This window comes from Onychomys torridus, chromosome 3 (assembly GCF_903995425.1).
Source record: "Onychomys torridus chromosome 3, mOncTor1.1, whole genome shotgun sequence".
NCBI classification, from domain to species: domain Eukaryota; kingdom Metazoa; phylum Chordata; class Mammalia; order Rodentia; family Cricetidae; genus Onychomys; species Onychomys torridus.
Genome location: NC_050445.1, coordinates 126,515,128 through 126,586,235, shown reverse-complemented (window position 1 = coordinate 126,586,235; position 71,108 = coordinate 126,515,128). Strand labels below are relative to the sequence as shown.

At 51.4% G+C, this 71,108-nt stretch overlaps 1 protein-coding gene and 1 pseudogene across 1 annotated transcript; one reads left to right on the top strand and one right to left on the bottom strand.

The window, feature by feature from the left end:
* Positions 1-17,173: 17,173 nt before the first annotated feature.
* Positions 17,174-46,566, bottom strand: Atoh8 (atonal bHLH transcription factor 8). Its single transcript, XM_036182194.1, has 3 exons — positions 45,401-46,566; positions 34,668-34,859; positions 17,174-18,130 (listed from the first exon to the last, which is right to left on the bottom strand). The coding sequence occupies exons 1-3, from the start codon at positions 46,157-46,159 to the stop codon at positions 18,125-18,127; spliced, it is 957 nt and encodes a 318-aa protein (XP_036038087.1). The 5' UTR covers positions 46,160-46,566; the 3' UTR covers positions 17,174-18,124.
* A 14,770-nt stretch (positions 46,567-61,336) lies between these two features.
* The window catches only part of LOC118580129, a 52,044-nt pseudogene continuing 42,272 nt past the window's right edge, over positions 61,337-71,108 (top strand).

Genomic DNA, 71,108 nt, shown 5'->3' with positions numbered 1-71,108 from the left:
CCCTCTCTCTTCTCTCTCTCCCTCTCTCCCTCTTCCTTCCGCCCCCTCTCTCCCTTCATCACTCCCACTCTCCTCCTCTCCCTCGTCAATGCTTAAAGTATTACCTCTTAACTCTTCTTAATAAACACACTAACTGGTTCACTCTGAATCTTGAAATTCTTTTCTGTGGACCTCACTTTAACTTAGCACAGATCCCACTCCCTTGGGGAGGGCAGCATTCAGGCCCTTGGTGGCAGTAGTGGGTTGTATCTCCCAGCCACCCTTGACATAAGCCAGGGCTGCAGGCAAGGTGTGCCAGCTCTGATGGAGGAAGGAGGACTAGACACTTCCTGAGTGTGTAGGGGGTCAGTGTGGGAGCTCTGAGTGCCCCACTCTCAGGGGACTGGCCCCATATCTTCCAGGGCCACTCACACTGAGCACTGTAGCCTCTGTACCCAGCTCAAGTGAGGCAGGGCCTGGGCCTCCCCAGCATTCTGCTCCGCTCCTTTCAAGTCCAGAGGCCCTGAAAACCAAGCATGTGTGCAAATGTGTGCAAATGTGTGATGGCTAGAGCTGAATCTGACCTAAACAGAACTCACCGGTGACTTCAAGTGACACATTTCAGTCCATCGGACCCCCACTGCCTGGAAACCTGCATCTGTGAACATTGGTTCTGACACATTTGCTCTCGGGCTGTCCCCAGGCTGGGAAGAAACAGCTGATCTAATCAACAACATGACAACACAGGACTTTTCTAGCCTTCCTTAGTCAAACCAGACTTCTAACTTCCTGGCCCCAAGACTCCTGATAGGAAGCTGTGAACATACAAAATCCCTCACTGTGTGCAGGGTGGCTCCTCAGCTCACTTCTGGAGACAACCATCATGGAAGCATCTTGTAGGACTGATGTGGTGCCTCCATATATGGATGCCTGTGCACAAGTGCTCCTCAGGGCATACTTCTTTGGGGGAGAGGAGCTGGAGGGATTTTTGTTGTTGCATTATTTTGAAATACTTAGAAATTCATAGAAAAGTACAAAGTACAGGGAGTCCCAAGCATTCTTCACCCAGCTGCCCTCAAGGTTCCTCATTGCCATGTGCCCTGGTTTGCCTTCTACTGCTGTGAGGAAGACCATGACCAAAAACGACTTGGAGAGGAAAGGCTTTATTTGGCTCCCAGTTCCCATTCACAGTCCCTTGCTGAGGGAAGTCAGGGCAAGAACACAAGGCAGGAACTGAAGTGGAGGCCGAGGAACGTTGCTTACTGATCTGCTCCTCATGCCTTGTTCTTTTATCACCCAGGACCACCTGCCTAGGGTGGCGCTGCCTACCTCAGGCTGGACCCTCCCACATCAATCATTAATCAAGAAAATGCCCCGACAGCCTTGCCTACAGGCAGTCTGAAAGAGGCATTTTCTCAAGTGAAACTCCCTCTTCCCAGATGAATTGACCTTTGTCAGGATGACAATGGATATAGATGGATGATAGATAGATAGATAGATAGATAGATCGATCGATCGATCATAGATAGACAGACAGATGATAGATAGATCATAGATGGATAGATCATAGATAGACAGATCATAGATAGATAGATAGATATATCATAGATAGATAGATAGATAGATAGATAGACAGATAGATAGATAGGTCATAGATAGATAGACAGACAGATAGATCATAGATAGATAGATAGATAGATAGATAGATCATAGATAGATAGATAGATAGATCATAGATAGATAGACAGACAGACAGAGAGACAGATAGATAGATAGATGGACAGGTGATAGATAGATAGGTAGATAGATAAATACATAGATAGATAGATAGATAGATAGATAGATAGATAGATAGATAGACAAAAGTAACCAGTATACCATGGTACCAAAACTAGGAAATGACATTGGTAAAATCCCAAGAGTATCCTGGTTTTACCACATATATATGCCTGTCCACCTCATATTATCTCTCCATATGTGGGAGGGGGAGGGGGAAAGAAAGAGAGTTTTTTAGAATGTTCTCACTGTGTAGTCTTGGCTAGCCTGGAACTTACTGTGTATTTCAGCCTGACTTCAAACTGTGGGATCCTCCTGAGTGCCATGGTATAGCTAGCTCTTAGCAATTCTATGCGTATGTTTGTCTTTGACCCTTTTTAACAGGGTCTTTTGCTTATCATTTTCCATCTTTAGAACTGTATTTATATGCATGTATTCATGTGTGTGTGTTGGCAGAGAAGAGGCGAAGAGGAATGAGAAGGGAAATCAGGTCTCATTCAACAAGTGGACCTGTCTCTGGGTTGGCAATGGGTGTCAGGTGATGCCTCCTGTGTCTCCCTGACACAATGCAAGCTGGCTTGGGTCCCTTGTGGTCTCACTGGGATCACCAGAGAGAGTAATGTCTCCATGCACTCAGACTGGCCACCAGTCAAAATCCACTTCCCTAAGTGGCAAGTACTGCCTAGCCCAGGGGTTCCCATCTAACGCTAGACTGAAGACTGGAACATCCTGCTGGGCATTGCAGATATCAGACAGCACACACTTAGAGGACCCAGAAAATGGGATTCAGGAAAGAGGGAAGGCAATTCCAGGGCTCACGAGTGCTCTCTTACTTTGCTACTGCTATGACAAAACACCGTGACTAAGGCAACTTATAAAATAAAACATTTAATCTGGGGCTCATGGCTCTACAAGTTTAGAGTCCATGACTGTTATGGCAGAGAACATGGTAGCAGGCACGCAGGCAGGCATGGTGCTGGAGCAGGAGCTGAGCGCTTACATCTGATCCACAAGCAGGAGGCTGAGAGGGAGAGCTAAGTGAGAACAGTGTGGGCTTTTGAAACCCCAAGGCCACCCCCAGTACCGCACCTCCTTCGACAAGGCCACACCTCCTGTCCTGGCTCGTTTTGTCATCTTGACACAAGCCAGAGTCAGCAGAGAGAAAGGAGCTTCAACTGAGAAAATGTCTTCATGAGATCCAGCTGTAAGGCATTTTCTTAGTTAGTGATCAATGGGGGAGGGCCCAGCCCACTGTGGGTGGTGCTGTCCATGGGCTGGTGGTCCTGGGTTCTATAAGAAAGCAAAATGAGCAAGCCATGAGGAGCAAGCCAATAACAGCACCCTTCCATGGCCTCTGCATCAGCTCCTGCCTCCAGGTTCCTGCCCTGACTTCCTTCGGTGATGAACAGCAATGCTGAAGTGTAAACCAAATAAACCCTTTCCTCCCCAACTTGCTTCTTGGTCATTGTGTTTCGTTGCAGCAATAAAAACCCTGACTAAGACACCTCCTAATCCTTCCCAAACAGTTCCACCAACTGGGGACCAAGAATTCAAACGTATGAGCCTGGGGGCCATTCACATTCAGACCACCTCAAGTGTTCCTGTTTGCTTCCTATTGCTGTGAGAAAGACCATGATGAAGATAATTAGGAGGAAAGGGTTTATTTTGTTTGTTTGTTTAAACAATTTGTTTGCATTTTATATACATTGGTGTTTTGTCTGCATGTATGTCTGTGTTGTGGTGTCAGATCCCCTGGAACAGGAGTTATAGACAGTTGTGAGCTGCCATGTGGGTGCTGGGAATTGAACCCAGGTCCTCTGGAAGAGCAGCCAGTGCTCTTAACCACTGAGCCATTTCCCCAGCCCCTGTTTGTTTTATAGTCCATCACTAAGGGAAGTCAGGAACTCAGGTCAGGAACCTAGAGGCAGGATCTGAAACTGTGGAGGATCTCTGCTTCCTGGCTTGCTTCCCATGGTTTGCTCAGCCTTCCTCTTCTTTCTTTTTTTCTTTTCTTTCTTTCTTTCTTTTTTTTTAAAAATTATATATACAGTGTCCTGCCTGCATGTGTCCCTGCAGGCCAGAAGAGGGCACCAGATCTCATTACAGATGGTTGTGGGCCACCATGTGGTTGCTGGTAATTGAACTCAGGACCTCTGGAAGAGCAGTCAGTGCTCTTAACCTCTGAGCCATCTCTCCAGCCTCACTCAGTCTTCTTTCTTACACCATCCAGGACCACCTACTTAGGGGATGACACTGCTTACAGTGGGCTCCCCACCCCCATAAATCATTAGTCAGGAAAATGTCCTACAGACTTGCCCATAGGCTAATATGATGGAGGCAGTTTCTCAATTGGGGTCTTCCTCCCAGATAACTCAAGTGTAGTTATTTGATAATGACTACCATAGTCTTGTACATTTGAATTCTTGGTCCCCAGGTAATGGAACTATTTAGAAAGAATTAGGAGTTATGGCCTTCTTGAAGGAGGTATGTCCCTTTGACGTTTCAAAAGCCCACACAAAGTCCCCCCCCCCCCACCTGCTGCCTGTGATTCAGGATGTAAAGCTCCCAGCTACTACTACGGCTTCCCACAATGATGACCAAGTTCCAACCCTCTGAAAGTGTAAGCAAGGCTTTTAGAAGAGTGGCCTTGGTCGTGGTGTCTCCTCACAGTAATAGAACCGTAACCAAGATGCTCTAGCTTGTGTCAAGTTGGGAAAATAAAACCTTACCAGGATAGATGAGCATTTGTGAGAATGCTCATCTGTGGAATGATTAGGAAACATCAGCCCTTGATGAAAATCCACTGGCACACATCAACTGTACTAAGCGACAACTCGCTTTGGAGGATGTTTCTCAGGATAAAATTTGGTTGTTCTGAGAGAAACCCAAAGCTTCCAAAATTTTATTCCCATTACAGCACACAGAGATGATGACAGCAGCTGTGAAGCTCACTGGGCATGCTGGCTAGTTTTTATGTCAACTTGACACAAGCTAAGGTCACGTGGGAAGAAGGACTCTTGATTGAGAAAACTCCTTCATAGGATTGGCCTGTAGGCAAGTCAGTAGGGTGTCTTCTTGATTTGTGGTTTATGTGGGAGGGCTCAGATCACTGTGAGTGGTGCCACCTCTGGGACCACTCCTGAATGGTGTAACAAATAGTCCATCACTGAGGGAAGTCAGGGCAGGAACTCAAGACAGGAACTTAGAAGCAGGATCTGAAGCTGAAGCCGTGGAAGATCTCTGCTTGCTGGCTTGTCCCCCATGGCTTGCTCAGCCTTCTTTCTTACCATCCAGGACCACTCACTTAGGGGATGGCACTGCTCATAGTGGGCTTGTTTCCTGAGCGAGCAAGCCAGGAAGCAGCAGTCCTCCACAGCCTCAGCTTCAATTACAAGTATTGCAAGAATAAAATAACACAAGTAATATCAGGAGGAGGAATAAAAGAAGAGGATGAGAAGCAGGAAGTACAGGAAGAGGAAGAAGAAAACAGGATGGAGGGAGGGGAAGAGAAGAGGAGGAGGAGGAAATAGACAAAGCATCATTGTCATCAGCAGAGTTGGAGACTGATGAGGGCTTGCTTTTTGATTCATGGATGGCATCTTATTGCTGTGTCTTCAGATGGTGAAAGGGGTCATCTGGCCTCTTCAGCCCCCTAGAAATACACTAAATCTCACTCATGAAAGCTCTTCTCTCATTATCTAATCACACCACTTAGGTTTTTAACACATGAATTTGGGATAGACACAAATACAGACAAAAAATAATCTATAGTAGGCTACTTGTGTGTAGACAACTAGGCCAGGACAAAGGTTATAGCTTCACACACATGAAACTCATCTGTAGCACATGAAAGAAGCCCAGCACTGGTTTGAAGTGCTGGCTTAATTAGTATAGATGTCTACTTATTTTTTATACAGAAATCTGAGCTATTATTCTGCTCTGCTCTATGATGCCATCAAGGGCCCAGACCCCATCCATGTTGTTGCTCTTCCATCCCCAGCATATTGTCCTCACCAGTAAGATGCAAGATGACACACGACATATCCACCATCTATCCAAAGGGTAAAGGGGAAGGGATGGTTAACCTAGCCCTTTCAAAACACACAGCAGTTGTCTTATTCTATCAAATAATAGCAAAATGTCCTAGTTAAGAATAGTAAGTACTTGTTAACTCTGTTTCTGTTGGTCAGAAATTTGAAAGCTGTGGACAAGGTCTCATACAGGATGACAGCCTTTGGAGGGCTTGACTGGGTATGAGGTTTGTTTTTTTTTTTTTTTTTTTTTTTTTTTTTTTTGAGCTGAGGATCGAACCCGGGGCCTTGTGCTTGCCAGGCAAGTGCTCTACCACTGAGCTAAATCCCCAACCCCCGAGGTTTGCTTCTAAAGTGGTTGACTCAGGCCAAAGACCTCAATCCCTTGCTCAAGGGCCAGTCAATAGGACTGCTTCATGGATTCCATGACTTGGCAAATGGCTCTTTCCAGGTTACTGTAAGTTGTCACAATCATGTTGCTATTCAACTGCATTTCTCATCAACCATTGTCTACGAGCACCCCCAAAGAATAGCAGGGGACAAAGATATGTTTGTATCTCTGTGGTTATTTGAATGAGAACAGCCCCTGTAGGCTCATATATTTGAACCTTTGGTCCTTAGTGGGTCAGATGTGAGCTCTTAGCTACTGCTCCAGTGCCATGCCTGCCTGCCTGCTGCCATACTCCCCCACCATGACGGCCATGGGCTCACCCTCTGAACATGTAAGGAAGGCTTCCCTTCACTAGTTGCCTTGGTCATGGTGTCTTTCCACAGCTAGAACAGTGACTAAGACAATCTCATAGAAGGTAAATTACATTCTCTTCCTCCACCTCCCCTTTTCTCCCACCCTCACAGTATTCTCCTCCTCCTCCTGCTCCTCCTCCTCCTCCTTCTTCTTCTTTGGCAGAAATTACAATCATGTCTCATTTTTCTCTTACAGCAACAGATTTTTAGCTGGCCTTACACCATGCAATAGATAACTGTCTGATATTCATTTCTATGACTACAAACCTGTTAGCTCTGAGGCATACCAAGTGCAAAGGAGGCAGAAAGGGCAGGGCCAGGGCCTGGTTAGACAGGCTAAGCCAGCAGACAGGGTAGCAAAGCATGAAATTACAGCTGGGAGCTAGAGAGACGGCTCAGAGGTTAAGAGCACTTGCTGATCTTTCAGAGAACTGGAGTTTGGTCTCCAGCACCCATAACAGGTGTCTCATAACCACCTGTAACTCCAGCTCCAGGGGATCTAATGCCTTCTTTTGGCCTCTGGGGGCAAACCACCCATCACATATACATAAAAGATAAAGTGAAATTTGAAAGCAGAGTGAGCCTAGTGTGGTGCCAAAGGCATGGACTGGGGCCAGGAAAGGCTTAATCTAAACATCAAGCGTCATAGTCTGTATAAAAGATAAGATAGGGTCTAAGCATCCAGCTAAGGATCCATAAGGTCTGGAGGGGAAGAAGCATTTCAGAAAGTACTCTCAGCCTCAGCAATGAAATCTAATGCAGATGCTGACCCTACTCTCCCACTCAAGAAGGAATGGTAAAAGATTTAGGGGTTAGAGGTGTGGCTTATTCAGTTGAGTATTTACCTACTATACATGGATTCCTAAACTAGATTTCAAGTACCAAATAAAGCGCTAAACTCAGTACTCACAAGGTCAAGACAGATCAGGAGTCCAAGGTCATCTTTGGCTATATATACAAGTTCAAGGTCAGCCTGGGATAGAAGAGACTCAGTTCCCCCACCAAAATAATAAAAATAAAAAATAAAATAAAAATAGTGATTGGTTAGTGATGTCTGCAAGAGTATGGGAGGATGAAGTGACAGCCAAGTCCATGACTTCTGGAGCTCTTTCTGTTTCTACTAGTGGCTGACCTTCGTTCCTCCTCCCCACTCGGGGGCCCCCATAGTAAGAAGAAACTATCTACAACCCCACCCTTCTCGTTTGGCTGACCCACCACTAGACTTTCTATACACAGAAGCTTTTTCATGCAATTGTAATTAAAAGGTACCTCCTAATTGTAAGCGCTTTTTCCTCTTGGCATGGCAGTGCAGGACTTTCCTACGATTGTTCCTTAATGCAATTTTTTTTTAAAGTAACACAATCTCATTATAGAGAATGAATAAAAGAAAAAAACACACTTTAGAAGTTGGATAAGCAGCTCATTTGGTGGAGTGTTTATGCAGCATGCATGAAGTCCTGGGTTTGATCACTAGCATCCCATAAACCAGGCATGATGGCATACACCTGTAACCCTGGTACTCAGGAGAAAGAGGCAGAGGTTGAGAGTTCAAAGTCAGCCTTGGCTGTACAGTAAGTTCAAGAACAACCTGAGCTTTGTGAGAGCCTGTCAAAACAAAACAAAACAAAAAGTTAAAAATGAATAAAACGTATTCTAAAAACTTGAAAACACCTTTCATTCTAAAGTCCACCGGGGACTCCACAGCTGTCAGCCAGTAGAAAACCAGCAGGGTTCTCCTACCAGAGGGGTCAAAATTACGTGTAATCCCATTTTAAAAGTCAGCCCTCCCCTTGAAAAGAGCAGGCAAACACTATGAGCAGGGCCATCAGCACAAACAGGTTGAAGTGCTCAATAAACACGAGAGGATGTTCTCCTCGATTACTCAGAAAAATGAGAGTTAAAACAATGAGATGTCTCCCCCCACCTCCCACCCCGCCTTCCCTGGAAGACTGGCAAAAATTCAAGTGTGACAAGGTCTAAGCCAGGCAAGGGAATGGGCACGAATGGCTATAACCTCTTGGGAAAGTCATCTGGGGTTGTTGATGAACATTTAGCATGTTCTGTAAGGACAATCACAGACCCACCCATTTCCAGTTAAAAACCCCAGAACATGAAGACCCAGGACCTTAACTGAATCACCCACTCATTTATTCAATGGATATTTGTTAATCAGCCACTATGGGCCACCCACCGTTTGGATACCAGGGATACCACAGTGAACAAAACAAGCCCAAACCTGATTCCTGACAAGCTTACCTGCTAGGAGGAGACACTGGTCAACCATGGAGTGGAAGCGGGGTGGGAACTTAAGTGTGTGAGGGAAGGCCTCCTGGAAGCCCCACGTGTTAGTTACTTTTCTTGTTGCTATGACAACAGCAACTTAAGAAAGGGTCACAGTTTTAGCTTCAGCATCAACTTGATACAAATCTAGGCTCACCAGGAAAGAAGGAACCTCAACTAGAGAACTACCTCTTCAGACTGGCCTGTGGGGCATTTTCTGGATTGCTAATTGGTGCAGGAAGGCCCAGGCCACCATAGGTATTACTATTCAAAGGTAGGCAGGGCTAGGCTGTGTAAGGAAGAACGCTGGTTGTGGACCTGAAGCAAGCCAGGGCTTCTCAGTGGTCACTGCTCCGGACTCCTGTCCTGGCTCTCCTCCATGATGGACTGTAACTTCTAATATGAAATAAACCATTTCCTCTCCAAGTTACTTTGGGTCCTGGTGTTTATCACAGAAACAGAAAGCTACCTAGGACAGGAAGGGAGGGTTTGGGCCGTTATTTGAGAGGACAATCCATCTTGACAACGAAAGCATGGAGGCAGAGGTGTGAGGCAGCTGGTCACACTGAGTTCACACTCAGCAATCAGAGCTATGGATGCTGGTGCTCAACCTACTTTCTCCTTTTTATTCACAGCATCCCAGCTCAGGGGATGATGCCATCCACACTCCAGGTGAGTCTCCTCCTTAGTTAACTCTCTCTGGAAATGCTCCCAGAGCCACACCCAGAGGAGTGTCTTCCACGTGATTCTAAATCCCATCTGGTAGACAAGACAACATCACAAAAAACATTTAATTGAAGACTAGAAGATGAGGGAACTAGCCATGGGGACATTTGAGGCTGTCCTGATTAGAGTTCCTATTGCTGTGATGAAACACCAATGACCATAATTTATTCATTACAGTTCTCAGGTCATACTCCACAGCTGAGGGAAGGGCAGGAACCTGGAGGAAAGAGCTGATGCAGAAGCCATGGAGGAGTGCTGCTTACTGACTTGCTCCCCACGGCTTGCTCAGCCCACTCTCTTTTAGCATCTAGGACCACTGGCCCAGGAGTGGCGTTGTTCACAGAGAGGGCTCTCCCACATCAATAATAAATCAAGAAAATGCTCTACAGACTTGCGTATAGGCCAGTCTGATGGAGGCCCTTTCTCCATTGAGAGTCTCTCTTCTCAGATGACTTTAGCCTGTGTTGAACTGACATAAAACTCACCAGCATAGAGCATCCCAAGCAGTAAGAATAACTAATGCAAAATCTTAGAGGCATACTGAGTCTGACATGTCAAAAACAAACAAAACCATAGTGGAGGCTGGAGCTCAGTTGCTAGAGCACTTGCCCAGCATGCATAAAGACCTATGTCAGATTCCCAGCACCATATAAAACAGGGGCAGTGGATAAAGCTTGCAATCCCAGTACTTGGCAGGTAGAGACAAGAGAATCAGAAATTCAAGGTCATCCTTGGATATATATGGAGTTCGAGGCCAGCATGTTACATGAGATCTCTCTCTCTCTCTCTCTCTCTCTCTCTCTCTCTCTCACTCTCTCTCACACACACACACACACACACACACACACACACACACTCACTCACACGGTGGGTGTCGTGTTAGCTGATGGTAAGTTCAAGGAGGGAGAAAGGGGCAAATGGCACAGTGCCTTGGAGGTCACAGTGAAGACCCAGCTTTGCTGTAAACAGAACCAGACAGTGTCTGGAACAGGATGTGGAGCCAAGTCAATGGAGGCTTTGGAGAGGGACGCGTTTGATGAGGACTGAGGACTGTGCCCTGGACACCGCAAATGACCATCTGCAGAGGAAAGGGTGGGAGGCTCTGGGTCGGGAGGAGGACTTCCATCACTGTGGGTGGGCACTGTGGTCTTCCCTCAAGGAGGGAAGCAGAAGGTCTCAGAGCGAGAGGGCAGCAGGTGAGAGAGCCCGGAGCAGCTGCACACAGGCAGCTGTTTCTCTACAACAGTCGGATGCCCTGTGTCCTTCCTGGCGTTCCAGAGGCCTCTCACCCAGGGCCAGGACAAAGCAGGTCCCTTTGTTAGTCGGTCTCCAGCACAGCAAAGCAGTGCTCACCGACTGAGGCTCTGGCCCGGAGGCAGCAGCCAGGCAACTAGTTCAATCGCTGACTCTTGGGAATAGGGCTGGGGCTTGGAAGAGGAAGACAGTGCCCCTGACTTAAGGGTTGGGCCAGAGGAAGGACATGGCCCTGGGAAGGGCAGGGAGAGGCCAGGCCAGATGAGGCCAGTGTTGAGTGGAAAAGCAGACAGAGCAAAATGCTTCTTCCTTCCCCCTGTGGGGGTGCCCTTCGGGGCAGGCGCAGCACTGTGGGCTCAGAGTGGGGCTGTCTGCAATTTCACTGCCGGGAGTCGGCAGAAGCTATCTAGTGAGCCAGAATTATGGATCGAGACTTTATCATCCTGCTTCCCGAGGGAGAAACTGAGGCTCAGAGAGGGACTCATTTGCCCAGGTCACCCAAACAGAGGAGGGCTGGGAACCGCAGCAGGCCATGGACACCCATGACAACCTGCGGCCACCAACATCGACACTCTTAGGAGACCAGACTAGGAGGGTGAAGCAGAACCCAGAGAAGGTAAAGTGGTTCCAGATGGACGAAAGAGAAGGAGAAGGGCCTGGGCCTGAGGAGAGTGAGCACCTGTGGAGGGGAAGGACCATGGTGAGAATAGCCCAGCCCAGGCGGCAAGAGGAGGTAGAGTTGTGTGAGAAGGTAGGTCTGGAGATCAGTCTCTGGCCCTGGGAAGGATGGACACACACACACACACTCCAGCTGCCATCTCACCCTCTCAACCTCTCAACAGCTTTGGGCTGGAGAAGCACCATACTTACTTCCTGTTTCTCTTCACAGTGTTGAGCCAGTTTCCAGAGCCTTCTTCATCTCATGCCTAGAACACAGTTTACTTCATCCTCTGCTCCCTGCAATGAGTCACCACCAGGCTCTGTAGAACAACCAAGGCCAGGGATGAGGTAGGCAGGACCCTGTGGGCTCACTGCTCAGCCCCGCACCATGGCAGAGAGTAGGAGGTGACTTGCCTGTCAGTCACTGACCCTCGCCCATGCCCTGTGTCCTGTCCTGGGGAGGAAAGCCAGGTGTATTTCTTCCTGCCCAGTCTGCCTGGATGAGCCAGGGGTCGCCACACAAGTCTCTGTGCTATAAAGGAAGAGGAGAGAGTCCAGGAAAGCCCATGGGGTATGGAGTTTGAGGTCTAGGGTCTAGGGAGGTGACCTTTATCCAAATAGAATGACCACATTCTTTTGTTTGTTTGTTTTTGAGACAGGGTTTCTCTGTGTAGTTTTGGTGCCTGTCCTGGCTCTCACTCTGTAGACCAGGCTGGCCTCGAACTCACAGAGATCTGCCTGGCTCTGCCTCCTGAGTGCTGGGATTAAAGGTGTGTGCCACCACCGTCCGGCTGGTCACATCTTTTAAAAATTATTTTTATTTATCTATTTATTCACTTGAGAGAGGGACTTTTTTTGTTTTTCTTTATTTCAAGACAGGGTTTCTCTGTGTAGCCCTGGCTGTCCTAGAACTCACTATATAGACCAGGCTGTCCTCAAATTCACAGAGATCTGCCTGCCTCTGCCTCCCAAATTCTGGAGAAAGGGACTTTTTAAAAAAGATATTTTTCTCTAATTCACCATGTGCAACTCAGGGATTGAACTCAAGTTGTTAGACTCGGTGGTGGCGGCAGGTAATGTCACATGCTAGCCTGGATGAGCATTTGTGAGTGATTCCTCTGGAGATTCTGTTCTTTTCTGTTTAACATCTCTGGATAGTGTTCGTTCCCTCCCTCCCTCCCTCCCTCCCTCCCTCCCTCCCTCCCTCCCTCTCCCTCTCTCTCTCTTTCTTTCGTGCATGTTAATCTCCTGAGAGCAGAGTCAGGGGTTGCCTAATGAGAACAGGTGGCCCTCAGACTCCATGGGTTAGCAGTTACGTGGGGGAGTTTTAATCTGAGTCCAAAACAAGAAAAAGACATTTAAAGACCCAGATGGGACGTCATTAGCTAGGGGGGACCCCAGAAGTCATAAGGCCACTGTCTGCTTGTGCTCAAGAGGGTCACCATGAGGTTGAAGGCAGGCCCTTGGGTTCCCAGGAGACTCTTGGTTGGTCTCATGTCACTGGCAGCTGTTCTGGGTGTCTTCTCACTTGCCGGAGGGCCATGATGTCCCCCAATGACTCTTTTTTGTTTGTTTGGTTTTGGTTTGGTTTTCGAGACAGGGTTTCTCTGTGTAGCTTTGCGCCTTTCCTGGAACTCACTTGGTAGCCCAGGCTGGCCTCGAACTCATAGAGATCCACCTGGCTCTGCCTCCCGAGTGCTGGGATTAAAGGTGTGCGCCACCACCACCCAGCCCCCAATGACTCTTAAGCCATTAGTTTTCGTGTCTGCTTCCACAAAGGAATTAATGGAAGAGGTACAAACAAAGGTAGTAATCAAGGTAGTTGTAGTACTTGTACCCATGAAGCTTCATGGGGGAGGAGGGCTGCCATCTCCTGACCAACTTTGGCTCCTGGGTCTTGTCCTTCAAGCCAAGGAAGGCAACCTTGAAAGATCACACCAGAGCTGAGGTTGCCAGAACCAGCAGTACCACGTGTCCTGTGGGATCTGAAGACATGCGTGCCAGGCAAGGACTCTACCCCCGAGCAGCATCTCCAGCACTGAAAACATGGGTACCAGGCAAGCACTCTACCATTGAGCAGCATCCCCAGCACTGAAGACATGGGTACCAGGCAAGCACTCTACCCCTGAGTAGCATCCCCAGCACTGAAGACATGGGTACCAGGCAAGCACTCTACCGTTGAGCAGCATCCCCAGCACTGAAGACATGGGTACCAGGCAAGCACTCTACCCCTGAGTAGCATCCCCAGCACTGAAGACATGGGTACCAGGCAAGCACTCTACCCCTGAGTAGCATCCCCAGCACTGAAGACATGGGTACCAGGCAAGCACTCTACCGTTGAGCAGCATCCCCAGCACTGAAGACATGGGTACCAGGCAAGCACTCTACCCCTGAGTAGCATCCCCAGCACTGAAGACATGGGTACCAGGCAAGCACTCTACCCCTGAGTAGCATCCCCAGCACTGAAGACATGGGTACCAGGCAAGCACTCTACCGTTGAGCAGTATCCCCAGCACTGAAGACATGGGTACCAGGCAAGCACTCTACCGTTGAGCAGCATCCCCAGCACTGAAGACATGGGTACCAGGCAAGCACTCTACCGTTGAGCAGCATCCCCAGCCTCACAAGAGAATTTGTTTGTGGAAAAAATATCCACTTACACAAGCTTGAGAGCCACTCAGCTCATAAAGTCTAAAGGTCTCTACTTTTCAGAGCCTTTATGAAGGGGGTGCCCTGTACTGTGATCCCAGTGGATTTGATCATTAAGCCCATAGTTTTCAAAGGCCTCATCTAAGTCGTCTTAGACAATTTACTGTATCTGGCTTCCTAAGCATTCTCTCACACCTGGAACAGGCACTTTGTGAAACTCATGCTCTGACTTTTTTTTTTTTTTTAAACAAAGACGTTATACCAAGTGTTCAAAAGGAAGCATGGAGACATCTCCACCTGAGGACTGGATGCATCTCGTGTACATCTCAAGTGGTCCAGGCTTGTATCTGACTCACTACACAGCCCAGGATGACTTTGAACTTCTGATGCTCTCACTCCTCCTCTGGAGGGCTGGGATTACAAGCAGGGGCTGCCTCACCAATGTTACATGGTGCTGGGGGTCGAACCCCAGGTTTCATGCATGCTAGGCAAGTGCTCCACCAACTGAGCTCACTCCCAGACCGGTAGTTTATTATTTCTACAAAAAAAAAAGTATGTGTCAGGATGGAGAGGTAGCTTAGTGGTTAGGAAGGCTTGTTCTGTAAACACAAGGACTGGAATTTGGACCCCAGCATGGGGTCCCCCACATAAAAATTCTGGGCATGGACTGGCCTGCCTTGAAGCCCAGCACTGAGTGGAGCAGAGACAAGAAGACATTGGAGCTGAAAGTTACAGGCTCAGTGGGAGACCCTGCATCAAAGAAACAAGGTGGGCAGTGACGTAGGAGATCTAGATCTAGATATAGATATAGGAGATATAGATATGAGATATAGATATAGAAGTTATATAAATATAGGAGATATAGATATATAGGAGAACGTGCAACACTCTGCCTCCCCACATACCTGCACAGACATGTGCACATATACTGTGTACACATATATACATGCACACATACATATACACATGCATATATACATACTCAAGTGTATGTGGTGCATATTACGTGCCTATGTGTATACGTAAGAGGGGAGTTTTCTGGGAACTTCTGGTGTCAGATGGAAATGCAATCCCAGAGGATGAAAGCATGATGTCTGTGGGCCAGATGACTTTGAAGATGGTTAGGGCATGGGCTTGACTGCTCTTGCATGTTGGGGAGGGGCATCCTTTGCCCTGTCCTTCCTTCCCTCTGTGGCCCATCTGCTGCATCTGAACAAGTCTCCAGTACCAGGTACCTGGGAGTGGGAATGTGGCTGGTCCAGGGGGAGCCTCAATACTCCTGGAGACAAGACCAAGGTCCTCACTCAGCTGAGGCAGGGGACTAGCCATGCTAGCTACCCTCCTGCCTCATGGCCCATTCACTGGTCACCAAACATTATAGTTCTGTGGTTTTTGAGTCTGGGACATTAGAATAAAAAGACCAGATTTCAGCCGCAGCTGTAGGACAACCTTAGGGTGAGTCACAGCCCAGAAATGCAGCGTCAGGGGGAATTACAACTACTGGAAATACAATGAGAAGAGATCCATAAATGGGAAGTCAAGGCAATGCCCTGCTCCTTGTGATTTGTAAATGTTGTAAACTTTATCCCAAACAGCAAAAATGAACTCTGTTTCAGGGGCATGGGATAGAGAAGGAATTGGCCAGGAGAGGTAGCTGAAGCAAGGGCCACAAGGAGCTGACCCAAGAAACCAAAAGCAGAGAGACCTTGGGATGTCAGTCCCCTGAGAACTGTCAGGGATCTGGGATGTCAGTGGGCTGTGCCTGCTTCCCTGGGACACAGGGTGGGGAGATGTTTTTATTTGTATGTGAAAGGAAAATTGTGCCCTAGGATAGAAGGGCATGCACCCAGGTCATTGCTGCTGGATGAGTTCGATGTCTCCATCAACCCCCCAGGGTCTGGCTCAAGAGAACTAGAATTCCCAGGGGAGCTGAGGCCCGGCAGCAGACGGTGCTCAGAGCTGGAACTGAAAGGAACTCTCTCCACTGTCACAAGCACAGGGCTCCAGGAAAGAACCGTGTTCCGTGGGAAACCACAGAAAAGGAAACAGGGGCTTGAGAAAGGGCCGTCGGTCTTTGGATGGGACTCGGCACCCCAGCCTGGATGAGGGCTGTAATAAGCTGGGTAGAGCCTACAGATTCCAGAGCTGTTGGAACAGTCTGCAGCATGCCTGTTCTCTGGTTTCTTCTCCTTTTAAAGGTTTATTTTCTAATGATGTGTCTATGTGTGGGTATGTGCATGTGAGTATGGTGCCCACAGAGACCTCAGGTCCCCTGAGGTGGAAGTTACAGGCTGCTGTGAGCTGCCCGGTGTGGGGACAGGGAAAATAACTTGGGTCCTCTGCAAGATCAAGTGCTCTTCACTACGGAGTCATCTCCGCAAGCCTGGTAGGCCTGTCCCAACCTAAGCAGTTGTACCCTGTCCCTGCCCAGGGCCACAGGCAAGTGCTCAGACTGTGCTCTCTTCCGGCAACCAGCAAGGTACTAGCCCTGGCTGTCACTGTCTGGTTCCTGGACATGGAGGTGTGTCACAGAGTGAAACTGAGGAGAACGCTGTGTCAGGCACACTGCAGTCCCTGCAAGCCTCCCATCACACTCCCTGCACCCAGTCCCTAACACCCGACAACCCTTACCTTCTCCTTAGTGTATCTTCTTCCCTGTCCTGTCGCTATCCTAAAATGACCCACAAAGGAAAGGAACAAGGCCACCCAAAAGTGTTGTGCTGGCCTGGAAAAGACTTGAGAGCACAGGGCTTGGAGCCAGGCCGTCCCGATTCAAGGACTGTCTCTGTGGATGACTGGTCCTGTCTCCTGGGGCCCTGCTTTCCTCTTTTGGAAAATGACATTAATAGCAATCCGGGTCTCACAAAACTTGTGGTGGGGGCTGAGTGAAGGATGAAGACGACTTCTCACGTGACCTGGCCAGCCCTGCTGAGTACAGCCTAGCTCAAGGCCATGCTGGGGGTCCCTCACCAACACTGGCTCTGAAGGACTCCTCACCCCTCCTTCCCAAGCCCCAGCTAGTAACCGCCCAATGTCCTGCTCACCCCCAGAGTTCACTCAACACACACCAGTGCTTTTTAGTTGCAGTTTTTACTTCAATTTGAAGCAGATGGTTGCACACAGATGTGAACAGCTTTGGCCTCTGTAGCACATGGAGCAGGCGTTGGCTTTGAATGTGCCCCCTCCCCCACATACTGGCCCATTCCCCTGGTCCCTTCCTCCCTAAGTCCAAAAGTAGCTAGCTGACCTACAGCAGCTACTTGTGTGCTAGCCTGAGCCTGGCTGCTGGTGAGCACCTGGCAGGGTAGGCTCTGGGAGCAAAGACCCTCAGACAGGTTGTCTTGGGGCATGTGCTGGGTGGGGTATGGAACAATATTGCTTCTTCACTCGACCCCTTTCCTCCCTGCTCAGGAGGCCTGGAGTCCCAGAAGGAGCTGGGACCCAAAGAGTATATCAGGCATAGCATCAGAGACCTGGATGGCTAACGGGAAGAGACAAGGATCTCGGACCCCACCTTCCACAGCCTGCCTGTCACGGCCCTAGGAACCCTGTCTTGCACCCAGCCAGCTCGGGGTCCAGCACAAACAGAGCACAAACTGGCTCAGAGGGCTAAGTGCTTCTGAAGGTCACCGAATGTCCACTCCTCGCATGAGTTCCTAGCAGAAGTGCTAATCCATCTTTGGCTTGAGGTGGACTTGGTCGGGCAGCAATGGTATGGTTTCTGGTTTGGGGCTCCATCCTGTACTTTCCTCGGACAATCCCTGTAGAATCTTTGGCAATAGTCTGCCCCACCAGTCAGAAGGCAAAATCTGAAGTAACCCTGGATGGCTGGAGGACAGCAGGAGACCGCCGAGATGGAGGCAGGCTGCCCTTGCCCTGGTCCTGGGTGACCCTGAGAGGCAGTTAAGTGGGCTGAGTATCTGGTAGCATCTTGGAGAAGACAGGGAATGAGGCTGCTTGTCTTTCTCCTCAGGCCCAACTGGGAAGAGACCCACAGCAGTGTCCGTGGTCTAGCCTGTGGCAGGTCACTCCTGAAATATATTTTTTTTAAAAAAAGAAAGAAAGAAAGAAATTATCAGCAACATGTTTACCCTGAAGCTGGATGCTGACACTCACAGAACATTCTGGAGACATTAACTGAAACACTGCCTGGGTAGGATGGGTTTAAAGATTGGGACCCAAGATTAGCTGTCCCCGAAGCACACACTGCCCCCCTTCTCTCCACCTCCACGAACTGCTACACTGAGGAAGTCCAAGCCTTTTTAAGCTCAGGGACACCTGGCACTGATATCATCAACTCCAGATTCACACCTTTGAGGGACATCAGAGTCAATCCTGCTACTATGGGGTACTGGAATGGGTGAACGGTGGGCCTTTCCTGGTTCCCAAGGAAGTAAGTGTCTGTCCGGGACTTTTACCAAGAGCATGCCCCAAGTCCTGAGGCCCGTCAGCCGCCACCCAGGTGACCTGACAGTCACTTCCCCAGTTCTAGGTCTCTACCTCTGACAGATGGCTCATATGAAGGACATCAAGAATTCACTCCCCACTCCTTTTTTTTTTTTCCTAAGTGGAAATTAGAATGGACCCATAGAATCCTAACCCAGAAAACAAATCAGCAGAGTTCTGTGATTCTGAACATCATGAGGTGGAGACACACAGGGACCCAAGAGTCTACTGTGTTGTGCCACCTTCCCTGAGGAACCTGGGACAGTCTTGAGAACCATGAGTTAGTGGATCAGGCCATCTCTAAGTCCCAAGCTTCCATGAGGGGCAGAAGAAAAGGACAAGCCACGGACACACTGGGCATCAGCATGTGTGTGTGTGTGTGTGTGTGTGTGTGTGTAAATGAGTGCAGAGGCACATGGGGGTTCCAAGAATCTACCCAGAACAAGGGAAAACTACTCGGAGACCTTGGTGCAGCCCCCTGTTCTGCCAAGACCCCTGAACAAGCAGCTCATGCTAACGTTAAGGTAAGCCATCCATCAGGTACCACTGACATGTCAGGACCCTCCTCACTTCCCAAGTCAAGGGTGAGCCACGCAGAGCGTGCAGTGAGTGCTGCACACCAGCAGCGCCAGGATTTGAACCCAGATCAGCCCTGTTTCTCCTACCAACAGGCTTCTCCGACTGAAGCCTGGCTTTGGAGAGCAAGCAGGAAGGAGCCAAACCATGAGGCTGGAGAGCTGCTAACCACAGACCCTTGTACGTCTTGCCTTGGAGGACCCAGGACGTTGGTAGGAACACAGCCAAGATGTGGTCCAAGATCCAAAATAGAGTTTGGAGCCAGGCTGGATGCAGGGTCCAAGGAAGATGAGTGAGCCAGACCATGGGGGAGGAAGGCTGTCCAGCTAACAGTAGGCAGCAAAGGGAAAGGGAAAGTGAGAGACCAGCAGGATTTTGATGTGGTAAATCCCAGGCTTGCATTCTCCCGGCCCATTGTGCATGGCTGGCCCCAACAGAGATCTGCTTTTTGTTACTGAGTCTGAGGAGAAGGATTAAGAAGCGGAAAGGAAACCCATGGGGATGGCACTGGGCCTGTGGTCCACAGCATGGTTTATAGCCACGCCATCCCAGCACTGGCTGCCTGGGCGGGTCCTGCCATGAACTGGGCCCGGAGCCCCCTTCTCATCCAGCTTGACTGTGGTCTGGAGATGGAGCGGAGGGCTGGGGCCATTCTTCTAACCACACTGCAAAGGTGGCAGGGCAGCCCGGCTCCAGCTACCCTGTTAGCTCTCAGACTGAGCTGACGACAGATACCCAGCTCTGAGCATCCTACCCCAGACCAGCAAAGGAAGACGACTGGGCGAGCTTCAGTCTTCAGCTGATTTCTTCCTCTGGGCCAATCAGCTGTGGCAGAGGGCGAGGGAGCAAACACAGTTGTACACTATTGCTTCTGGCTATTCCGGCATGCCTGGTCTGACTGCTGCAATCCGGTCAGTATGGCCGATGGATGAGATCATCACAAACAGACGTTAACCCTATCCACTCATGGTGTGTGTGTGTGTGTGTGTGTGTGTGTGTGTGTGTGTGTGTGTGTGTGTATGCACATGCAGGGCTCACGTGGCAGCTGGAAGACAGCGTGAAGGAGCTGGTTCTCTCCTTCCTCCTGGAGTGCACCTCAGGTCCTCAGGCTTGGAGGCATCTCACCTGTGACTGCTAAGGCAGCTCCCTGGCCCCTCCTCGTTTCCTCTATCTTTAGGGTGCGTGGGTGTGTGCGTGCCTGCACAGAAGTCAGAGACCAACAGCTGCCGAGCCACCTCCTGGCCCAGGCCTGTGTTCACATCTGAGCCGGGAACTGCAGGCTTGTTCTGAGCCCATAGGCTTCTGGCCTCCAAATTTCTCAGGGCACTGGAAACTGGCAAGAATGCACCCATCTCTAGGCACTGCTGTCCCACCTGACCTGGACACCACAAGGCCGGGAGAGCATTCGGGAGAAGTTGCAGGTAGCTGCCATTTACTGAGGACACAGACGTGACGGGGACATGATAGGCACTATGGTCCTCAGAGCTCCTGGGAGCCTAAAGGCATCAAGATCACAGGCCAAGCCTTTGTGAGCCAGGAGAGGAGAATCTTTCACACAACCAGTTGTACTGAGTTGCTATCACATAGTAGCTCGGTGAGAGACACTGAGTTGGAGGCCCTGCCCTGCTTCCTGTCTCCTCACAGAAGAGCTGTCAACCCTGCTTGGTCCCCTGTTCTCCCCAGGGCTGTCCCCCAAAGAGAAAGACATTGTCATGGATTCCGGGTTAGTGTCTGTGACCCCCAGGTCCCAGGCCCCTGGATCCAGAGTACTGGGTCCAGCGAGCTAAGCCTTTCCTCTGCTGACCAATGATTCAGGCCAAACGTCTATGCCAAGGGATGGTAGAGGTGGACTTTCCAAACTTCCCTAGCAGTAAGGAGCAAGCACTGTTAAACCGATGTTGGGAGTTGAGAGCCGGCGGCCTGTAAGACCCCTCACGGTGCTGATGTGTCAAAGGTAGAGCTGAGTCCCGGGCAACCTGGGCCAGCACTCATTGACTACTGGCTCTGGAGACTGATGGAAATATCCTACCCACAGACATGCAAACTCCACGGGGGACTATGGCACACTACGCATGCAGTGTGTGTGTGTGGGGGGGGGGGGGTTGTATTTTTACTGACACTACCCCAGGCTACCGAATGTCTGCTCAAGTCCACCCTCTCATGCCCACCAGCTCCTACCTGAAAAGAGTGAGCTGTTACTCCCAACCCCCAAAGCACTTTACTTCCCAGTCCCCTCCCTTCATCTTTTCTGGATTACTGTTAGTGGAACTGCTCACCCTGCCCACCCCTCCACTAACTCCCAAGGCATCGTGATCTTCCCATGGTCTGGCAGGGAAGTGGGGGACTGAGGCTCATACTATCTTTTTAGAAAAGTGGCCATGTGCTGGGAACCTCATTGCAATTCTCTTGCTCACACGGACAGAGACAAGCCTTGGGAAATGGATGTTACTGCGTCCATTCAGCAGATGAATAAACAGAGGCCTGTATAATCACCCTGTTGCTGGAACTGTTGTAGACAGAGCCTGGGCCCTGGCAGTCCTAACCAGTTAACCTCTGCCATCTGCCTTCATTGGGCCAATTAAACAGACAGTAAGCGTGAAGAAGAGAGAGACTTGGTAAATGTGGCCAGGCAGGGAAGAGGAACTAAGAAAAGAGTTCCAGTGCCCCCCGCCCAATCTAAATAGAGAGGAGCGAGGTATAACAGAGCAGTTCTGTTAAGATGTGGTCCAGCCCATCATCGCCATCTCAGCTCCGGACTCTTCCTGAGAAGTGTTCTGACAAGCTGTCAGAACTGTGTGAGATCTCTTCCCGGGAGACAAGGCTTCCGCCTTTTCCTTCTCCTGGCTGGCGACAGGAGAGGCTGGCACACCCAAAGCTGGGCCCATAGCCTACAAGGAGCCCCCGGGGCCTGCAGGGGACTGCCACGCCACACAGACGCCTTCTCTCAGGCTGCCGGTCTGTTTCTCAGAGCTCTGCCTGTGTTTCCCTGAGCCAACTCTTTCTTGGCCTCTTCTGTGTTTGTCTCTCTAGGTCTGTCAGTCTGTCTGTCTGTCTTGGTCTGGTGCCCTGTAAGGGCAAGGCTAGTCCAGGCAAAGCTGTAGGGCACAGTGGCTGGCTTCCCAGCTGCCTCTAGTCCTGAGGGCTCACTCACAGCAGCCACCGCCGCCCCCAGGGTTGGGGACTCTACCCTACACCACCAGGCTGGAAAAAGAATGTGTGTGTGTGTGTGTGTGTGTGTGTGTGTGTGTGTGTGTGTGTCCAAAAATAATTAAGTGATTTCAGCAAAAGCCAGTTGGAGTTCCATGAAAATATGGGGTTTTGTTTTGTGTGTTTCCCTATTTACTTACTTATTGAGATAGGATCTCACTAGTAACCTCAAACTTGCTATACAGCAGCTTATGACCTTGGACTTCTGTTTCTCCTGCCTCTGCCTCCTAAGTGCTGGGATTGCAGGTGTGAGTCAATACTCCTGGTTTATACGATGAAAGGGGTCAAACCCGGGCTTCACGCATGTTAGGCAAGCACTACCAACTGAACTATCCCTAGCCTGCAAACGCAGTTTTAACAAGAGATACCCCTTTCCCTTGTCTCTTCTAATATCCTTAAGCCCATGCCTTAGCTAGAATCCAGAGCACTGTGGGATGTGGGGACAGGTGAGGACATCTCTTCAGGCTCTTTTTCCCGACACCCTATCAGTTACTCCATAAAAGGAGGTTCCAGCAGTGCTAAGGAAAGGCTGAGAACGGGGCTGGGGAAATACTCTTTCCTTCCTCTCACAGACGTCCACACATGTGTGTGCCACGCGCCCAGCAGGCAATCCAGTACAGTGACTGAAGGTGCCAACCAGTGGCGTCAGGGAGTCTGTGTCTGAGTCTGAGATGCCCATTCTTCTAGCTGTAGCGCCTGAGTGTGTCAGTTAACTTCTTCCTGGATAACTCGGGGTCAAGCCCATGAGCACCCCCAGTCTGTACAGGTTCCTGGGTCCCTGCCACTCACAGAGCCCTTTGCTCCAACCCCACATGGCCTCTGCTTCCGGGCCCTTCCCCATTACCTTTCTGCTTCCTCCCTGGTGACATGGCCACTGGCCAGCTCCGCGCCTGCTCCCAGAGCTGGCCTGGCTGCAGCAGGTTGCTTCTGTTTTGCTGCCCAGACCCCAGCACCTGGGAGTCCAGGTCGTAAGGTCTGCACACACACCAAGTACAGCGAACTCCTGTGCACAAAGGGCCCTCCTCTGGATTTTTAGCTTTCACTTTTGTGTCCTTTAGCTCTGTTCTCCAGGGTGGGGCCTCTGTCTGGTTTATTCTTTGAAGTAATCCTAGGACCTATAATGAAGCTGATGGGAAGAACACCAAGACTGAGACTCACGTAGTCTTAATAAAAGCGCAGGGCCCTGTGGGGCATCTTCATCATTTCCTACTCAAGGATCAAAAAAGAAGTAAAGTTTTATGGGCTGAGGGTGTAGCTCACTTGATAGATCGCTTGCCTCCCAGCATAAAGCCCTGGTTCTATCCCAGCATGGAGGAAGTGGCTGGGCTGGAACATGTCTGAAATCTCAGCTCTGGGGAGACAGAGGCCTGAGGATCAAAAGTTCAAAGTCACACTCCACTAGATAGAAATTTAGAGCCATCTTGGGTTACCTGGATCAAAAAATGTACATACATAATTTAAGATTAACGTATGTATGCTGGGGAGGGTACAAAGTGGTCCACTTTTGTAAATAACCCTTCTGGTGCCAATCTGTGTCCTTCCTGTTCAAGGTTTTAGAGGCAGGCGAGCAGGAAAGGAAGGTGTGAAGCAAAGCTACCGTGATGGGAGGGGACTCCCAGAAATGCCTGTCACTCCCACCCCCGTTTCTTGGTGGGCTCTGAGCAGAACATGTCTGCCCTCCCTGCCACCACGGGGCATCTCTAAGGGCGCTTGAACTCTGGAGGGAAAGTTTCAAGCCATCAACTAACTGCATTCTGAAATGCCCCTTGTTCCCGTCTTGAAAAATGGTATAGTCTTCAGGAAACCTCCATCTGATACTGACAGATGTGCAGTCCTACACACACACACACACACACACACACACACACACACACACACAAAAGGGGAGGTGGTGCACAATCAACAGACTTGAGAATATCCTAGGCTAGTATGACACTTGGCTTCTCTTGGCCACTTTTCAGATGTGCCAGCCCTGTCCTTCAGGACCCGTTCTGACTTCCAGGTGAGAAAACCTTTTCATAGCCCTTGTGCGCCGGAGTCACCTGCCTCCTGGATAACGGTATCTCCATTTCAGGAAGGGGATTCTGCTTGTGGAAGGCAATACTCAAGCTCAGAGCATGCACAAACAGCTGTGCTGAAATGTAGACCCCTGTCCCCAGAACCCACACTGCTAAGCAGTCCAGAGGGAGGGGTGTGTCAAAGGGTGGTGGTGGCAGCCTGATGTACCAGCCTGCATGGGTCCTGCCCAGTCCTGCCCTGCTCTGGCCCTGGGTGACTTTGTGTCATCTCATACCCATAAATAACAGAGATTCCAAAAGGTGGTGGGATCAAGGAAATAATGATGTGAGAAGATTCTGCAAACGGCAAAACACCCAGTAACTGTACCGAGGTGTGAGGTCACCAGGGAGCTGGCCACCTATGTTCTAAGAACCTGGATGCCACCAGCTGAAAACAAGGCTCGGACACCAGCTTTGTAAGGATATGGTTAGGATGAAGTGAGCTAGGGAAACAGTTTTCTGCCATGGTGTTGGAAGTTAGAACATGGGTTGGCCCCACTAAGAAGAAAAATGCCCTGCCACAGTTGCAGTCAGTTGTTCTGGGTTAACCTATGTGGGGGCCACTCTGCTGCTCTCCCCGTGGACAAGCCCCAATGGTTTTCTCGGGTTCAAGGAGAGCAACGCTTCGGGGAAAGCAGGAGAAACCTAGGCAGAACCAACTCCACCGAAGAAAAGACACCTTCGTCTGGGTCTTGTCCCCACCCAGATTCCGGATGTCCTTTGAGGCTAAAGCGCTTGAGGCTACGGCAGCCACTGTGTAGTCATGAGGAAGAAAGAAAAACCCTGGACCCCAAAGCTGTTCTACAGGCCCCATGAGGAAACAGGAGCAGGGGTCCAGGAGGGCTTCCTGGAGGAACTGAGCCTTTCACAATGGGTGGGAGTGAGACAGAGCTAGATCAGATGAGAGGCTGGGGAGGTTATCACAAACAAGGCTAGCCTATGTGGAGAGCAGGCCAGAATAGGTGGCTGGGGCTGGGTCACCAGGGGTGGGGTGGCACGGGGACAGTCAGGTGTCCTGTTGAGTCTGACCTATGTGGACTACCTGGGAATCCTGAATGGGTGAGTGAAGCTGCTGCCCTGGCTCCCGCACAGCATCTGGGATGGGCTCTGGGGGAGTGTGGGAGTCTGAGCTGCTTGGCGGCTGGCACAGGATTGGGGTAACCATGAATGAGTGTCTTAAAGGAGGGACTGGCCCTTAACTTTGTCCTTTAGAAACACATACACTGGGAAATCAAAGAGGGGAGGGTTCTTTTTTCTCCTAAAATCTGCTATCAGGCTGCTGGGGTGGGTGGGTAGGCATAAAGGGACAACCGGGTCCAGGGCCGGCCAACACACTCTGCCCATCAGGGCTAAGCCTCGGGCAGGTAATCTCTCCCCAAACCTGGTCCTCTGGAAACCTAGAACTAAAATCAATGCCCGGTCACTGGCCAGTTCCACCTTGTCCCCAGGGGCACAGGATCAGCAGTCACTATTCTTCCCTAGGTCCTCTGCACCTTCGGCCTCAGACTTCTCATGTGGAAAATGTGGGGAGAAACAATTCACAAGCCAAATTTATATCCTTGCAACTGTCCATCCCGGGGCACCTCCCAGCATGAGCGTCAGGCCTTTTTCTTCTCTTTTCTAACGTGTTTGCCTGGATGTGGGTCTGTGCACCACATGTATACAGCGCACACAGAGGCCAGAGGAGCGCTTTGGACCCCTTGGGACTGAAATTTTAGAGACAGTGTGAGCTGCCACCTGGGTGCTGGGAATTGAACCCTGGTCCTTTGGAAGATGAGCCAGTGCTCTTAACTGCTGAACCCTCTTTCCAGCCAAGCCTAAGACTCTTGACAAGGTCTCATGGTCCCCAAAGCACCACTGAGGCCCAGTTCAGACTTAAAGACCCAGACACCCCGACCCCATAGAGGCCACACAGGGAGGACCCCAGGGCTGGCGCCAAGTCCCTCTGGACACGAGATTAATGGCCCTGAAATGATGATAAAATAAATCTTTGGTCCTGCCCTATCTGCCCAGCTAACCGTGGATAGGAGAAGACCAGAAGGTAAGGCAAGAGAAAAGGGTGTGAGGTTTGAATAAGGCTCAGAAGAAATGCAACGCGCCCTCCCAAGGCCCAATGGCAGGCGTGGGGAAAGCAGGCCGCTGCTAAGCGAGGAGCCAACAGGCTCTGGGGTCTTGAGGGGCCAGCAGGGAGACAGCAAACGGCAAAGAAGTGCAGGGGACCGAGGAAGCAAAAGAGAACTCCAACCCTGTCCCCTACCCTACCCCTTTACTGCACAGACACCAGAAGTACTCTGCCCTACCCTACCAGACCGTCTTGACCCTGTTCCGTGTCCCAAGGGGTGCCAGGGAGACAGGAGGCCCCGCTCTTCTCTCCTTTCATCCCAGCTGCCAGCCCTGCCCCAGGACCCCACAGCCCTGGACAGGCCACCTGGTGACTGTTCCCAGAAGGTGCCCAGATTCTGAGCAGACATGTCCCAGAAGCCTTTGGCGGCAGTGGCAGCAGCCGGTTCTTTAAAAAGGCTTCACGTCACCCTGCAGTCAGCTGTCACCAGGGTGTTTCTGGCTACCACTGGTCTCCCAAAAGCTCCTCTGTGCTGCCTCCTGGTGAGCCCATGGTGGGGTCCCTTCTGTTGGTCCCACCCCAGCCCAATGCTTGCTTCTGCAAGCTGAGGTCAGTCAGGGTGACAGTGGGGTAACTTCCCACCTCGATGTTAGCTGGAACTCCAGCAATGACAAGTTAGGACCAGGACTTTTGGAGACACCTCAGCAATTAACAGGTCCGGACCTAGCCATGCTAATCCAGGTGTGTGTGTGTGTGTGTGTGTGTGTGTGTGTGTGTGTGTGTGTGTGTGTCCTCACCCATGGGGAGGAATGTGGGGGACAAAAGTTAACATCCGGGTATCTCCCTCACTCCTGTACACTATTTTCCTTTCTTTTTTGAGACAGGGTCTCTCCCTTGGCCTTGGCATTTAACTGACGCATGCTGCCACACTTGACCTTTTACTCTGGTCCTCACTCACCCACTGCAAGCACTTCACTCACTGAGCATCTCCCCAGCTGCCTACCTCCCATTAGACTCCCCGACCTTCTTGCTTGCCAGTCTCTTCCAAACCAGAGGAAAATAGTCACTTCCCACTACCCTCAGGGTTAACAGCTTTGAGACCAAAAAGAAACGTTGACAGTACCCTAGGAACTAATTAGGTGGCCTTCAGGTACTCCCAAGGAGGAAGAAAGGACACCTGGTGTCAGAAAAGGAAGAAAAAACACTGAAGGCAAACAAGGGCGTGGGGGTGGGGAGGAATAAAAACCAGAGATAAAAAGTCAAGAGCAAACAGCGGCGCCTGAGAAACGCGAACTGCAGCCGCCAACTTTTACGGCATCCAGCCCTGTTATTCATAAGCGAGTTTCCTCTCTCACAAAGAACCTTTTGCACGGTTTTCGCTGCTGCCTCCAAACCAGCTGCTCGCGCTGTTGTATCCTGAGTGATGATGAGGTTCTGAAAGGGCTTTTTGGGAACAGATGGCCAGGGGAGAGCTGGGGAATGTGCCAGCGGAGGGCCGGGCGGGCTGCCAAGGCCTGCGGTGACTGAGTTCTTGGGCTTCCAACTCGCGTGCTTTCCCTGCCCTCTGCCCTCCGTGGCGCCAGCAGGCCTTCCCAGCGAGCGCTCGGAACATCTGGAGTCTGGGGTTGCCAGGAGGGGGGGCGGGCGGCCTGGGCGGGGGGACCCGCTGTTCCTGCGGAGCTCCCATAGACTTGCAGCCAGGCTCGCCTCTCGCAGCAGCTAATCAAAACCACAGCACCGAATGGGAACCAGGCGGCGCTCCCAGCTGCAGCCGGAGGCCGCCAGGCGACTTAACCCGGTGTCAGGCCTCACTGGCGGCGCAGCCCTGGGGGTGCTCGGAGCTGATGACACCCCCGCCCCCGAATCCCGGCCCACCCCACTCCTCGCCACCACCAGCGGGCTATTGGCTCCCTACAGCTAAATGGAACCTCCACGTGCTGCAGATGCCTATTTACATAAGGGCTCCAAGTGGGTAGGGCACAGGACATGGGGGGAGGGGGGAAGGGGGGCAGGCGCTCCCGGGCAAGTTTCAGGGGAGAAAGCGCTTGCAGTTTTCAACCAAAGAAAGAAAACCTACTTCTCAGCCCTATGGCCCAGGGCCTTCTCTTGGCCTCAGTTTCCATTCTGTGCAGAGGGGGCATCGCTCCTGACTCTGCGAGCATTATTAACAAGGGGTAGAGATGGTAGGCTCAGTGTCTGGTGCGCAGTGGGCCTCACCATATGGCTGGTGTCTGTTGATGGTGGTCTGTTTATTGGCATTCTTCAGCACCAAATGTTGCCTAGGTTTCTTGGTATAGATCCGTGCCCTTTGAAATCTAGGATTTATGGACTGACTGCTTGCTGGCCTCACTTTAAAGGACAGGACCAATGCTTCGGATTCAAGTGCTGGAGATGAGAGAGTCCTCATCTGCCGGCCCTGCCGTGCCTGCCCTTTCCTGAGATGTTCCTTCCTAGGGATGAATACGAACTTGTCACCCTGTAGCTGTAAATTCAGAGATTCCCTTTCTGAGAAAAGGGTGGCCCCTTTCTGACACACGGTTTTGTTTATTCCCGACAGAACAGGAAAGGTTCAGCGTTCTTGCCCTATGGTGAAGAGACCTCGGGATCAGAGGCACCAAGAAAGAAGGACCACTGCCAGGTCTTAAAACCTTGTCTAGCCCCAAAGTCCTACATTTTGTTTACTTCAGAGTTCAACACAAACATGGCGGAGATGGCAGCGCTCTTGAGAGGTGCAGAGCTCCAGGGATTCCAACTCTACACAGACGTCTTTCTGCAGCATCCATGTCCTAAGCGTGTCCGTGTCCTAAGTTCCTTGAGCACAGACCACTTTCGTGTCCGAGCATGTGCATTGCTTCTCTCTACCGTCCAGACTGCAGGGTGAGAGGCAGAGTTGTGATCCACAGGGCTGGGACTGTGCGACCTCACCTCAGACCACCCAAGGAACATCATAGGCCCTTGCAAGGAAAGCCGGCCCAGCTCACCTGGGAGGCCCCCCAAGCTAATGATCCCACCAACCCAGGCCCTGCCAGACTTGTGGCCTAACAGTGTCAAGTGTGAGAGAAGAAACGGCAGCTGAAAGAGCGCTCCGTGTTGGAACAGCTGGCGACAAACATCTATGTAATTGGAATGCCAGAAAAAATAAATTGCATCCATTTTTTACGACTGGAGGGGAACTGGGTGGTGGTTTCTTTCCCACACACCTCTCTTTTTTTCCCAGCATAGATGGACTCCACAGGCTTTGAGAGCAAATGGCATTTAACTCAATGACGTATCCTAGAGGATTTGGATTTGAGGGCCACCCCGGCCTGCCTGGGTTTCACATGGGAAGTAGTGAGTGCCTGGAGGCGGGCTGTACAGAAGAGGAGAGCCAGGCACAGTGGGAGTGACCACTTCAGAGGCAGGCTGGGGACACAGCTAGGACAGTACCCTCAGTGGGTGCTTGGACCCACACAGAGTTGAGGGAGCTGGACCCAGCCGGGGAGCGGCTCTTGAGACTATACCACACGCACCCAGGCTCTATGAACAACAGCCCACAAAAGGACTGTTCAGGACTCAGCCACTCAGTTCAAGCAGCCTTGAACACCCCAAACTCATACTGACTCTCCCCTTTCCCCCACTGACTACCACCCCAAACCAGTCTGCCCTTGGCCCGCCCCCAGAACTGACAGTCTGGTACCCCACCTGACATCACCTTAAAAAGCTCCCCCGTCCTCCCAGGTGGCAGTGGACAGCAGAAGGATAAGTCACCCGTTTGAGAGGTCTCAGACTCCCTGGCACCCACACCAAGAGGCGCTTCTCCACTTCCTAGCCCTACGTGCCACACAAGCAGGCTGGTACCCTGGCCTCCTCAAGGAATTGCTGCTTCTCCTGCTCTCCCATCCTACCCCGTGAGCAACTAAGGCTGGGACTTAGTGGCCATTCATTACCAAGACTCAAAAGAACTTCATGGATGTCCACAGGAGATGTAACTGAGCTACCTGAAATCCCTGGAAGAGAGGGTTCTAGACTGGGGGTACTGGCTCTCCTATTCCATAGGTTGGGCAGGTCCCACAGGTATGAAGGAACACCTAGGTCGGTCCTCCTTCTTGTCCGGTTGCCCTCCTCCTGAGAGGCTCCCAGAAGCTGCCACTACAGAAACTGACGCTGCAGGAGCATGGCACAGGGCCAGGTGCTCGGCTGCTCTCTCTTCAGCAGAGTTGGGACAGCCCTCCCTAGACACTTCCCTCCTTCCGCCCTGTCTCTGCTGACAGGGCTCCCTCTCACAGGGCTCCCTGCATTGCTAGGGCGTATGAGTCAGGTCAAAACTCACAAAACTCAAAGCTAGAAAGGGAGAATGGCTGGTGAAGGGCTGTGATGGACAGAGAGGCACACCTGAGGCCTAGGGAGTGGACCAAATTTAGTGTTGACTCTGTTCCTAACACAGACCTGAAGGGGCAGGGTGGCTTTGGGGTGGGGGTCAGGAGCCACTGGACTCAGGCTCTCAAACAGATATCCTGAAGGAGGGTCACCCAGCCTCTCAGGGACATGATCGCTCATGGAGTAATCCCCCAACTCAAACTGTCACCAGTCACCGTGGCCAGGACCACCAGCGTCACAGAGGCAGAGCAGACATCTGTTCACAGACACAGTCTTTACCCACAGCCCCTTGCCCCCAGCCTCTTGCCACCCTTCCTGGTGGTCTCAAATCAGAACTACTCTTTCCACTTAGGGCTTTTGGGGAGTGTGTGTGGGGGGGGAGGCTCACTCTATAGTCAGAGTTGGCCTGGAATTCTTGGCAATCTTTCTGCCTCAGCTCCCGGAGTGCTGAGATTACATATATGAACCATCTTACTAGGCACCACTTAAGGTTTTAAACTTCAGTCCAAATGAGCTGAGTCAGGTGGCCGCCAGTGAGCTGGCGCAGAGGGTAAAACGCACCTTCCACCAAGCCCGGTGGACTGAGTTTATCCCTGGATCCTATGTGACAGAAAAGAGAGACCCAACAAGTTTTTCTTTGATGACCTCCACAAGCATGGCCCACATCCCTCTCTGCCACCATGAATGAATTTTTTAATGTAAATGAGTTGTGATGGGGTTTCAACTTCACAATACATGTGCCCCCAATTACGTGTATTGGAAACTCAACTCCAAACTCATGCTGTCAGTGATATGGGGGCAGGGGCTTCTGGGAATTAATTACATGAGATGAGGTCATCAAGGTGGGGCCCTATGTGATAGTCCTAGCTTTGTAAGTGAAAGAGAAACCTGAGTTAGCTTGCCTGCTGTCTGACTGTGTGATGCCCTTGGCCAGGCGAAATAAGCAAAGAAAGTCCTTATCAGAAACCATCACTGGACTACTGGACTTCCCAAGTCCAGAACCAAGAGCTAAATAAACCTCTGTTCTTCACTGCCCAGTCCGTGATATTGTTACATCAACAGAAGGGAACAAAGGCAAAGGTAACCATGAAGCTATCCCCTACAGACACATGAAGGGGCAAGCAACCAACCATGCCTCAGCCTTGGTAGGAAGGGGCTGGGAGGTGAGCGTCGCCTGAGACATCATCCCAGTTTCCATGGAAGAACAGCAGGGCCCCTAGTGTCCCTGAGTTGCCCAGAAGCCAAGAGAGGGTATGTCACCATGTCATTCAGAGCTTGCCAAGGCCCCTGTGCCCTATCCCAGGGCCTCCTCGAGGGTGATGTTAATGACAAGCCTGGGGCATGGAGCCACCCTGCTACTCAAGACCCATAAAGGGCAAAGGAGACACCTGCATGGAAGGCTCTAGATCTTATCTCCTTATACTCTCTAAAGCCCAACAGGGCTCTGGGCAAATCTGCCCAGCCCTTCCACTTGCAGAACAGACTCGACTCTATCCATGGCTTCCTGGTGGCTTCTGATGGCTGGAGACTCCACGTGAAGAACAAGAATTCTTCATTAGATTTTGCCTTTTTCACTCTGCTCACTCTTGGCTTCCAAATCCTCCAACTACAATGTCCTGTTGCCACTAGGTGGCAGGGACAGTGTGGCAAACTTTTTCTATCTATACAAAGTCACAAAGAGGGTACCGTGCAGGGGAGGTATACAGAGGGCTTTAAGACCCCACTCAATCACCTGCGTAAGTCACATGCTCTATAAGGGGTAGATATCTATCTGCTGGGGGTGGTATCCTTTGGACCCAGCCAGTGTCCCAGACTGTGGCATGGCAGTGCCAAGCCCTGGAGCCAGACCACAGCCTCCACCTCGTCTTGCCACATGAGGTCCTCAAAGAGGCAGTTTTGCACATAAGGAGAACCTTGGTGAGCAGAGCAGGGCTGGGAGGCCACAAGCGAGGGTCCAGTTTCTACTTTGAGTAGATAGGACATATCTAAACATGTGCTTACTATGGAACACACACACACACACCATCCCAGAACAAAGGGAAGCATCCTCCAACCAGTCACCAAGCAGGCAGCTCTGTCTTCCCTTCTAAGACCTGCAAACACATTTCATCTTTGAGGCGGCCCTGAGTGAGTGCCTCATGAGTTCCGATTATCAGGAAAGCTTGAGGGTTAGACAATGGTCCTCAAGCAGTAGGTAACAGCCAGGGCTGTCCGGTAACTCATCCATAGCCTGCTACTTGTCCGTACAGAAGGGAGGTCTCTATGGTCTCTTAGGCTTGTGGTGATGTCACAGGACTCCAAACGCTTGGCTCTGCGGGCATCTCACTCTGCTGGCCCTGTTTCCCTTGCTCTCAGGCTGGGGCTGCAGTGCACTGTCTACACCAATCAAAGGACTGGGGGGGGGGGGTCTGGCATTGCTCGGAGGGGGAAGGGGATATAAAGAGGCAGGACTGGGTAGGAGGGGGAGAGGTAAGGAGCCTGCCCACACTGCCTATCTGCACCACTGAGGGACACACACCAACAGCTGAATGCCACAGGAGTTCACCAAGAGTTTACCAGCCTCCTTTGTCACAGAGCACGCGGCATGGAGCCATCAATCACACCTTCATTTACCCATGTCTCTCTCCCAAGGAAAGCAGGAAAGCTGGCCCCAGAGTGGCCCGTGGCGCTTCCTCTCTCACCCACTTGATGAGGGCCTCTCCTAATTGGCCCTGCTAAATCATTCCCAGGAATGCAATGTGCAATTAGGGGCTGGTAGCACCCCCTGAGGAGGGCCTCCCTGGCTGGGGCCTCGGTAGCCTCTGGGAAATCAGGGCAAGCCATAGGTTCCCTACCTAAAACGAGCCTGGGGGAGGGGCAGGCCCAAAGGATTCAAGCAGGGGATTGGATGGAGGATGCCGGAGTCCCCAGCTCCTGTTCCCAGGACCTCGTGGGCATCTCACAGACAGACTAGGTCCCACTGTCTTTCACCATGCATGACAGGGGGACAGAGCCCAGACAGCTACAGGAACTCTGCTACGTACTGATCCCTGACTGGATATCCTGAAGCATCAGGCATGTAGGAAACTATGGTTGTACCCATCCCTTTCCTCCTCCACAAATTTCCTTAAATACATAAGGGTTTAGTACAGGCTGTCTGTCCTGTCTCCGGGGCTGTCCACTGTTTATCTGCCTGGTGGCCTCTTAGCTGTTCCCAGCTCAAATGCCACTTCCAATAAGATGTTCTGCCCAGCTCTCTAGGGCAGGAGAACTACTCTGACTCCTCCCTCTGGCCTGCCCCTGCCCCATGATAGGCCACACTCTCCATCCACACTAGGGATATCTTTCTGACCTCCCTATCACTGCATAGAAAGTTCATACCCCTATCCAACCTGCTCAGCGAATCTCTCCAAAATGAATAAATGAAATAAAAGAAAGAAGAGATAGCATCCACCCTCATGCACACATTCATATCACTCCCCAGACAAAACCACGTTCCCCAAACCTGCAGAAAGCCTCTCCTGAGATGCCACCTGTTCAGGGAAATCTCATCCTGATATAACATCTGTCATGGCTGCATGGATAATTCGGCCTCAGATCACATAAGGGCAGGAAGGGCCTCAAAGATGAACCTTGTCTTTATTTTAAGCAACAAGCAAACCCAAATCTAGAGACTCCAGGCTATCCAAAGCCTCCAGCAGCTTTATGCTCATGATCCCACCCATGATCCCAGGGAAGTTAAGGATTCCTGAATCCAAGGTGTCTACTAGAAGATTCCAAGAGGCTGATCTCTTAGGACACTTGGGATTCCCGGGCACACACGGGGCACCCCCACCTTACTGTTCCCACCTCCCCTAAGGTTGCTGGCTGAGTGCAGATGCATACCTTACGCTTCTTGGCACGTCCTTCTGCCTGCAGGGTGCGGGTGCAGCGCTGCACACACTCGGAGAAACTGAGGTTGCTGTGGTCGGCGCTGTAGTCCAGGTCAGCCAGGCGCGCCAGGGACAGGATGTAGTTGCAGGCGATCCTCAGGATGGCCAGTTTGGACAGCTTCTGCCCATGGGAGTAGCATGGCACCTGGGGATGGCAGGAGAGGGCATCAGGAACCACTGCAAAGGTTCCTGTGCTGGACATGCACCCCTCAATACCCACCTAGGCTGGCAGGGAGGGAGAGCAGCCTGTCTACTGTGTGTCTGGGCCTGACACCTGATTTTATGACCTGTGCTAAGCATCTCAAGTGTACACTCCCACATCCCAGCTTATCCACCCCCACACTCCAGGGTGTGCCCGAATTCCCATCTGACAGGGGAAGACGATGAGGCCCAACCCACAGCCAGGCACCAGGTGAAGTACCGCAGATTTCTGCTCTGACAGACAGAGCCCTGTCCTCCTCCTCCTGAGGGGTAGATATTCTTTCTACGGCCAACGCTTTCTTTTCATGGGTTTGTTCATTCATTGACATTTATTTTGCTGTACACTTGATGCCCCAACAATTAGAACATTTTTTTTTTTCTTTTCCAAGACAGGGTCTCACTATGTAGTCCTGGGTGGGCTGGAACTCACCATGTAGACCAGGTTGGCCTCTAACTCATAGAGATCTGCCTGCCTCTGCCTCCTGAGTGCTGGGATTAAAGGTGTGCACCACCATGCCCTGCAAAACCTTGACTCCTATGGGCCTACTAATATATACCTATAATCCCAACCTTCTTGGGAGGTGGAGGCAGGAAGATCAGGAGTTCGAAATCAACCTGTTATATAGTAAGTTCAGAGAAAGCTACAGGTGTCTCTGTCTCAAAAAAACAAAAAACAAAAACAAAACAAAACAAAACAAAACAACTTTTAAAAAGTTAAAATAAAAACATGACGCCTAGCCAGGTGTGGAGGTGCATGCCTATAATCACAGCATTGGGGGAGCCAAGGCAGGACACTGCTGTGAGTTGGAAGCCACCCTGGGCGACACAGTGGTTACCGGACTAGCTAGGGCTACAGAACCAGACCCTGCCTGAAAACAAGCAAGCAAATAAACAAACTTCAGCTCCTGCCTTCGAAGAGTTTAGACCCGAGAAGAATGATGCAGGGCTGGAGTGACAGCTCAGAGGTAAAGCTATGGCCATGCAAACCTCACAACCAGGGCCAACCCTGGAACTCCATGTACAGGAAGGAGAGGACCCAGCCCGTGTCCTCTGCACCTCTCACGTGTGGTGGGGCAATATGCCCATATGCACGCACCATCCGCGCACACGCACTTAGTAATACATAACACTTGAAAGGTATCATACACTCTCCTGGAACCCCGGCGACATTCAGGGGATGGATGGTACAGCTACTCAGACACAAACATGTGATGTGTTTTCCTCTTGTTTCATTTTTCCTATGCCCTCTGGACCTGGGTTACTGGCAAGCATGGCACACAACAGGTGCGTAATAAACGCCACCAGTCCAACCAGACTTGATTGATTTGTCTGTGATTCAGCAGCAGCTAACCACTCACTAATTACAGAGGGGTGAGCTCGGAGAGGGGGCAGAGCCTCTGACTTCTTCGCATTGTCCACCCTATACATGTGCTATGTGAGCCATCTAAGAAAGAGCTAGGACCACAGGGTAGTAGAACTGAGTGTGGAGTTGTATCATGGACGTAACTCCTCAAAATCTACCTGACAGCTACTAACCAATGGACCTGCTCTTTCTCTCCCATGTTCACCCAAACGGCTGAAATGTTCCACCAGCAACCAAGGCTCTGGTCCCATCTATAGCTCTTTGGCACCTTACACAGCGTCCATATCACTAACTCACCATTACTCCACCGAACACGGGGCCCACACAGAACTGCTGCCGTAGTACTTAGGGAGCGTTCTCATGGGCCAGGGGCTCTTTGAAGTCCACGGTGTTGAACCAGGGTTGCTTTTATCCCTTAAGGGACAGACAGATGACAAGGGCTGGGGACATTCCCAGTTGTTACAACAGAGGAGCAGCAGGGTTTGGAGGGATGCCTGGGTGCTGCTGAACACCACACCATGTACAGGACCCTCAATGCCCTCCACAACAAAGAATTCTTTGGCCCCAAAGCTCAGTGACGCCAAGAACGAAAAGCCCCACTGGAGGCCCCAGACTTAAGTATGAGCAAGATCTCTGACTGTTCCCTAAATACATCATTCACTTTGACCGCCTTCCTCTAGGAACTTTCTGTGATTCTCACGCCTACCCTATACCAAGGGAGCAGCCTTATGTCTTCAAGTCCACAATTTTGCCCCCACCCCTAGTGACCAGTGTCCCCATATGCTGGGGGAAAGCTCACAGCTGTGGAGTGTAATCCAGATCCTACCTAGGCTCCAAAGGGGCTGATTAAATAAGGCAATGAGTGAATTAACTCCAGAATCTTTTGACTCTAGTTCCAAAAACACTATTTGGGAGCTGGAGAGATGGCTCAAAGTTAAGACAGCATACTGATCTTCCAGACAACCAGAATTTGGTTTCCAACAGCCAAATAGGGCAGCTCACAACTGCCTATAACTCCAGCAATACGGGACCCAAGGCTTCTTTTGGTCTCCTCAGATACTGTGTTAGCATACAAACCCACACTCGGACACATATACAGGTAATTAAAATAAGATAAGATAAAGGGCTGGAGAGATTGCTCTGTGGTTAGGATACTGGCTGTTCTTCCAGAGAACCTGGGTTTAATTCCTAGCACCCACATGGCAGCTCAAAGCCATGTATAACTCCAGTTCTAGGGGATCTAATACCCTCTTTCAGCCTCTTCAGGTACCAGACACTCCCATGGTATGTAGACAAATTTGCAGGCAAAACACTCATATCCATAACACAAAAACAGCTTTTTAAAAAGATAAAATAAAAAAGACTTTATCTGGGCTGGGAGAGAGTTTAATCATATGCCTTGCAAAAATGATGTCCTGAGAGCCGGGCGGTGGTGGTACATGCCTTTAATCCCAGCACTTGGGAGGCAGAGCCAGGCATATCTCTATGAGTTCGAGGCCAGCCTGGTCTACAGAGTGAGATCCCAAACTACACAGAGAAACCCTGTCTTGGAAAAAAAAAAAAAGATGTCCTGAGTTCAGTTCCTAGAACACATATTAAAAACGTCTAGGATGGTAGCATGTGCTTATGATCTCAATACCTGGTAAGGCACAATAAGAAGCATCATGGAGCTTGTTGGCCACACTGCCTAGACTACTTGGTTAGTTCCAGATCAACGAGAGGAAAGAATCTAAATTTAAATAAATAAATAAATAAATAACAGCAGAAGCTGTACTCTGGCCTCCACACACAGCCACAGGCAGGCACGCACTCACGCACACTCGAGCACGTACACATCCTTCATCTCTCTGAAGACAAAGAAACAACACATACAACACTTTTGACTCCTGGATTTGACACCTGGCTCTGACTCTGTCCAGCATAAGACTGAGTGAATGACACACTCACTCTGAGCCTGAGTGCCTTTGTACACTGGGAACAAAACTAACCTCACAGGGCAGCAGGGATTCAGTGGATGACGTAGGCACTGTACACAGCAAGCCTAGTAGAGGTCAGCAAGATGACAACATTCAGTATTGCAGAAGGTCCCAAGCAGGCTCCAGAGAGGGTGAGAAACCTAGGCACAGTAGCTAACCACCTTTCGGCCTACAGGAACCAGGAGACCAGAAAACTAGAGCAAGAGAGTAGAGAACGCAACAGAGCAAGCTGACTCTCCTGAACCCCCAACCTCCACCAACACACGATCCTCCCCAGATCACATCACCAAACCCACCCACGAGAAGCTGCCAGAACAACATGATTTGCCTTTTTATAGAGTCCAGAAAACCCTGTTATCAGCTTGAACAAATAAACAAGATCTGGCCCAGGGAAGAGGGTCTCGGGGGCAGGCCAGCTCCTCTGCCTGCAGGGTGGAGGAATCTGGGGACCCAGGACTATTTTCACTTACAGATCATTCTGCAAGTCTCCCTTCAACAGCCAACTCTGCACCTGGGCCCCCAAACAGTCTGGCTTCTAGGAGGAAGGGAGACTTTGAGAAAGGTCTATGTGCTGGGGCCCAGAATGACAGGTGGGGCCAAGGCCAACCCAGGAGCACCATGCCAGGTTCTGGGCTAGTCTGTCCTGGATTTGTCACATTGTGCCATTGCCTGGGTCAAGGTCCTGGTCAAACAGAAAGAAAACCATGGATTGAACCCTTGTCCATCGGGCATGGTCATAGCCTTTCACAGCATTCTCCTATTTGAAATCTGCCCCAAGCAAAGGTGAATGTCCCATATGCACATGAGGAAAACAGGTGACATTCTGGAGCCAGCAGCTCATCTGCCTGGCACCCAAGGGAGGCACACACAACAGGACACTCCTCTGCTACCAAGGTGGCCACATGAGGCAACAGTGGCTTTCAGGTGACTTGCCTGTTCCTCCCCCCTACCCCAAGGCTGGCTCTCTGGTTTACTTGGCTCCTTCTAGGTTATCCTGGTGCCAGGACTAGAGAGAGAACTCAGCTGGTAGAGTACTTGCCAGGAATACCTTGATACCCTGGGTTCAGTCCCCAGCACTGCACAGACCCGGAGTAGTGGTGCACACCCACAATCCCAGCACATGAAAGGTAGAAGCAGGAGGATCTGAAGTCTGAGGTTATCCTCAGCTATGCATTGAGTTTAGAGGTTAGCCTCAGGTACATTAGACCCTGTCACAAACATTTAAAATACACATACCACTACGACAAACAACCATAACACCACTACCGTGCATTTCCCAGTGCCTATACAGCTTTTAACCCTCAACAGCTCAGCTACAACGCAGCCTGGAGACACCTTGGCCTGGCTGCTTCCCACAAAGTGAGAGTCTAGAATATTCTGCTTCTAGGATGCTGAGGCGAAGACAGGAAGAGCAGGTTTAAATTCCAGGTGCTTACACTGCCATGATTTAGCCCAATGCCTTCGCCTCTCTCAGCCTTAGTTCCCTCCTTCAGAGGGTAGACCAGCAACACCCGTGTTCCCCACTAGGTTATTTAATATACATTGGTGTGTGTCTGTGTGAGGGTGTCAGAAACCCAGGAACTCGAGTGAGAGTCTTGAGCGGCCATGTGGGTGCTGGGAATTGAACCCAAGACCTCTGGAGGAGAGCCAGTGCTTTTAATTAGTGAGCCGTCTCTCCAGCACCTCCTCACTGAGTCTTGAGGACATATATTGGTGTTGCAAAAAGCCCCCACTAGCCACCTCCTACAAAGCCCTGCGATGGAGGCATTCTGAATGCCCTGTCTATACCCATCTCCCCAGCAGACCACTGAGGAAAAGGCGCTGGTGTCCACTCCACAAAGATGCGCCAGACTCCCAGCTGTGTGGTCTCCAGAGTCTCTCAGCTGCAGAGAGATGCTGGGTTTTGAAGTCATGGCTTGACCAGGGCTCTTCTCAATTAGCTTAAGATGGGGGTGGGGATAGCTTTGGATAAAGTTTTGGGCCAGTGATCCCAGAAGACCCCACTTTTGCACATTACCTCTGTGGACATCCACAGCAAGCCACAGGCCCGGTCCACACCCCACTGCCAGCACAGCACTCTGCCTGGTCAAGAGCCTGGAGTTGAAGGAGTAGGTAGGGCCACCTGGTCCTCCACTCTTCATCTACACTTCCCAGCTTCCGGAATGGTAAAGGGACCCCCCCCCATTTCATCCATAAGGACTAGCTGTATCTGCACTGTGCAGGTATACGTGCATATGTTCGAGTGTGCGCCTGAGGGCCAGAAACCAATGTCAGGGGTCCCCCTTGACCACTCTTCAACTTAACTTTTGGAACAAGGTATCTCAACCTGGAGCTCGCTGGTTCCGCTGAACTGGTTCGGCCATCGAGCCTCAGAGCGCCTCACGTTTCTACCTCCCCAGCGCCAGAGTGCCTGACTTTGCAGGTGGGGCGTAGAACTCAGGTCCTCATGTTTTTATAGCAAGCATTATACTGACTGAGCGCTCCCCCTTGCTCCTGGATTCTAAACTCCACAAGAGATCAGCTTTGGCATTCTCACTGGGTCCTCTAGGCCCCCAAACATTCCACTCCTCCTCCGCGGCCCAAGCTAGACCCTCCCTTGGCGCCTGCAAACACTGGCAGCCTCGGGGCCTGGCTGTCCCTTGGACATCATCCTGACTTTAAGGAGGGCCGTGGCCTTACAGGACCTGGTTCTTCACCAGAAACGTGGGCATCCCGACAGCTGCTTCTCAGAATGGGGTCACAGCGGACGAGTGTGGGGAAAAACAACACAGGCAAAATCAAGAATCTACCAGAACATGCAGGAAAGCCCTCAAGGCCCTTTGCCCTCTGACAGTCCCTCAGCGGCAGTCCTCAGAGACCCCCAGAGCTACAAGCACATGGTGTCCCTGCTGACAGGGACATTCTGGATTCCTTCTGTATGAAACTATTCTCTCGTGTCTGTGGAGCAGGATTCATGGGGTGAAACTCCCTGATCTAGGGCTGTTCAATGTCCCTGTCAAGTCTACTTAGAAAGGTCCTTTAAAATTCAGTCTCTACAAAATGAAGTAGGGCCTAAGACTCCAACCATCCACTCCCAAGCCTGATAGACCTGGGGACAGATCCTGGCCACCTTCTGCAAGAGTCCTTGTTGGTGTAATGACAAGCTGCCTACAAACTTAGGACCAAAGATAAACATCCATGTCACAGGAATCTCAACAAACCATCTCCCTCGGAAGTGTGAGCTTGGGGGTAGGGAGAGTCCTGTCACCCTTGCCAACTGTGGGGAGCTCCCAGTGTGAGTAGGCTCATACCCCCACTGTCTGGGGGATGCACAGACACTGCTGGGGGTCCCCTGTGTCTCCTACACCTCAGAGGATTTGGGAGTCCAAGAGAGGCTAAGCTGAGACCACCATCCCCATACCCTTCTGAGGTCACTTTGAATGAACCTGGTGGGACCCCTGGAGACTCCCAAGGTACATTGGGGGGAGGTAGCCTGGACCCCACTTGCTTGATACCTCCCTCAGGGGGAGAGGCAGAGACTGAGGGCCCATCCCACTCTGCTGCCGCTTCTCCACAGACATCAAGGGAGAGAACAAAGCCACCCACAGGCTAGACATCCCAAAGGTGGGCACGGCTGGAGGGTCCTGCCAGGGAACCGAGACCCACAGCTCAGGCCCTTCTGTCCTTTACCCAGTACAGCTGGCCATTCCCCTGGACCCCTCCCACCTGGCAGGGAGCAGCCTGCACGTGGCCAGGCCCAGCTGCACACACATGGCCTTCATATGAGGCAGCAGGAGGGCTCGGGTGCAGCTGGGCTGGTGGCAAGTGCTGTGGTCTGACCATCTGCCCCAGAGCCCCTCTCCCTGGACCAGAGGGACTCTCTCCCACCTGCACCTCTGCCAGCAGCCACACAGCCCCCTCCACTGTTTCTTCCCAGTTGGGAGGGTCGTAGATTGTAATGACAGGCAGAAGCCCAACTGGTTCCCTGGTGCTCGGGGTGGGTAAGCCAAGAAGCAAAGCCGTTAAGCACTGGCCACTGGAAAGACTTGCTAACCCTGATTCATTCCAGGCTTTGTGGTGACCACACAGCTCTGCATCTGCACAATGCCACGAACACACTGCCAAACTGGGACCTGAAGAGTGGCCCAGGGATACAGCGCAGCACAAAACCTGTGAGGCCACCAAACACCCTGCGCGACCTCAGCCAGTCCACATAAGCTTCCTGAGACCCCGGGATGACCTGGTGTGAACCGGGGTGCTGGGGAATGATGACAGCGTCCACTTCACAGCACCAGCTGGAACACGGAAGATGCAAACACAGAGCCTGGCACTTCCTGTGCTTGTTATCAGATGATTGAATGACTGCCTAGACAGTTCAGTGGATGCCCGCTGCCAAGTCCAACAGACCGAGTTTGACCCCCCAAGGCCCACGTGGTGGAAGGAGAGAACCAACTGCAGAAGTTGTCCTCTGACCTCCACTCACTGTGGCACACCTATGTGTGAGTACACTCACCTGTGCGTGCACACACACAAATACAATTTAAAATTTTCAGATAAGCTGGGTATGGTGGTGTGTGCCTTTAATTTCAGCACTTAGGGGGCAGAGGCAGGCAGATCTCTATAAATTCCAGGCCAGCCAGGTCTCATAAAAAGATACAGGCCAACCAAGGCTATAGAAAGAGTCACTGTGTGAAGGGGGGGGGGGGTAAAATAATAAAGAATCCACACTGTCTCATCTTACAGAGCCGTGCTCAGCCCTGAGGCCCTTCAGACGTTTGAGAAATGTTCCTCTTCCTTACCATCCCTGTCTGACTCTGTCCCCTCTGCACAAGGGAGCTGCCTGTGAGGTAGGGGACAACATCATGACACAACCTCAGCAGCCGAGGCCCAGAGAGGACAGGCGACTGTCCACGGCCACACAGAAAGACCACGAGGCCTGACAAACAGAAGGCAGAGGCCTAGAGAGGAAGATGTTCCCTGGGACACAGCACTCCCTCCACCAGATGGGCGTTATGGTGGCAGGGACATGGTGGGTATAGTCTCAGTCCCTGTCAGGCTATTTTCCTGTCTTCAGACAACAAGCAGGCATCCGATACAGCCCAGCAGCCTGTCTAGGGAAAGGACAGAAGAGTTAGGGTTAGGAAAAAGCAATCAGAGGTGTGTGTTTGTGTTCGTGTGCTGCATACATGTACTGAACACACACTCATACACACATTTAACTACATGTATGCACACACAAAGCCTCTCTTTTGATAATGTGTGGGCTCACTTTCTGCAGAGACTCATTGAACTCAACTGTCTGTGCAGAACTTGCCCCACAGATGGCAGAGATGAAAGGAGACAGTAGTAACAATGTCATCACTGAGACTCTCTGAGGGCACCACCCAGTGGGAAGACTTTAGCCAGAGAAGTTCTGCTGCCTTCTAACCCCTAACTCACTACAAGATGGTCTTGGCTAAACTGTCCAACTTCTCCTGGCCTCAGTATTGCTTGCTATAAAATGGGTCTCCCCGATCCTGACAGGGACGTTAAGACTAAATAAAGTAGGGTTCCTTGTTGGAAGTTACAAAAGCCACAGGACACGAGAGGCATGGACGAACACACAGGCATGGATGCTCTCTCTGGGAAAGGCTTTGGAAGATGGTTGGGCACAGATAAAGGGCGATGAGGTGGAGGCTCTGGGCACGTGACTCCCCAACTCAGGAAAGGCTCACCTAGCTGCAAGTGAAGCAGATGTACAGGCAACTTCCCACCCTGTCACCCTCCTGTCCCAAGAGAGGGAATGCAGGGTACGCTGCAGGCTGTCACTGCTCAGGTATGCAGGCGCACAGCAGCTGGCTAGGGTAGAGTCCACAGCTCAGGGTAACAGCTGATGTGTCTGCAGGCACGAACAGCCACTGATAAAACATTTCTTCCACACTCACGTGAGACGCTCAGGCTGAAAGCCATTAAGGCCACTTTTTCCCTAGGGGCTCCACGTCCAATTCATAGACGGACTAAGCCCCCATTGCCTGACCTTACCCACAGAAGGAAAAGGAGAGTATGAGCCGAAAAACATGATGTTTTCTGAAACGGTTTGTGACTGGCTAGAGCCCAGAGAGGTTGAGTAACTTTCCAGGAGACAAACGCTAATCAGCGGCAGAACAAAAGAAACTTTCATCTATGAAAGCAGTTACATCCACCACCCACTCCCACCACCACCCTTATACGACCTGGACGAGAAGGCCCATTCTACACCCTTTTAGATCTCACTCGTCCCTAAGAAAATAAGAAACTAGAGTCCCAGGCGAACACCAGGCTTATCTTCAGTGGATTTGTCAACTGCCCCCTCCACCATGGGTAATTCTCCAGTTAAGCATTCTTTTGCTTCCCCAACAGGCTCTGTCAGGTGAGGGCAGTCCCACCCCACCAGCGCCCGCCCGGTTAGAAGCCTGAGACTTATCCAGAACTCAGCTCTGCAGACCTCCCTAGAGAGAATGCTCCCAGCAGCCGTCTCCTGGGCAGAGGTGACTGATGTGACCAGAAGAGTAAGGGCAGTGGTGGGCAGGATCTCCTGGGAAAGTTCCCACAGATCAGTTCCCGAAGCTGTCCCAGGAAGGACTTCAAGCTTGTAGCCCGGGTGTTTAGGGACTCCCAGAACTAGGCAAGTGCAGAGATCCCACAAGCAAACTGAGTGAACATGGAAGCCAGGGCCTGAGAGGGTTGACAAGCTCCCCGACTTCCCTTTACATTTCAGGACCCTCCGCCCCGCGCCAGGAACGCACCTCTGTGGCGTTATGGGTCTCGGTGCCACCCACAGGGGGCCAAGACCTCAAGCAGGCCAAGTGCGCGCAGAAAGGTCGTGCGTGCTCCTCCCCTCCCCTGCCGGAGGAAGATTCCCACATTCCCCCTCTGTATTCCCCACTGATCCCAAGGGATTCCAAAAGACAAATGCGCGCTGCTGTACAAGTCAGACGCACGGACAAGATTACCCCTCGGGAACATGGGGGTGTGCTTGGGCTAGAGATCCTTAGCTTTGGCCCTCTTTGCAAACTAAGCTCTGTGTCAGCAATGATAACTCAAACCTTCCTGTTTGATAAAGCGGGATTCCCTTTATCCTGATTCCAATCCTGGGGCCACTCACCCACCCACTCCTGCCACTGTTGCCCCGCGGCGGAGAGTGGGTACCTGCTTCCTGAGCGCCTCGAAGGCTGCGCTGATGGTGTGCACCCGCGTCCGCTCCCTGGCGTTGGCCAGGAGCCTCCGGGTCTGCTGCAGGGCTTTGATCTCAGTGGAGGCGGCGGTCGCTTCGCCTGGCCGTTTCCTAGGCGACGCGGAAGAATCCGGGTGGTTATTGTAAATTACGTGTGAAATTGACGAGTAGGAACTTTCCCCCGGGCGCGTGGGGGGCGCAGGGCGCACGGGGGACTCTCGTGGCGCCGCTGGGGGTTCGGGAGGCGCAGACGGCGTGGGGCGTGCCGGAGGGGCGCACAGCAAGATGCGGGGACGCAGAGCCGGCTCGCGGTAGCCCTCGGGACGCTCGGGTGCCAAGGTCTGGGACGCCGGTGGCGGCGTGGGTAGTCCCGGTCCCACTGTGCCCAGGGCGAAACCGCGTTTGCGCGCGTCTGAGACCTCAGGCGCTCGGATGCCCCTGAGCTCCCTGGCTGTGTCCGTGCCTCCACCTGGAGGCACCGCTGGCGCCACTGAGGCTGGTACTGGGGTCGCGATCGGGAACGGCTGTGTCCTGTCCCGGAGCCCGTTGGTGGCGGCGGCGGCGCTGGCCGTGGCGCCGAGCTCGGGTGCTTCCAAGTCCAATCGGAAAGTTTTATAGCCGTTCGCGCGCCGCACCGGCTCCTTGCCTTTCCGCTTGAGTTTCTTGAGTCCGTTCAGCTCTTTCACGCACACGGTCTTCCACGGCCCGTCCTCGAGGACCGGGATGTGCTTCATGGCGCAGACGGCGCCAGGCAGGGGCGTGGGACTGCCCGGGACGCGCGCCCGCTGCGATCGCTCTGCACGCTGAGCGCCTGGCTGCGCGCGGTGGCCGCCGTGCTCAGCGCCGCCTTGTCGCCGAGCTCTCTCCTCCTACCCTCCCTCCCCGGGTCCCTCCCTCGCTCCCCCACTCCCGGGGCAGCTGCGCCTCCGGCTCCGTGAAGCCTCGGAGGCTGCCGGTTCCCCAGGAGAGCTCAGAGTGTCATCAGAAGTCGCTGCAGCCCTGCCAGCATTTCAGCAGAACGCCCGCTGCGTTCCATCTGTGTTTGTTTAGCCTCAGTTTACACAGAAGCCCAGTTCGCTAGATCACTCAGCGCCGCCCGCCCGGAGAGGAGGCAGCTCCCGCCGCCGCCGCCGCCGCCGCCGCCGCCTGCCTAGCCCAGGCCGCCCGAGCCGCGAGCGCCTTTAAAGAAACAGGAAGCATTTTTCAAAACAGCTGGGCTGAGGGCCGCCTCCTTTGTCCGCGTGCTCTCGGCCTCCCCCTACCCCCATGTCTTGTGCCGGAACCTGCCTCCTCCTGCTCGCCCTCCCCGCCCCCTACTCAAGTTAGGGGCGCGCCTCCTCTCCCCAAAGGCAATGGGCTCCCTCCACTACTGTTCTGAGCACGTGGCTGTTGACCGCTCTGGCCCTTCACGGCCCTGCCTTGTTGGTCTGGGGGTGATGCAGCGCCGACCTTACCCACCCAGAACCTTCCCGTCTACCCCCCCACCCAAACTGTCCAACAGAGGGAGAAATCCCAGAACGATGACTTCTTCTGGGCAGGGAAGGGAAGTGGGAGAGAACCCCAGAGTGGCTGGTCATTGTCATCCCGCTACAAGGTCTTCTCCCTTCTTTCTCCCACTTGCTGGAGCAGAGGTCTCAGGAACACAAGAGGTCAGTCACATGGACATTCGGGAAACGGAGGCACCGAAGTACACGGGAGGCAGAGGAGGGTGCAAGCTTCTGGTTTAGCAGACCTAACATCTGTGAAGATCTGAAGTCATCTCACCCGAGGCGCCCTGCTAAACCCAGATTTACTCATCTATGAAATGAGAAATCCGGAGAACATCCATGCTTGTCACAGCCCGGCTGTGAAGCACCAGACGCATGGGGGGTGCCCGTTCAACAGGCTGTACTAATGTTATGAGCCAAGGCAGGACAGCTTCTCGATAACGCCGAGTTCGCAGTTTCAGAGCTCAGCTTTGCCCCTTACCAACTGACCTAGGCACAGTCATGCAACCCCTCTGCTCCTCCCTCTCCTTGTGGCTAGGATGGGGTCATAATCATGCTTTCCTCCGGAGACAGTAAAGAAAAATTGAGCATGAACCCTAATGTCAATGGTAAGGGGCAGAGTCCGCTCTCCAGACCATCCTTGCCCAGTCCTCCATGCCACTGGAGATCCTTCTAGAAAAAAAAGAGGCCAACAGGAGGCCTTCACAGGCCCTCTCCAAAGACCTTTGTCACTGGCCAGCATTCTTCTTCCTGGAGGCGAGGGGTCAGTCATTAAAAGGATTAAATGAGACTTGTGTATAGCATTTGAATGATGCCCAAAGTCGAGTGGATGGTGGCCCAGGACACCCTGGTCATTGTCACCCCCCCTACAAGGTCTTCTCCCTTCCTTCTCCTGCTTGCTGGAGCAGAGGTCCCAGGAACACAAGTCCCATTGACATTCTGCGAAACTGTCTCAAGATCTAACCAGAGTTGGGCAGCGTGGCAGACTGGTTGCCCATGGCAGTGGAGTGTATTAGAAGCGTCCACCAGGTAGGAGATCATCCCCAAAGAGGCAGCTAAGGTCTGGGGAGAGCACATCTTTGGTTGAGTAGGAGGTCTCCATGAACGCTGAATCCCAGCCCTTTCCTGATATCCCCCAAGAGGAGGGAAGGACCGCTGTAATGGATGGAAGGAGAGGGAGCAGATAGACGGATGACAGCTATGCTGGGGAGATCTTGCCTCCCCCACCCCCTCACTCCGCCACCTCTCCCTCGGGTTAATGTAAGTAACCTAACCGATGAGAAGGGTGCCTGTGACTGCATTCTCAGCCTCCCACAGGCTGCAGGATGAGGCCCGCTGTACACATCCCTGAGCAAAAATCTGTGCCTTCCGAGTACTCTGGATTCCCATCAGCTTCCTGGAGAAGCTGGACAGAAACCAGCTGAGCAGCGCCCCCTGGTGGTATAAAACTTAGGAGACTCACACACACTACCGACTGCTCTTAAAATGAGTGGACCTTTATTATAAAGACGGCACTAAGAACTTCTCGAATCCACAGAGGTGCAGAGATGAAGAGGCTTTCATCAGTTCTCCATCCTTGCTTTGTATGAAATGACACAGATACCCTCCAAGAAAATCTATATCCTTTAGTAAAACCTTCCCCAACTGAGACAGCCTTTTGAGGTTATACTGGAAGAGCATAATGCTGCCTCTGGAAGGTTCCATATCCTTTAAATGGCTGTTCCATGGCACGGAAGTGAAGCAAGACAAGGAAGGGAAGGAAAATACTTAGAGCTCACGTGACAGGAGAGACACGCTAGCCAGCCAAGTTGATAATTAGCACCAATAGGGGGCGACCACCTATGTTCTATATCCCTCATCTTTGTGATAAGGGGAGGCAAACCCACGCTACCCACAAGAAAACCAAGGCTTCTGGAGGAAGTAGTAGCCATCAGAAGGGGAGTGAGAGAAAAGCTGTTTGAATCAGACCAGCTGACCCTGAAGCCTGAGCTCTGAACTGTAGTACTTCCTCTGCCTCTTGAGAGCCTAGAGACTAGCTCCTGGAGGCGAGGGACTGGCCCTCCGGGTGGGACTGGTTCTTTTGACAGCCGGCTGTCTCTGCTTCTGCTTCCAGCCTGAGGAGAAGCTGCAGCCCCAGGTCTCCTTTAGCCCAGCCTGACGCCTGCCTGGTTCCTTTCAGATCAGAGTCAGATGGCAGGAACCTCACCTTGGACAGTCGGGAGTCTCGGGCTCAGAAAGCCTGAATCATAGTAGCCATGCACTACCGTTTCTCTGTGTGCCAAGTGGACCCTGCCCCGTAGGGCCTGGGCACACAAGCCCAACCCGTGAGATAGGACGGCTCTTCGGGATGGGGCTCTGTGATGTCTGTCTTCTTGGCCAGATGAGAAGAGAGTTCAAATGCTTGCTGCATGAAGCTCTACATTCCTGAACACGGAGTCTATTTCTGGCTTGTTCAGATTGTTCCAAAGTGCCTGTGCCCCGTTAGAGATCGGGAAAGGGTAAGAATTAGACAGCCAGGTGCAAACAGAATTCAATGTGGACGGCACTCTGCGTTGTGCTCACGGCAGCCCTGCACAGGACCAGCTGGGGGGTCGGGGGGAGAACAGGACCACCCTGGGTCCATGTAAACCCTTCTCTAGCCACCTAGCTGGGGAGCCAGGACTGCTGCGGGTAGCCAACAGGACATTGGATCTGGGAATGAGATATCTTCTACCTCCCAGCTCCCCAGTGGCTATACAGCTATAGAAAGCCCAAGGGTCTTGGGGGTAGGATAGAGTAATAGGGCTCTGCAGGGAAGGAGGAAGGAGCCTTCCTCTGAGACCCTGTGGTTCTAGCTTAGTGCTGAGTGCGCTCTGCCCTTAGTGGAGTGAGTTCTCTGGAACAAGGGCAGTGTCTGTGGGGTGAGGGTGGAGGGCTTACTCCTGACTCAAATTCAGAGGAAAAGGAGGGCAAAAGAGGAACGAGAGGAGTGTAGAAGGATGCACAAGGCTCTGAGTTTGATTCCTGGCCGGAGGTTGGGGGGAAAGGGGAGGCTGTTAAAGTGTAGGATGAATTGTATCATCTCTCTGCTCAAATCTCCCCAGGAACTTCACTTTGCTCAGGAGTCTTAAGGACTTCCATAGAGTCCTTCTCTCTGGGTCTTCCTGGAGAGAGAGCAGGGGTCTGGGCTGTCCTGTGACTCCTTTGGCTAATGTAGCCTCGGAAATGGCCATGTGCTTTAAGGGACTGGCTGTGTCAGCTTCCTGCCAGTTAGAGCTCTTAGTAGAGACCCCTGTGGTTCTGCTGGGGGTTAGGGGAGCACCACAGCGCCTCTAAGACCTTCTCCTGCTGGGATAAATTGAGCAGGAGACAATGGTTCCAATTAATAGCCATTCAGACCATGGGACAGATTCAGCCAGGTGCCATGATGGTGGTGCTGGCTAGCAGAAAGAATTTGATGAGGTTCCCGCTGTCAGAAGCCCACCTACTAAGGGCAGGTAGTTCCCATCCATTTCTGCAGTGCCGGGATGTCGTTGCTAAGGCTGGGGATAGAGCAGTGAGCGGAGAAAAAGCCCTGACCGCAATAGAACTACCATTCTGGTGGAAAGAGATAGATTCCTGGAGGAAGGCTGAGTTTGACCTTGTGCAAAACGGCATGGTTCTGGAAGAGTACAGGAGGTGGGGTGTGGTGGCGCAGCTCTGGGGTACTTCTTGGAAGAAGGAGTGTTTGAATCAGGCCGGAAGTGGGTAGGATTTGCCCAGAGGACCCATACACCCTGGCCTGTGCCCTCTTCTGTTATGCTTACACTGTTATGTCCCACGATTGCAGAGGCCTCCTCTGTCTATTTGCAACTGGAAGCCTGACCCTTTCAGTCTGGAACCTCCTCCAGGACATGCTTTTCTTTCACATCACATTTCAGGGTCTGTGCTCCCCAGTCGGCAGCAGGAACTGCTGCAGATAGGGCACCGTCTGGGGCAGACAAAGCTCCACATGGCAGGGGGCATAGCGCTGCTCTAACAATTGAGTTTTGCTATGAAATGATGGGATGGCTTACGCTGCAGGGATCTCTGCCCAAGGCTGACACGCTGTCAGCCAAGAGGACATTTGGCAGATGAAGAGGAAGCAACCAAGTCTCCAGACACCCAGTTTTCCTTGGCATGCCCTGCCCTCATCCTCCCCTGAGCTTGTTAAAGTGAGGACTCACTCTGCATTCCTTTCTAGGGGTCAACAATGGGGAAGCACCGAGGGGTGCAGGTAGGCAGGCTCTACGCTCTCCCTTTTCATCCAGATGGTAGAATCCATCATAGTCACTTAAAGTGGCCAATAGGAATACTGAACATCTATGTTTGTGTTCCTTTATTGGTTTGTTTGGGGTGCATGGTTATAGAAGAAAGAAAGGGGGGCTGGAGAGGTGATGGAACAAAGTGCACTTGCTGCTCTTCCAGAGGACCCAGATTCAGTTCCTAGCCCCCACATTGTGTTGTTCAGCACCTCCTATAATTCCAGCTCCTGGGCATCCAGGGCCCTCTTCTGGTCTCCTCAGGTGCCTGCACACAGATGGTGCATATACATGCACTCAGACATACACACATACAGGTAAAATAATATTTAAGAAGAAAGAAAGTGAAGGGAAAGGAAGAAAAAGAAAAGCATAGGCTATAATTCAGGGCTGGGGTTGGCTAAGCTGATAGAGAGCCTAGCATGCAGGTAGGCCTGAGTTCCAGCCCAGTATCACATAAACTGGGCACTGTGGTGCACATCTGTAATCTACTCAGGAGGTAGAGAGAAGGATCAAACACAGAGTCATTCTCAGCTGTATGAGGAGTTGAAAGCCGGACGATAATATATGAGACCTTGTTTCAGAAAGAAGGAAAAAGAGGCTGGAAAGACAGCTCGGCAGTTAAGAGCACATACTGATCATGCAGAGGACCTGGGTTCAAGATCACATACTGATCGTGCAGAGGACCTGGGTTCAAGATCACATACTGATCGTGCAGAGGACCTGGGTTCAGACCTCAGCCCTACCACTTGTCACTACAGCTTCAGGGAATCTGAGGGCCTCCCTGGTCTCCAAGGACACTACAACTCGTGTGTACTCCCCCACATATATAAATGTAATTTAAAATTTTTAAAGAGGGACTAGAGAGATGGCTCAGAGGTTAAGAGCACTTACTGCTCTTGAAGAGGTCCTGGGTTTCCAGCGCCTATGTGGTGACTCACAACCATCTGTAGCTCCAGTTCCAGAGGACCCAGCACCCTCTCCTGACATCATGAGCACCAGGCACACATACAGCACATACCTACACCCAGGGGGAAAATACTCATCCAGATAAAATGAGTAAATCTAAAACATAACTTTTTTTAAATAAAATCTTTTTCAAAAGAAGGAAGAGTCTAATTCAAATCCAGGAGTTTGGGCCACTGTTCCCACGGGTGTGCACTCAAGTCCAAAGGGCTCTAGGCTAAACAGTGTGTGAGTGAGCTTCCTACAGCTGTGAGCTGAGCTGTGTCCTCTTCACAGGCAGGTCTGCACCCTGCCCCGGCCCCCTGCAAGGCTCCACTCATCTGTAAATGGAGAAGCAGGAGGGTGCAGTACCACAGACCTCAAACCACCGGCTCCTGTAGATTACGATTTGTGCTAAAGATCCTCCCACCCCAGAGCACGGCACTGGGGAAAGAGAAACTTCCACTCTGGAGACAGAAGCCCCAGGAGCCTCCCCCACAGGCAGGGAAGGCTGAGGACCAGCCAGGGAGCCAGCAAGTGGCTCCTTAAGGCTGTGCGCCTCAGGACCTCGTTGTCAACAGCCTAACAAGGCTAGGCTCCAGGCGCTATCCTCCTGGGATTGGTTCCCAGTCCCCACCGCGGGGCTCAAGGGCTGGATGGGAAACTACAGTGTGAGGACTCCTTCCTTTTCATTTTCTTTCTTAGGGAAAACAACTTTCAACTGACTCCCTGTGGAGTGCATTCCTCCACTGTGAAGTCTTCCCAAACCCATCTTCCCCCTAGTCTCTCAGAAGGGGGGGGGGGGGGCTTGGCTGCTTCTTTAGTAAGACTTCTAAAAAAGTCTCTGCTGATGGCGGCAGTCGGAGAACATGAGGGGGCAGAGGAGAGCTGACGCAATCTACATTTATTAACAGTGAGGGAAATTAATAAGGCATAGCCGTGCAGGGCCCGCTCCATAGGCCCGGGAAGCCCCAGGGACAGCTGGAGGTCTGGTGGTCTCCGCCCTGGCCGAGTCTTCAGAATACTTCATCAGTTGCTCTCCTAGATCATCCCCACAGCTGGAGTGAGGCTCAGCCTTGGCCATCGTCTAATGTCCCAAGAACAGATGCTTTTTATCACGCATGCCAAATCTAATTGATTGGTAGGGGTGGCCTGAAGCTCTGTGTTGAAAAGGATTCTGAGATATCTGGGTCCCTTGGCGAAGTGGGGGAGGGGCGGCTATAATTGATTGGCAGATGTCTGCCATGGGTGAAAGCGGAGGAGTAGCCGTGTTCACACCATGTGCAGGCCATGCCTGTCATCGTCCAGCCCTCCCACGTGATTGATGGGGGAGACTGAGTCCCAAAGCCCATCGTTTATAGGGGTTTCTCCCCAGTCTTCTCAGGAAGCCAGCTGCTTTGGGTAAGTGGCACCTAGTCCTGACCTACAGCTGTAAGATCCAAGGCAACTACCAGCTTGGGTTAGCTGGCTTAATGGCCTGCTTCCTGAAAACAACTGGTAGATGCAGTTTCACCGAGAACTGGCCAGTCGGCTCAGCTGATGCAGGTGACATGGCAGGCCTTCACAGTTCAGTCAGAACAGGATCTGTAGGTGAGATGAACTAAATATTTGGGCACAGGACAATAAAATCCCCAACTAGTCAATGGAGTTGCCCAAATAGGATGAATCACTGTCCAGCGTACTTGGGTTGAGCTGGCCTAACCGCTCTACCCACGACCTCACCTCTTCTGTAGCATCTCCTCAATGCCCTGCCAACCCAGCTCATTTCCTCCCCTCTCAAGCCTGACTTTGCTTCTCTTGGCAGAGAGGTCTCCTGTGGTATGCCGGGTTCCTCAGACGAGCCTTCCCGGCCCCACCTCACCTGCCCGTCAGCTCCACTACCTGAAGTCTGCCACAGCACAAACACCAGCCAGGCTACTTCCCATTTTTAAAACCAGGGCCCCTGGGGCCTGATGATGGAAAGAGATCACCTGATGTCACATGGGGCGGGGGTAGGGGGACAGATCCAGGGCGCCTGGCCCTGACTCCAGGGTTACCCTGGATAAATATACCCTGTAGAGTTCACCCTCGTTTCATTTACTCTTCAGAACAGCACAGACAACTTCTGAGGATGCTCAGGGAAGGTCCTGAACAAAGGTCTGGGTAGCCAAGAACTTAGCATGGCACATGAAGGGTGTAAGGTGGGGTATTAGAAGGTAGCCAGGCTATAGGAAAGGACCCTTGCAGTAGAAAATGTAGCAGGGCTGCCCAGAGGCCCGATCACCACCTCCTGGGAACACCTCTTATCTCCAGACACTTGTCCCACCGAGCCTTAGGAAATCCAGCCACCTTCTTAGGTCCTTAAGGCCCCTCACCTTGAGCAGAACAATCCTCTGTGCTAGAGGAGAAACTAGCTCTTGCCTAAGAAATCTGCTGATGTGCAAAAAGACCATTAGTGGCTGGACAAGGGCTCAAGCCATGGAGAGACAGACAGCCCTGGGCTCAGCTCCGGCTCGCCACGTACAGCCTCACAGATCGATCAAGTTTCCAGACTTCTTTGGGCCTCAGCTTCCCCGTTTGCCAAGTCAGGACTGAAAGATTACCGACCCTCACAAAGCTGAAGTGAGGGTCTGGGATGCAGCTCAGTTCGTAACGAGCACACATGAAGCTCTGGGTTCAGTCACAGCACCACATACACTAGGTATGGGGAGGCATCCCTGTAATCCCAGCGCTGGGGAGGTGGAGGCAGGAGGATGAGAAGTTTAAAGCCATCTCAGCTACACAGGGAGTCCAAGGCTTGCCTGGGCACCAGATACCTGATGTCATAAAAAGGATTAAGGAGATTATTAGCGGAAAAGGCTTGGCGCAATGGTAACCACCAGCAGGCCATCGAACATAGATACTTGCCTTTTGGTGCAATGCTTCGGGGCGTTACCTCTCACACCTCCTCCAGGAAGCCTCCCCTGAACACTTGAGTCTATCCATGCACCCTGCTCTGAGAGGACTTCCAAGGACATTTGCCTGTGCTCTGTACTGGGAGCCTTCTTTCTCAGTCACAGGGTCCCCCACTCCCTCCCACCAGTGTGCCCCTCCACCTTTGAGCAAAGGACTCAGTGAGTACTGAACAAGGTAGCCGAAAGGATCTTGCGGTTCATCCCACTCCACCCGTTTTACCCACCCCTTCGGGTTTTCCAACTCCTTGTCTACTTTGTTCCTAATGCTTCTGTCTCCACGTCTCTGGGGCTCTGTTTGCATGAAGGGAAAAAAGTCTTCATGCACACACACAGCCCAGAAAAGCATCCAGTTGCTCCCGGGCCGCCTGCCAGCAATTGAGTGACCTGCAGCTTCCTCCCCAAATCACATTCCACTGGCACGGATCTTGCCCCGCCTGACGCCAGCCTCCCAACTCGCCCCCAGAGCAAACATTTCCAGTTGGCAGCCTGGCCTTGTTTTTCTGAGGCCCTAATTCAGTCTCCCTTGTAGAAAACAGAAAACAAAATGCGTGGGACCAAAAACTGCAACAAAATAACTTTAAAAAGAAGGGAGGCTGGAGGGTGAGGGCTTTGTTCCAAGGCACATGGAAAACTATAAGCTTCAAGGGGTGCAAAGAGTTTTAAGAAGCAAACCCACATGCTGCCCATCAGCCCGCCACTCATGCTGGCTTGGAGGCTGAGACCAATTCATTCAGGCTGCTGCTGCTAAAGATGACTCTTCTCATTCATAGCTAAGCTCTCCGGAGGACCGGAGAGAAAAGATGCCGCGCAGGGAGGCTGGAGACCGAGGAGGGGGTAGCCGAGCTTCGGCACTGGTGTTTGTTCCAAAGGGCAAATTACAGGAAGAAAAATAAACATGGCCAGCCAGATTTGAAGGCCAGTTCGTGCAGCATTGGGGCGCTGGAGGGACAGGGTGTGTGTGCGTGTGTTAGCGTGTGTACATGCCTGTGGGGCGCCACTGGGTTTGCCTTCTCAAAATAAGGGCTGCTCAGTGGAAAGATGTCATAAGCCAGGCTGGGGCGGCCAGGGGATGGGCCAGCCAGGGAGGGCCAAGGCTGGCGCCCAGGCCTGCTCATGAGGTCAGGCAAAGGCCAGGTGTCAGAGGAAAGGAGTGCGGCCAAGGCCTGTTAGCCAAGGGCATGTCGGGACAGGATTCTGAGGGTCAGTGTCCATGGGGGTCCTTCCTTAGGGAGGAGGTGGGCCCACAGCGTCACTAATGGAGTGGTCTGGGGACATGGTGCTCATCTCGGTCCTTAAGAGACAGCTCTGGAGACGAGAGGCAGGGTGTAGAGTAAGTGAGGAAGTTGGGGGTGAAGAGATAGAAGAGGAGACAGGATAGAGAGGTGGTCAGCAATCCACAGAGTGAGGACAGATGGACACAGATGCCATCAACACAGAGGAGCAGAGCAACCAACAATGGTCAGGAACCAGGACGCTGGGACCAGCCTAGGCACTCAGGTGGAGGTTGCCTCCCCTCCATCCAAGCCAGAAAAAGAGAGAAAAGCCAGCGTCTCCCAGAGGGACACCATGACAGGACCACCTGGGGTGTGTCGTCAGCGTGCCTCCCCGCCATTCCTTCAGCCTACTGGAATGGGCTTCATCTGACTAGCTCCTAAGGAGCTGAACTTCAGATAGCCAGCCTGGAAGCTTCTCTTTGTCCAGGTAAGGGATTCCCTCCCCTTGAAGAGGCTGACAAGATCTCTGGCCCCTGGGCTCTTCCCCAATTGTGCCCCAGACCTTAGGAACCCAAGGACTTGCCACTTTCTCTCTCACAATCTTTGAGCAAAGTAGTCAACAAACGTATCCAAAGGATATTTTTACCTAAAAACAAGACATGTCTTATGCCAACGAAGTGAATTTTTATTGGCCTAGAGAAACCAGGGTGGGGTGGAGGATGTGGGGGAGGGGAGAGGGGGAGCTTGGGAGAACCCTGGAAAGTTGATCAACTAGTTTTCAAGTTCGCCGTATTGTTGGGAGTTCCCAAAGACAATTTCTTGTAAAATTTCCTCTTCTTTTCACTGTGTCAGGTCTCAGAAGGACAAGTTGACTCTCTAAATGTCCTCCAAAAATCTCTTTTTAAAAATGTGCTGTATATGTGTGTACGTGTGCGTGTGAGCGCATGTGTGTACTTGTGTGTGTGAGCATGTGTGTGTACGTGTGTGTGTGTGTGTGTGTGTGTGTGAGCACATGGAGGCCAGAAGCCAGTGCTGGCCTCTTCCTTGGTCTCTTTCACCCTATTTTTTGATTCAGCTGTCTCACTGGGCTGACTGGCCAGCAAGTCCCAGGGATCTGCTTGTCTCTGCCTCCCCAGTGATCCACCATAACCATTCTTTTGTTATAGGTGGGTTTTTTTCCTCTCGTGCGGTCTAAGGATTTGAACTCAGGTCTTCACATTTGTGCAGCAACCACTTTACCCGCTGAGCCATCGGCCCAGCTCCCAAACGTATTAGCATTTTGAACTCAAGGGTTTTTAGTACACAGATGGTCCCATTTATCCGGGGTGACCGCCTTCAGGTCCTCTGTCATGCTTCTGCTGGGGTGTGATCTCTTTCTTGCTTTCTAGTACAAGATGTTCTGGGCTTATCTTATTCACTGACCTGGAAACAGGCACTTCTCCAGGAAGTGTTACTCCTTCCTGTGGGAGAAAACACTTAGAGACCTCAGTTAGGGCAGTCCATGTTCTCAGACACCGTATGTGTTCTCTGCTTCTCAGTTTTCTCCAAGAAGAATTTGCATTCAGGACAGGACCACCCAAAGGATATGGCATTATGCAACTAAGTGTGGCTCTCCCAGATCTGAGGCTATCAGTCCTGAGAAGTAAGCTTTGTCTGGCTGAGGCCACCTCTCCCCCTCCCAGAGACTAACCTTGGTCCCAGGGCTGGCTGCCATGCACAACTTCTTTTGGATAAGTACTGAAATGTGAGGGGCTCAGTCACTAAAATTACACCTCCCAGGAAGCTGAGCTTCTAAGCCAAAGTTCTTCCAACAGCAAGATGAAAGTATTTTTTAATATTACATTTTTTACTTTAAAATATTGATTTTATTAATTTGTGTGTATGAGTGTCTTACGTGTATGTATATTTGACCATCTCACTGGTCCAAGGTGTTTTAAATGAAGTATGTGAGGCAAACTTCTAAGCTCACACATTGGCAAACAGAAAGCCCTAGGAAATGGTACAGATCCAAACTGTTGCCTGTCTGGAGACTCCTGGTGTGCCCATGGAGTATCCGGAAGTTCTCCTCGGTATCCTGTCTGTGTGATGACAGCCTTGATCCACTGTTATAAAACAGAATCAGGGTGATATGTGGTAACAATGCCTGCAGTTCCAGTGTGGCTCAGGCTGGAGGGCTGTGAGTTCCAGGCCAGCCTGGGCGACATAAACCTAAAAGAAGAGGAGGACTAGGCAGAGACAAAGATGAGGAAGACAAAAACAGTGAAGGTGAAGATGAGAAAGAAGACAGAGGAGGAGAAGGGAGTGAGGGAAGGAGGAAGGGAGGGAGGGAGGAAGGGAGGGAGGGAGGGGAGACAGTGCCCATGGGTAAAGGTTCTAGGAACCTGCATGGTATAGAGAGCTGACTCCTGCATATTGTTTTCTAGATTCCACATGCGTCCATACACATAAAAATAAATAAATAAATGTAGAAGAATGCAAGGCACATTTATGGCACATGCTTCTAAATCCCAGCACTCAGGAGGCAGAGCTAGTCTCAGTGAGACTGAGCCCAGCCTAGTCTAAATAGTGAGTTCCAGGCCAGAGATCCTCTCTTAAAAAAACCAAACCAAAATAATAATAATAATAATAATAATAAGAAGAAGAAGAAGAAGAAGAAGAAGAAGAAGAAGAAGAGGAAGAAGAAGAAGAAGAAGAAGAAGCAGAAGAAGCAGAAGCAGCAGCAGCTGGGCATCGGTGGTGTACACCTTTAATCCCAGCACTCAGGAGGCAGAGCCAGGTGGATCTCTGTGAGTTTGAGGCCAGCCTGGTCTACAAAGTGAGATCCAGAACAGGCACCAAAACTAAATGGAGAAACCCTGTCTTGAAAAAACAAAATGATGACGAGGAGGAGGAGGAGGAAGAGGAGGAGGAGGAAGGGGAGGAGGAGGAGGGAGAAAAGGAAGGTGGGAGGAAGTGGGGCTGGGAGTGTACCTCAGTGGTAGAGCATTTGCCTGGCCTGTGTGAGGCTCTGGTTCACTTCCCCAGAACCGCCTAAACAAGAGAGACCAACCCCACAGACACATAGGTAACAGTAGGCCTTGGAGGGAGGAATTTTCCAGTTGCAAAAGGAGCCTCCAGATGAAACCAGAAGTCTGTGGGCGGGTGCTTCAGGGGATAACACACAAGGCGTGTGCAAGCCAGTAAGAGCCAGCGAGCTTGTGTGGACAGAGAACATCAGAGCCTCACACACTCTTCCTGCAGTGTCTGAGGCAGTTCTGGAACCAGCTGGTTCTCTGTGACTGGTGATAAGGATGGCCACACATGTTCCTGTGTCTATACTTAAGTTAGCCTTGTCTGCCTCTTTCTGCCTCTAAAATGTAGGTGAGGCTGTGGAACTCACACTAGCCGTGTTCTAAGTAGGAGAGGCTCCAGAGAGAATCCTCAGAATTGTTTGCCAAATGTCTTTTTCCTGCCTCTGCAGCCATGATGCTCACGCCAGGTGTTCTTTCATGATGACCAGGCCTTGAGGTTTTTCTCTTCTGCTCTGTGGGCCAGATTGGGTGTGGTCAAGGACAAATCCTGAGGACTGAAGAGCTGGCTCAGTGGTTAAGGGCACCTGTTGTACGTGCAAAGGAATCAGGTTGGATTGTTAGCATCCACAGGGCACCTTGCGATGGGCTCTAACTCCAGCTCCGGGGAACTAGACACCATCTTCTGATCTCCAGGGTACCATACACATACATACAGGCAGCCTGGCTAGCTGGTGAGCTCTGAGGATTTACCTGTCTCCACCCTTCCAAATACTGTGGTTGTGGCACTCATCACGACGCCATATTTTTCAGTATGAGCCACTGATAAAGAGATACAGGAGTACTGGGGAGCCAAACTCTGGTTCTCACGCTTGCATAGCAAGCACCTCACCCACTGGGGCATCTCCCCAGACCCCTGTGCAGCCTCTCCCCCTGCTGTTTCCCTCCTCCTTTCCCTCCCCCTCCCTCTTCCTTCTCCTTCTCCCTCTCTTTTTCTCTCTCCGCTATTTCTGTGGTCCGCTCCATCCTCTTTCCCCCTGGACTCTAGGATGGTTTGGTCTCCACTTGTGTCTTCCTTTGGTTTCTGCTCACACAGCCCTTCCGCTTGCTCGGCATTCTCCCGTGGGCTGAGCTCTGCTCTGCTGCCCTGCCTCTGACGGCATCGTTCTTCCTTCCGGGCATCTTCATGTGGAAGACCCTGGCTCTAGCTCCGCTCTTCAGATTATCAGACAGCCACCTGAGCTGCCTCTTTGTGCTAAATATGGGTCCCAAAGAGCTCTGGTGAAGGAGACAAGTATGCAGATGGCATCACACTACCTAAAACTCCAGGATGCGGGCAGGGCGTGGCCACCAAGAAGAGGCAAGGAGCAAGCAATACCTCAGACCGCCCTCCCCCGCCCCAGAGCAGAGAGATGGGAAGGATACAGGATGCATTTGGTTAAGCATGAGATCATGTTAACCTCCCATCTCTAAGATGCTAAACATCTGGCCGAAACAAGAGCAGTGTAACCGAACATCTGGATACTCGCTCTGCACAGCATGGAACAGCTGCACGCTTGGCAGCATCTGTGTGAGGAACTGATGGGGGTCTCTTCTGTGTGCTTAACATCACATTCATGCTTTCCTTTGCCTTGTAACCAAAAACCAGACCTAAACTGGTTTAAATTTTAAAAGGGAAATGCTTAGCTTACTGGGCTGAGGAGCCCCAGGACAAGGTCGACTTTGGCTCTTGGTAAGTGTTAATCTAGCCGCTGAGTAGAATCCCCATGGACTCTGTTTCTTAGTTTCCTGCCATCACCTTTGCTGCCTCCCTGCCTCAGACAGGGTCCCCTGGGTGGTCCCACCCAGACCACCAGAAGCCTGCTCTTGTTCACATCAGAAAAGTGGGATCACATTTCCCCCAGCATTGCTAGCAAAGGCCTCAGCGTCTCTTCTGATCAAACAGGACTGGGTCACACATCCCGGCGGATCCAGTCTCTGTCACCAGAGGTTCCTGGATGCTGGCTTACTTGTCTGCTCCAGCTGAGAAACAGAGATGGAAAGCAGCATCTTCAGAACTTCCAGAATGGAGCTGGAGAGTGACAGGGAGAGGCGGGACATGGCACTGGAGAGGACGGGAACACCTCCAGCCCGGCACAGGGGTGGGACTAAGGTGAGGCACCTGAGGAGCAAAGGATGTAACCGAAAGTGTCACCCGCTCACTGGAGACCATGAGCTGATTCTGCCCAAACTGTTTTGTTGTTAGTTACTTCATAACTGTAATCCTGCTACTGCTTTGGATGGTAATGTAGACAGCTGATGGGCAGGATATCTGCTATGTGAGGTTGCGACCCACAGGTTGAGAGCCACTGCACTAAGCCATCTTACAGGCCTGACTCTGGCCTTCTCAAATCCCGAGAGTGGCGAACCTCCTTCCACTGTGTACCCCAGCCGTACCATTGGCTTCCCTCGGCGCCAGCCCTGACTGACTGACTACACAGCAGACTCTCCAAGAATTGCTGACTTGAAACAAAAAACATTGGTTCTGTGGAAGTTTCTGTGGGCCATGAATTTGAGAGTGGTTTATCGGGGAGAAATGGCTGGGGGTCCATCGTGAGGCACAGTCCCAATGTCAGCAGGGGCTTCAGCTATCTGAAGGCTTTGCCGGGCTGGAAGACCTACTTCTAAAATGGCTGTTGGCAGAAGGTCCTGGTCCCACCCGCAAAGGGCTACGGATATATATGCCTCATGGTGTATGGTAGCTGTCTCCCCCAGAGGAAATGATGCAATGAAAGAGAAAGGAATAAGCTATACTTCCTTTTATGACTCCCTCTTAAAACTCACACCCTGAGCCAGGCGTGGTGGCGCACACCGTTAATCCCAGCACTCGAGAGGCAGAGGCTGGCAGATCTCTGAGTTCAAGGCCAGCCTGGTCTACAGAATGGGTTCCAGGACAGCCAGTGTTACACGGAAAAACAGTGTCTTTAAAAAAAAAAAAGCCATGCCCTATCTCTCAGCTACTGTCAATTAGAAAGAAGTCACTGAATCCAGGTGTAGTTTGCCTTCTGAAAGGAATACCGAGGATTTTGTAGACCTCTTTAGAGGTGTCACATGAGGAAGTGACAACATGGGTGGATCACTGTAGGTGCCCTGAAGACATGGTAGTGCACACATGTAAGCCTAGCACTTGGGAAACGGAGAGAGAAGGATTGCAAGTTCAAAGTCAACCTGGCTACTTGGTAAGACCCTGCTTCAAAAAGTACGGAGGGTTTGGGACTGGGGCTGTAACACGGTTAGCTGCAGAATGCTTGCCCAGCAATTGAACAAATAAAACTCCCAGGGCTAGAGGGATAGCTCAGCAGTGAAGAGCACTGGCTGTTCTTCCAGAGGACCTGGGTTCAATTCTTAGTACACATGCACAGCATCTCACAACCATTTGTAAATCAAGTTCCAGGTGATCTGACACCCTCTTCTAGGACCAGGCACACATGTCTTACACTGACATACATTCAGGCAAAACAATCATACTCATAAAATCAAATTAAAACGAATGAAATTAAATTTGAATTTAAATTAAGGTAGAGGGTGATTGAAGAAGAATTCTGCTGACCTTCCCTGCACCCCTGACAGACGGGCACCCACACATGTGAACACAGACATACACACATGCAGACACTCAGAAAATTTAGATCTAAAGGGCTGGTAAGATGGCTTATAGGGCAAAAGGGCATGTTGTGCAGGTTTGGCAACCTGAATTTGATCCCTGGGATCTATGATGAGAGAAGAGCATCAACTCTCAAAAATTGTCCTGACCTCACACACCTGCCATCGCATGCACCCCCACCCCACCCCCACTAATAAATAAAATAGATATTTAAAAAGAAAATGAGAGCAGTTTTGGACGGGCATCGTGTTTGGCGGTCTGACTGCCGCCTCACACCTAAAAGGAAGAAGCACTATGAGGGTTCTGAGAGATGGAACAAGAGCCCCAGCACCAAGTCCCGAGTGCAGTCCTCAGGACTTGTTGCTTTGATGGATATGGATACTCTCGTTCAACATTCTGGACAGATTTTCTATAATGTGAAGCCAATTGTAGCCTCGTTGCTACATGAGACAGTCCTATATGGTGTATGTACCTTGACTGCCTTGAAGAAAGCCCCTCAAGGGGTTCTTGCTTGAATGCCAAAACCACCTAATTCTATTGACATTGCACCTTAGCTATACTCAGGCGCCTTTTCTCAGCTTAAGAAACAGTTAGACGTTGACCTTCATCTTCTTTATTTTTATTTTTCTTATATAGTTTATTTCTCTATGTGTGTGCTAGTTCCTGAGTGTGTACATGTGTGCGGGTGTGTAGGTATAGAAGCCAGAGGCCGACATTAGTTTGCTTACTCAGTGGCTTTCTATCTTATTAGAAAACAATGTGTGTGTACGTGTGTTACATTTTTACTTTGTATATGCATACCACTGCGCACATGTGGCGGTCAGAGGACAGCTTGCAGGAGTTGACTCTCACTTTCTACCCTGTGGGTCCCAAGGATTGCACCCAGGTCATCAGGTCACCCACCGAGTCATCTTGCTGGCTCCTCTCTATTATATAACATCTCCCAATGAACTTGGAGCTTACTGACTGGCCAGTAAACCATAGGGAGCTTTCCGTCTCCACCTCTCCAGCACTAGATATACAGCCAAACCTGTCCTTTTCACATGGGTGTTGGGCATCAGATTCAGGTCCTCATGTTAATACAGTAAGCCCCAGCCCCTTCATTTAGTCTTCTCTCCTAGTGTTAGATATAGACCTTTCCTGGAAAACTTCACACACAAAAATCCACATCATACTCCCAGGAGTTCATAGCAGGCTTAACAATCACTGGACAAGAGAAAGGATCTGGCCTGCAAGGATCTTATCTATGACAGATCCCTAGAGCTAGTCATCCTAGTGTAAGAGCCAGGAAGGCTGATGGTCAGGTCTAGCAACACTGCTTAGTTTCCCCTGTGCACCTTCCTGTGCCCCTCTTCTTCCTTAGAGTCCCCTCTTCTTTACCCTCCTCTGTCCCAGTTTCTATTGTCTCCTTTTTCATTGAGGTTTTTATTCTAGATCCGTGAATGTTCAGGGGGGAAAAAAAAACTACATTGCCCAGGCTCCCTTGCAGCTAGATGTAGCTATGGTAAGAAATAGTCTGCCCAGTAATAAGCCTAAGGGAAGTTGGGTGTTAGCTCACACCAGGATCCTTAAAGTCAGGCCTGTACCCTCCCCAACCCTTCATCCTCCAACCTGCTGCTTAAAATAGGGGCTGAGCATGGTGGCACATGCCTTTCACACCAGTGCTTGGGAGACATAGGAGAGGCAGGCAGAACTCTATGAGTTCAAGGCCTGCCAGGTCTACAAAGGGAGCTCTGGTTCAGTTAGGGCCACACAGTGAGACTCAGCCTCAAAACAAAAACAAAGCAAAAGGCTGGGTAGGATGCATTACAAAGGGTCAAAAGCAGAAGACCTTGGGTTTCCACACTAACACTAGACCTCCCTACAGCTATTAGGTAGTGACAGTTCTGACATGTTGGAGCACTCTTACTTTGGGGTCTGGTGCTCACCGCAGCCCAACTCTATCTTCCCCTGCTGCTCCTGCCCCTTCTCTCCTGATGTCTGATTTCTTCTCTGCTCCTTCCTCTTCCCCCTTCTCCTCCCGATTCTCCATGATCTCTTGCTTCTGCCTATTCTGCAGCTCCCTAACCCTTTCTAAAGTGACAGGTGGCAAAACTGGTCTGCTGAGGACACAGGTAGGCCTCCTGCTATCCAGCCTGTGTGGACATGTCCCTATCCCAAGGGCTCTGCCCTGCCAGAGATGCGTCTCCACCCACAGGAGTCCCTGGCCATATTCAGCTATGTGCCCTGACGGTGCCCTGCTCCCTGGGAGGAGACAGAGAGCCAGCCAAGGTGCTAACCTGAGGCAGCCTCTCCTGTGGCTGATGCCAGTGCCCAGCTATGCCTATGGCTCTGCAGTCACTGCAGTGACGCCTGGAATTGGATGCTAGCCTGGGCGAGAGACCATCTGGCTGTGCCCTCTGGCTTCCCCAGAAGACAGCACTCTTGGATGTCAGGGTAGTTGGAGCCAGCCTGAGCTGGGAGCTGACCATGGCTATTACCCTTCAGCCCCAGTTCCAAGCTGCCCAGGTGGGTGATGGTGGCAGGAGACAGGCAAAGAGGGACAGCCCACAAACCATGGTGCAGGCCACTGTGGCTTGCCCTCCAAGCTCTCCTGCCAGCCTTTGTCCCCGATCAGCCCTCACAGTGACAGATGGTGCCTTGAAGCCAAGCACTGGGCTGGAGCCCAGGGGGACCATGTCAGCTGCGACAGGGTTTCCCTTTCATCCTCCAGCCTAGGGCTGGGGCAGCCCCAGCTCTTCACCTGGCTCAACAGGGCTTAACAGGCCTGGGGCTGAGCTGCAGAAAGCCACATAGCAGAGTGGCAGCGGCCCTTTGGGAGCAGAGGCCTGGCTGAGAGAAGAGATGACAAGACTCTGGGCTGAGTGGGAGAACACAGAGCAGCCATGCTGGGTCCCTCTTCCAGCTGCGGGGTATAGATGACAGACTAGACTCTAGTCCCTGGGACTTGTTTACATCCAGGATGGGCGCAGAGCCAGTCTGGATGCCCAGAAGGCCTGTGCTGGGACTACCCCTTGGTTCTAGATATCATTCCCACTTCCCTACAGCCTCCAGCAAGCCAAGGTCCTTCATCTGGGCTAGCTAGGCTAGCTAGGCAGGGGAAGGACGGCTTGACCCGGCTGCTGGGAAAGGGCAGCCCAGCCTGGGCAGTGTCGGGCGCTGTGATGTCACGTCAGAATTCTCCAAAGGCTTTCCATCTGGAGTCAACACCACCCTGGCAGCTGCTCCTAGTGGTGCCCCTCCCCAGCTTTGGGCTGGATCGAGTGTCTGTCCCTCTGGAAGCCAAGCCTGGGACAGGCTTAGGAAGAACAGATCTGAAGACCGCTTTTCTCACAGAACAAGCTTACAGCAGAGGACTGCTCGGGGCAAGATAGATGAAAGATAGAGAGACATTGGAGAAGTCACCTCTCTCTGTCTCTGTCTCTGTCTCTGTCTCTGTCTCTGTGTGTGTGTGTGTGCTGTGACTTCTGTGTCCTTACGCTCTGCTCCATCATGAATGTCCTCTGTCCACCTGGTAAATTCCATTCAGCCTTTAAGAGGCCAGCTCAGACGTCCCTGACACTGGCCTCATGCTCTGCCTCTCTCCTCACGAACAGATTCATTAAGCCCCCAGCAGCTCCATGCACAGGCACGGAGTACCCACTGCTGCGTTAGCAGATGGCCTCACAGCCACCTGTCTGTCAACCCTGCCAGCCAGCAGGGGCTCAAGGGCAAGCGAGGTGGTCTGGCAGAGCTCAGGAATGGCTTGTCTTCTTTCGACATGTGACCACCAGGGCCTGTACTTAGGGGTTACAGACAGGTACGAGTATATCAAACTCACCCTGGTGATGGGTTTGTCCTTGCTGGTAGAGTTCTGCTCAGCATGAATCAATCCCTAGGTTTCTGATCCCTAGTAAAGCATAAAACTAGGCAGCACTTGGGAGGTGGAAGCAGGAGAATCAGAACTTCAAGGTCATCCTTGGCTACATAGCTAGTTCAAGACTAGCCTGTGCTAGAAGAGACTCCATCTCAAAAATAAATACGTTTTTTGAAGAGATATTTATCATCATCTCTCTACAATGCTCAATCCATGAGGATCTCTCCTTCAAGCCCTGGAGTCATTTGAAATTGATCTTAGTTATAGAGGAATAAATAAAAAAAAATTAAAAATCAAACTTCCTGTGAAATCAAAAGTGCCCAGATAGTTCCTGTACCCAAGAAGCCAATGACAAAAGCAAGACCCGGGGATTCTGGGCACCCCACCCTCTCATCTGCCCGATATCAGGCAGGGTGCTTAATCAGTCAGAGCCAAAACTTATGCTTTGGTTCGTGAGAAAGAAGCCCTATGACAATAAGATTCATTATTGAAAAAAATAATAATAATAAGGTGACAGGTGACAAGGTGATTGACAAGAAAATGTAGCACAGCAATGGACTCCGGGGTCATCCCGCCCAGTTCTAGAAAACCAGTGCTGGTGCACAGGGCCTGGAGGGATTCTGTGAGAGCGCCATCTGTGAGCCCATGGCAGGGCTGGAGGGGGTGTTGTGAAAGGCTGTTTTAAAGAGTTCTGGATTTAAAGAACTCACGCCCGTTCAACCCAAATAGGGCTTCAGTGGGACACGGAACAAATGTCTCCGGGCCAGTGAGGTGGCTCCATGTGTAAAGCCCCCTGCTGCCTGGTCTGATGACCTGAGTCCAGTCCCCAGGACCCACAGAGTGGAAGACTAGACCTGAGTCCTGCAAATTGTCCTTTGACCTCTGCAGGGGTACCATGGCATGCACTCCCTCCTCCCCCCCACACACGCACATGTGTGCAAGCACACTCATACATACGCATACAAGCAAATAAATGTAATAAAGAATAAATTTCCAGCTCGGAGACAAGGAGTTAATTGTGCTTAATTATAGGAGTATGCATGACTCCAAAAACAGCCACATCGCCAACAGCCTCCCCTCCCCCCACCACGGGGAAGGAGACAGCTCTGGAGAGCTGCTTGGATGGAGCCCCCTTCAGTTACTGTCCCATCTCCTCTATACTCTAGCACCCCCATGTGTAGTTGGGGAGGGGGTCCAAGAGGACATGAGTGGCAGCAGTCTCCGATGGGGTCTGATGACTTCCTGGACTCCTTCCACGAGGAAATATTGATAGGCCCTACTTTGTTCGGCATGGGGTGGGGGTGCTCACAGGCAAGCATCTGATTGCACAATGGTGACATCAGTCTTGTGTCTGGAGGACAGAACTTCACAGCAAGGTCTTATCCCAGAGATTCCCATTTCCATGTGTGTTTCAGATGGCCCTGCCTTACTAGAATGTTCCTACTGCCTAGAACAGAGCCCCTGAACATGTTAGGGGACCAGTGGGGAAAACTTAGGGACAACTTATAACAAGCAGGACCTCACTCTATGCGATGGGAACGCAAAGCCAAGGCCGAGAATCATGTGTCTTCTTGCTCCTCCAAAGAAATTAAACATCATTTTAGCCAGAATTCGTCTTGAAGTTCTTGACTGCGTGTGTGTGTGTGTGTGTGTGTGTGTGTGTGTGTGTGTGTGAGAGAGAGAGAGAGAGACAGAGACAGAGACAGAGAGAGACAGAGACAGAGAGAGGGAGAGAGAGAGAGAGAGATGTCCCCCATAGAAGAGGACATCATACCCCTGGGAACTAGAGCTGTAGGTAGACGTGAGACGCCCAGCGTGGGTTCTGGGACATGAACTTGTGTCCCGTGGAAGAGCAGCACATGCTTTTAATTGTTGTGCCGTTTCTCCAGCCTCTACTGGTCTTGAATTTGCTATGTAGCCAAGGATGACCTCAAGGTTCTAATTCTTTTGCCTCTACCCCCCCCCCAGTTCTCAGATTATAGGTGTGTACCACCATGCTTAGTTTATGAGGTGCTGGAGATTGAACCCAGAGTTCCATGTAAGCTAGCTAAGCACTCTACCAGTGGGCTACATCCGCAGCTCCTGCAATTGACACCGTCTTCACAGTGTGAAAATAAACCAGTGACCTAACTTATTCTAAAGGAACTGTAAGTCCTAAGTCATTTAAGATACTGTCTTTGTGCTAAAACTTGCAAGGACACTCTAAAAAAGCAGAAGTCCAAATGAACGTACACTTTTTAAAAAACTTATTTATTTTTAATTTACACGTATCATGTTTTGTCTGCAAGTATATATAGGCACAGTGTGTATGCCCGGTGCCCAGTGGTTATGAGCAGCCAAGTGGGAGCTGGTAACCAAACCTGGGTCCTTTGCAAAAGCAGTAATTATTTTATTATTAACCAAAAATATTAACCAATGAGACATCTTCCTGCCTCCCATAAACACATTTTTAAAGACAAAGGATGGGAGCTGGGTGTGGTGGCACACACCTTTAATCTCACCACTTGGGAGGCAGAGGCCAGCCTGGTCTACATAATGAGTTCCAGATCAGCCAAGGGTACATAGTGAGACCCTGTCTCACCCCACAATTCCACTCCGCCTAGTAAAAAGAGAAAGAAAGAGGGAGGAGGGAAGGAGGGAAGGAGGGAAGGAGGGAAGGAGGGAGGAAGAAAGGAAAAGGGTAGAGCTGGCTCAGCAGTTAAGAGAGTGTACATGTTCTTCCAGGGGACCTGAGTTTGGCTCCAGACTTCTTGTTGGACTGCTCACACAGGGTGTAAACGCTGCTCCAGGTTATCTGATCAATACCTCTGGCCTCTGCTGGCACCTGCATCATGTGCGCATACCTACTCATACACCCAAACACATAAACATAATTAAAAATAAGATAAAAACATTTTGAAGAGGAAGGAGGAAGGGACAAAAAGAGGATGGGAAACAGGAAGAAAGGGGGAAAATAAAAGAGGATGGCCGTAAAATGCTTTGCACTTGGTAAGGCCCCCCGCATGTGAGACCAAGGCCAGTGCCCCCCCCCCTTGCCCTTGGGTCCTGCCTCAGGATGAACTTGGAGGGCAGCTGCCTCCCATCACCCTCTTGCACTCGCCTGCCCAAAGAGAAGTGGCCTAGTGCTAAAATTAACTATTGGCAAAGCAGAGGTGTCCCACACATGTGACACTGGCAGCCTGCTGGTGCTGAGGCACACCTGTTCACGAGGTCTAAGCAGTGGGCACCCCTGAAGGATGCTGGGCTACTGTGAGCAGGTGGAGATGGGACAGTACCTCCAGCAGCTACAGCACCATGCTCCATCCCTTTCTGGGCCAGTCCTGGGCAAGCCCAGAGCTCCACAGACCACACAGGTTTCAGCCAAGAGTGAGGACAGGTGTGAAGGGGTTACCTCATCTAGCCAGGCCTGTTCCAGACTTCGTTGGGGGGATAGAGCGGGGGATTAGGGGTAGACATGGAACCCCGCTGGGGTAATTGTGGCTGGGAAAAGTATGAGAGCCTCACTCCCCAGACTGGGGAAAGGATCCAGGCAGGGCCATACTTCTGAGACACACACACACACACACACACACACACACACACACACACACACGCTGCAGGTGAAGAAGTCCGGTTCTTTTGGGTATGGTGCAAAGGTAAGCAAGGCTGACCTTGATACTGGGTGTGTAAGTCTCCTCATCACTGCCCTGTCTTTACCATCTCCTTCTGGAGGCCTGCCTCCACTGTCCCAATCCACACCCATCAGGACTTAGAGGACTTAGAGGAGCAAGCTTCGTGATCTGTAGTTTTTATTTTCTTTCTTTTAATTGGTGTGTGTGGGTGTTTCTCTGTGTGTCTATGTGTGTCTGTGTGTGTATCTATGGGTATGTAGGAGCTCGTACATTGTGTGTGTGTGTGTGTGTGTGTGTGTGTGTGTGTGTGTGTAGGTGGGAGGCTAACACTGGGTGTCTTTCTCAATTGTTCTCCACCGTTTACACTGAATCAGGGTCTCTCAGTTGAACCCAGAGCCGGCTGATTCCGCTAGACTAGCGAGTCAGTTTGCCCTAATCCTCCACCTCCTGAGCCCTGTGATCACAGGGAGGCCACCATGCCCACCAGGATTTCAGTGGGTGCTGGGGATCCAAAATTCAGTCCTCAGGTTTGCATGGAATGCACTTTACCCATGCCTATCTCCCTGACCCTTGTCTTGTTTTCTGTTTTAGACAGGGTCTCTTGTAGCTTAGGCTAGCCTCTAGCTATGTAGCTGAGGATGGCCTTGAACTCTTCTCTAGATCCTCTTGCCTTTACCTCCTGAGTGCTGAAATTAACAGGTGTGAACCACCATGCCACTTATGGCTC

What these genes read in the sequence shown, in the direction of transcription:
- Atoh8 (XM_036182194.1), bottom strand. Translation starts at nt 46,159, where the DNA reads ATGAAGCACATCCCGGTCCTCGAGGACGGGCCGTGGAAGACCGTGTGC. An exon ending in TCGAGGCGCTCAGGAAGCAG is followed by an intron (nt 34,860 to 45,400) that starts GTACCCACTCTC and finishes TGCCATCCCCAG; the next exon opens with GTGCCATGCTACTCCCATGG.